At 42.9% G+C, this 72,089-nt stretch overlaps 2 protein-coding genes across 2 annotated transcripts; both read left to right on the forward strand.

The window, feature by feature from the left end:
- Positions 1-5,534: 5,534 nt before the first annotated feature.
- On the forward strand, positions 5,535-7,016 carry LOC122011171 (transcription factor MYB120-like). Its single transcript, XM_042567590.1, has 2 exons — positions 5,535-5,879; positions 5,976-7,016. Exons 1-2 carry the CDS (start codon positions 5,535-5,537, stop codon positions 7,014-7,016), a joined length of 1,386 nt encoding a protein of 461 aa, XP_042423524.1.
- A 42,629-nt stretch (positions 7,017-49,645) lies between these two features.
- On the forward strand, positions 49,646-50,969 carry LOC122012635 (remorin 4.1-like). Its single transcript, XM_042569238.1, has 2 exons — positions 49,646-50,418; positions 50,598-50,969. The coding sequence occupies exons 1-2, from the start codon at positions 49,876-49,878 to the stop codon at positions 50,787-50,789; spliced, it is 735 nt and encodes a 244-aa protein (XP_042425172.1). The 5' UTR covers positions 49,646-49,875; the 3' UTR covers positions 50,790-50,969.
- The last annotated feature ends 21,120 nt before the right edge of the window (positions 50,970-72,089 follow it).

Consider the following 72,089-nt stretch of genomic DNA (forward strand, 5'->3'; position numbering starts at 1 on the left):
TGAACATGATATATATATATATATATATATAATCATGATACAGACACCGTCATCATCCATGCAAACTCTAACTCCACATAAGCACTCCACAACATGAATATAATCGTCATGATATATCCACACATCCCACCAAACACACGTACACAACTACATATGTATAATCAACCAAAAATCTCCACTAATCCCACTGGACACATATGCACAGAACGTAAGTACCATCAACATGTATCCTCCAATAATAAACACATCAGACCCGTGTATAAACCATAAACATACAATCAACACAACTCCTCCAAAAGTACATAGCCAAACACGTGTGTACATACAATATGCAAATGTAGGGTCAACATGATGACTCCTAAAACACATACCAAGTTACATACAATCCACATTATATACCCAATCAGCATGGTAATACTAACAGCCCGACAATCCCTACAAGACCTACTCTACACGTGTAATCACAACAGAGTAGATATCAAGAGTTGAGACTATATATGAATTAAATAGATCATCTCTAAGCTCAAGCAAAAGTAACAAGTAGGAACAACAACAACCGAACACGATATAAGGTAACGTACCCTAATCCATCAAATAACAACCATGCACTAAGCTCAAAGAAAATCTACATAGAGACAAAGGAAGAAATACCCGCCTTTATCTGTCGACCATGTCAAAATAAATCTCACATCTTGATGAACGTCCCATATCAAAATCTTGCATAAATCAATACATATATTTCATTTAGCTAAATTCATATGAATTAAATAGCTAAATAAAAGCCCCTAATCCAATTAGGATCATTCTAATCAAATCTGATCCCTGACTAATCCTCCAAATAATCCTTAATCACCATATCCGATAACCTAACCAACAATCAATCCAATAATCCAAAGAATGATCACATAACAATCTATATCAACCAATCACCATATCTACAAATTCCAACCTAATACAAACCTCAATCAATCAACACATACCAATAACGATCATGTTTATCTCCACCTAATGATCCAAATCCAATACGGTAATAACTCCATCCTTAATCCACTCCTTCTAAAATCAAACATAATCTAAAATCTATTAATCAATCAATTGTATCATCTCTATTAAACATCCAACATCAATCTTACATAATCCATCTACTTCAATTAATCCAACCCAAAATTAATCACCACTGACCATCACACTAATCAAATCCAATCATCCATAATCATCTCATTATCTCTTATCAATATGAATTAAATCAATACATCTACTCACCACAAATAAATCTAAACAAGAATAACAAAACCCTACAAGCCATAGAAAAACCTAATTTAGCGATATACTAATGAGAAAATCAAAAGTACATCATCAAAACACACTCACCTAGAGATAAGGCAACTAATCCAATAGTTAGCAGCCTTTCTTTCACTGTCCGGAAGCTACAAAGAACACTACCACCAAATTCCTTCCAAGATCAAATCCAGAATCCAACTATAGAGAAATTGGTTTACTGAAACCCTAATAAACAGAACCATACTCACCTCCATCAAGCCTCTACTTCTTCACTGCAACCTTAGCAGCCTCAAGAATTGGAGGAGGACAGTGATCGGCTCCTCCTAGTCAAGATCAGCTAGCAAGCATCACAAAGGGAAACTGATCTTTGAAATCACACAATTCCGGATGAAGCTTACCTTGAATCGATCACTTCCAAGTGATGTCGCCCACTTCGATCAAGCAATCGTGGAGCAACCGACCACTCACCATCAACAGATCGAGAAGGAGAAATGAATGGAATAAACCTGTTGGAACCAACGCAAGTCCATTCCGCGCGTGCCCTAGCCCCCCTGCCAAGTCGCTGTCGTGCGCACAAGCCTAACCGAAGAGAGGATCGCTCCGGCGGAGATGGTCAGAACCGTCAAGATCCGACGATGCCTTCCCTCCGACGACGTGTGATGACAAGATCACGGTGGAAGAAGCCTCTCCGTCGCCGTCGCCATCGGGTCGTCTGCCCACGAGAGAGCGCAATCGGGAGAGAGGAAGCCGAGAGGTGAGGAGGAAGATCCGACCACTTGTTTTCCCTTCAAAGCTCCGGTGGTTGCTTGCGCCGGTGACACCGAGAGGCGAAGGGGAGAAATCGCCGGAGAGGGAAAGCTCGGGCAGAGGAGTTATCGGGGAAGGAAGGTAATTGGATTAGGGATCAGCGTTTGGGAAAAGAAAAAGAAAAGAAATATAAATAAATCCAACATTTCCTCACTTAAATGGGGTATCCCAAACAGGCTTTATCCGAACCCATAAATTCGTCCCCGCAAAACCCGTCGTACGAGCTCCGAAAAATTCCCAGAAAATTTCTAAAAATTCCGAAAAAATTCTATAAGGCTATTTCTCCAACAACCTTATTTTATAATTATTATTTAGTATCGTATTTTACACTCACTAATTGATTAGGGCTCAAAAAAGAGTCGTTCTGTAGGTGTTGAACGGTCGAATGACATGACAGTCGATTGGGAGGCGTCGAAGAACCCTATAAATGGATTTTCGTGGACATTTCAAACAAGAACTCTCGCTCACAGTTTCTCAATTACACATGGTAAGTTCTTGGAGACTTAGAGTGAAGTGCTAATGCATTTCCAAATTGATCAAGAGGTGGTGAAGAAGGAAGCAAACTAGGATTTCATTGTTGTAATTTTGTAATATTTCATTTGTATTAGCTTCTCATCCTCTTCTTCTTGTATTTCTTCGTATGTGAGCTTGTACGAAGTTTCTCTACCTCCGGATTATTTTCGAGGATGAATGTTTTCATAGTATAGATGTGTGCACTATGTGCAGGGACGGAGCCAAAAGGGGGGCCGCCTCCCCCCTTTTCCTTAATTTTTAAGTATAAGAAATATATGAGGTATACGAATAGAGGGTGAAAGAGAGGCGAATGGGAGGCAATGACATTAGACTAAAAATCAATCTAATAGACAACGCTTTTTACGAAGCGTTGTCTTTGACCCGTAAAAATCATTAATAGACAACGGTTTTTAGAAAAGCGATGTCTATTAATAAGAAAATAATGAAATAGACAACGCTTTTCCATAAAAGCGTTGTTAAAAAAAAATAGACAACGTTTTTTATAAAAAGCGTTGTCGTTTAAGTGTTGTAGAATCCCAATTTTCTTGTAGTGTCCCCTCAATATAAACACATATATTTCGTCCCCTCGATATGAAATTCCTGGCTCCGTCCTGACTGTGTGAATCCTTGAATTGACACCTCAAAAAGGTGGATATCAAGTAAATTCTTGTATTAGCATTAGAGAATTATTCGCTTCAAATATTTCACTATGAATTATTTTTATCGAAGTGAATGAGCTATTCACTCCACCATCTAGTTCCCTTTGGTCCCAACATTTTTTTATAATGGCCGGACAGCATAGTATATTTTTATATTTTAATGTGTCGTGGCATATTGAGACTACAAATAAATTTATTTAGAGTTATAACTATTTAAAATAAATTTATTTAGAGTTCTAGTTATTGAACGTACCCTAACTACCCATTCAAAAGATAATTTTTTATTAGAATTAAAAATAATATTAAATTTACAATCAATTAATTGCTAATGATAGATTTGTAATAGTTTGATAAAAATTTTAAAAATCCATTGAAACAGTTGATATTCACATATAAAATGAAAGAGAAGTATAATAATCTTAAGGTAATGGTGCAGCAACATGATACATTTTAATTTTTTTTTAAAGAATTAATAGATAAAATTTTTTAATAGATAATGTAGCTATTATATCTTTTTTTCAAAAGATTATTTTTCTTATCAGAATTTAAAAAATAATTAAATTTATAATAATCACGGATGAATTAGGATCAATCAATTGTTAGTGACAGATTTATAATAGTGATAAAAAAGTTTTAAAAAAAAATCGATTGGATATCATCGAAAGAGAGGTATAATACAAAATAGATATGTACTTTAATAAATATAAATTTTAAATATATAATTTAGATATTAAAAAAGGAAATGATAAGTTGCACATCATACTATTCCATAAATCCTAAATAATAAATTCTAAGGGTGTGTTTGATTCAAGCTATCATATATAATCTTGGTTATGTGATTATCAGGTAATCACATAATCAAGGTTATGAGGAATAAAACATAATCAAATGTTATTTGGTTCAACGTAGGTAATGCAACAAAAACTTGTTTGTTTGAAGGTTTTAATGAATACCTTAGTTTAATATTTTACCATATTACCCTCAGTTACAAAATCAACTATACATATTATTATTATTATTATTATTATTATTATTATTATTTATTTTTTATGTTTTTTTACTTTCCTTTTTCTTGTATATTTTTTTAACTTTTATGTGTTTTTTTATTTTTTTAATGTTTTTATATTTTTTATATTATTTATATTATTTATATTTATATTTATATTTTTTTACATTTTTTAAAATTTTAATTTTTATTTATTTATTTTATTTTTTAATTTTTAAAATTTTATAATTTTTTTATTTTTAAATTTTATAAATTTTTTTAAAATTTTAAAAAAAAAAAATTAAATTTTTTAAAATTTAAAATTTTTATTTTTAAAATTTATATTTTTTTTAAATTTTTTTATTTTTTAAAATTATTTATTTTCAAAATTTTTTACATTTTTTAATATTTTTTTACATTTTTTCTTTTTTTTCCATATTTTTTTCTTATCGGAAGGTATTTTTGGTAAAAAAAATTCGTTAACCTCGGAATCAAGAAAAATCTTAGTTTTATGAGGTTTTCCGATTCCAGGCTGCATGACCCTTTTGCTGACGTATCGGACATGAAACATTACTCAGGAATCATCGAATTCCTAAACCAAATAAGGTTTTTGTTGATAACCTTAGATGGATAACCAAGATTATCAAGAATAATTCCGAACCAAACGCACCCTAAGACTTAAGCCTAAACCCTAATTTTTTAAAAAATAAAAAATTATACTTGGTGGGCATGAATGTAAACCATAAGATGCATATAGCATATCTAATGCCTTAAAAAAACAAAAATCTGACTAAACATTTAGTAAATTATTATAATTTTTTTCTAATACTGGATTTTAATAATAACTAAATTGATACTACCAGAAATACATCAATATTTCTGTCTCTAATAGGTTTTATTAACGGGATGAAAATATTCGACAATCTCAGACCCCAAAAACTAACAAACAAACTTGATTCGTTTACCCCAAGTCTCGACCAATATGGAAATATATAATACCTAATTTGATCAGCCCGTTTTGAAATAATTTTATTGTAATTTTAGTCATCATATCCGTTCAAGTTTTATTTATATACAAAATAAACCTAAACTTTGTTCGTAGCTTGCCATATAAATTACTCTGTCTAATTATTTTCTTCCATAAAAAATTCCAGTAAGATATTATTTATCAAAAATTAGTTAAATCTACGAAATATTTTTCCAAATATTTCTCAACAGTCTTCTATAAATAGAAGAACTCTCTGCCATCTTCTACCTTCATATACGAACTACGTACCAATCCACACCGGATGGAGGCGGAGGGAGGAGCACACCAAGCGCAAGAATCGAGCACGTCGCCGGCGGAAGGAGGCGGGGAAGGAGAGCGGCTGCAGGAACCTAGGAAGAGAAGGCCGTGGACGGCGGCGGAGGACGCTCTGCTGTTGGCGGACGTCCGGGCTCACGGCTCGGGAAAATGGGATGCGGTGACGAAGCGCACCGGGCTGGCGCGCACCAGCCAGAGCTGCCGGTATCGGTGGTTTAAAAACCTCCTCCCCGGCCTCAAGGACGGCGTCGCCTTCTCACGCGACGAGGAGATCCGCCTCTGCCGCCTCCATGCGGCGTTCGGCAACAAGTGGTCTCGTATCGCCGCCCAAGTGCGCCGATCGAACGATCCTCATTATTAATTTCCATGGATCGATCTGGTTTTTTTTGTCCTCCTTTTAATTATTGATTTTGTTGTTCGAGCGCAGATGGAGGGCAGATCGGCGAGCGAACTCAGTCACTACTGGTTTTCCTACGTCAACCGTTGCCAGCGGGCCGGCGTCAGCATCTACCCTCCGGAGGTGCAACAAGCCGCCGCCGGACAATCTGACTTCCACCGAGCAGAACTCGAAAGGAACAAGAGTCAGACTTCTTCTTTACTGCAACAGCCTCCGCCGCCGCCGTATCTGCTTCCCGTCGTCTATCCCAATTATCCCACCGTCTATCCCAATTATTCCGCCGTCGTCCCCACTCATCCGCCGCAACCACTCGGTGCCGTTTATCCTGTGACGATGGCAACCGCTCCTCCTCCTCCTCCTCCTCCTCCTCCTCCTCTTATCCCGGGCATAGAGGAGCTCGAGGCGTTGCCCGACAGCCAGTTTTGGCCGATCTTCCTGGCACTGTTGAATCAGGATGTTGAACAGGGGAGGCAACCACAGCCTCCGCTGGTACTATCGAATCAGCATGTTGAACAGGGGAAGCAACCACAGCCGCTGTCGCTACAGTTGGAACACGCAACGGAATTTTACGAGAAAAACCAGCTCTTAGCCTCGCTCCTACCGCAGTTGAATCAGAATGTCGAGGAGGGGAGTCAGCCCCAGCCGCCGGCGCTACCAATGGAAAACGCAACGGAATTTTACGAGGAAGGTCGCCCCCTGACTTCGCTCCCGCCATTGTCTACTCAGAATGTTGAACCGGGGAGGCAGCCACATCCGTCGGCGCTACTGTCAGAAACCCCAATGGAATTTAACAAGGAAGACCAACCCTCGACGTCGCTCCCGCCGTTGCCCGATCAGAATGTTGAACAGGAGAGGCAGCTACAGTCGCCGGCGCTTCCGTTAGAAGACGCGACGAAATTAAACGAGGACGGCCAGCCCTTGTCGTCGCTCCCGCCACTGTCGCCGCTCCCGCCACTGTCGCCGCTCTCGTCAGTGTGGGATCAGAATGTCGAACAGGGAATGCAGCCCCAGTCGCCGGCACTATCGTTTGGATACGCACCCGAATTTTTCGACGAATTTTGGGGCTTTTAATGAAGAATTGATGCCACCTGACCGCCGCCAATGTTTTAAATAGATTTTTTCCACGTTGATGCATGGTTGATAGATTCTTTTCAAATCTGAATAACCGAGAACATGAGTAATGAGTTATTCATATATTTTTTTCCCCTCCAAAACACAGTCAAATAATTTATTCTTAAGATATCTTCAAACCAAGAACGATTGATACGCATGATTATAGGTCTACCATTTGCAAATGGTGCATGTTAATTTAGTATTTTTCAAGGTATTTCCGATATTCATCTTTGATGCAGGAGGATACGCTTAGCTTTCATATTATTTTTTTAAAGTATTTTTTAAATATTATTGGTATTTAAGATATCTTTGGTATTTAGGATAATTTTAATAATTTTTATCATTTATATTTTTAAATTTTGAGTACATTTATGATTGTGAGTTTGTTAATATTTTTTTATTTTTTTAGATTTTTTTTATATAAGTTAGGAATTAAAGTATATATGTTAAGATTTCTTTTCTTTCTTTATGTTTTAAGATTTAGAGTTTATATCAATATGTGACATGTTTATATGTTTGAGGAATTATCATCCGTTATTAAATAAATTTTTCTTTTTTGGAAAAAAATTAAAGGATAAAGTTTTTTTTTTCTTGCCTTCTCCTCAATCCCTCATTCTCGTTAGCTCAGAGGATAATAGTTATCTTGTTTGATGCCAGTTGGTATCAGAGCTAGCAAGTTACAATTGAAAAAGTCAAGCATCCAATCTAATGGAAGATCGTCGTAGTCGCGGTCGCAACAACAAGCAAATTCTGGCTGAAGAAGCCTCGCACAGTGGTCGTAGTATCCAAGATGAGATTGAAGATTTACAGAGACAAGTCATAGATTTAACCCAGCGTATAGCAGTACAAGATCTTGAAGATCGTGAGGTGTGTGGTCAAAGCTATGAGAGGCAGGTTCCGACTGAGAAAGCCTCACACTGTGATCATAATACTCATGGTCTTAAAGGTCATAAGTTCTCATATCTTAATTCTAGTCCCTCTTTCAAAAATGCATATCACAATCGTGCTTAATTCCAGAAAATTCATGGTCAAGAGGAATGATATAGAGATATCGGGTTTCTAGTTGACTTAATGAAGTGGAGCAGATTTTTTATTAGGTGCAAGTGAAATTGGCTACTTTCAAACTTAAAGGTCTAACATCGATATGGTGGAAGCAATTGTGATGCTCACGAGATCGACAAGGCAAGGCCAAGATCAAGAATTGAGATAAGACTAAAAAGAAGTTGAAGAATCTCTTTCTTCCCTTTGGTTACACTCAAACTTTGTTCTAAAAATGATTAGGTTTCGCCATAGAGAACAATAGTTTAGACACCCAAGATGACCTAGACGGATTCAAAGATGATTTAGAGGAGGAATTTGACCTTGAAGAAGTTGATGAATCTGACACGCTGCAAGGTGTGGAAGATGCTATAATTGAAGAAGAATCTCAATCTCAAATTGAAGACTAGACCCGGATGACTAATGATTCAATTTATGATGATGATGTTGAAGAAGAAATTGCTTAGAACACTTCTGATTTGGTATCTAGTTTTGCAACTATTGACGATGAATCTATTGACTATCCAAATGAGTATTGGGATTTGATGATGATGATGATGATGATGATGATGATGATGTTAGTTATATGAGACAGCCAATTGAAGATGAAACTTAGTTTCTAGCACATGAAATTGACTATCCAAGCCATAATGAGAAAGAATTCAATAATCATCATGACCAGGCACCTAAAAAGGATGAAGATGATGATTGTTCTTTTATGGAGAATGATTCATATTTGTTAGGTGAACACTATTTTGAGACTTAAATGTTGAATAAGTTTCTATTATAAAGACCAATGGGTCATAAGATGCTAAGAGTATATGGCTGAGCAGATGAGAATGATTTAAAAGCTCACTATGATAGGCAATTAATGGATACTGAAGAAAAGTTTGATACATTTAGAACCCGTTTGGAAAGGTTTTGTCATATAAAATAATGAACTAATGATGTTAGAGAATGACAAATTCCCTAACGAGGTTAGCTGAAGCCATCAGGAGAGTTCACCAATAGAGAAGATAACTAACATGGTTTGATTATATCAATTTTGAGGGCATTAATAGTGATGTTGTTGACATAAGCAGTGAAGTTCGTGAGAGCTTGGTTGGAGAAAGTAGCGACAAGGACCTAGAATTCTTTTCTCACCATGAAGTCACTAGCAGTGCTAGAAGGTGTCCTCAAGACAATACAATCGATAGAAATTTGACAAGGTTGAAGAAGGCAACAGATAGACAAGACAAATTAAGCAACCTTGAAGTTGATAATGTAGTCAAGAATGTTAGATATTTTATCAATTTAGTGACAGATTATTTTCCTGTTGAGCTATCACCTAACACTATTATAAAATCGAGGATGAGTTCTTTTAACTTGTGATGACTAATGCATGGTGATCCAAATATCTTTCATACTATTTTTAGTAATTTTTAAATTTTTTTAGTATTTAAGATATTTTTGATATTTAGTGTAATTTTGATAATTTTTATCATTTTTATTTTTTAGATTTTGAATTTGTTTAAGAATTTTAGGATTATGAGTCTATATAGAATTTTTTTCCTTTCTTTCAGAATTTCTTTCATTTCTTTATAAGTTAGAAAGTATGATCTATATATTAGGATTTCTATTATTTTTTTTTTTTGTGTCTTAGGGTTTATAGTCTATATAAACATGTGTTTAGCTATTTGAGAAATTATCCTTTATATTGAATAAAATTTTTCCTTTGGTAAAACTTAGAGAACAACGAGTTTCTCTTTATTTTCAACGATTTCTTTTCTTACCATTTCCTCAATTCTCCTTTTTCGTCAGCCAGGAGGATAATCATTATTCTACCAAATATCAATTTTTATCTTTTTTGAAGTAAAACTCTTCCCTTGAAGTGATCCTTAATGCAAAAGTATAGGAAAATGCCGAAGAACATTCGAGTATATGCTAAACATACAATTATCCCACTCCCAAATATCCTATTCTTGGATGTTAAAACTAATAATGAATTTGTTCATAGAATTAGATTTATGAAACTGGAAGGGTTTAGATTTATAGAACTGGTCCTATTGTACTTCAGTTTAGAGTATTGGCTTTCCAAGGGTAGAGTCACGTTAATGGCTCATGGCTTTAGCTCGGGGGGTTGACGACGTTAAGAAGAAGCTACACTTTAGATTTGTGACAGGAGAAATGGAAAGTTCTGAGAGAAACAGGAAGGTAGTCTGAGGTGAAGGCGTTGACACTCATGGCTCACAGCTCAGCCCGGGTAGATCACCCATTCTAGCTCCGCTATTGGGACTTTGGATATCTTGGTTTTGCTTGCCAGGTTATTGCCAAACTCATAATTGGATATATACTTCATTGATTTCCATGTGTCATAGTTTCTCGATGGCTCTTTCAATCGTCCCCTCGAGGTGGTACGGTGGTTAAAACATGCGGTGTTGTCATATGAAGTCTTGGGGTCGTCACTTATGATTTACCTCCTCAGTGTTGACCTAGGGATGGGTTGGCAGGGGCGTTGGAACGAGCGAATCACCTTTTGCCACATTTCTCAGGTATAATATATCCTAAATGAAATTTGAACCCTCTTTACCTATGGAGCGCGTCCCATCACTTACCATAGTACCAAAGCCCAAGGGTAGAGGGAATTTCCTACATATTTATTGTTTCGACCAAATAGTATAGATGGTGAAGCCACCAGTCAGCAAACTCACTAATACGCACACGCTTTGAAAACCATCTGATACGGTGCATGGATGTGGGGTCAGTAAGATGATATGGCACGGAGTCAAAGCCATAGAAGGGTCAAGAGTTATGCCAGCCTGGAGGTCAGAAGTCTTGCCCTCGTGGCTGGTCAAAAGTTAAGCCAGCCTGGAGGTCAGAAGTCTAGCCCTCGTGGCTAGTCAAAAGTTACACCATCGTGGAGGTCAAAAGTCAGAATTACAAGGAGGTCCAGATTCCGGCACACGTGGCTAAAGTCAAAGCTTCAGTTGAGGTACTGGTCAAAGGATAGTATTCACAAGTTGGGCCGTATCCGGGGCCAGATCTGATCTCAAGAGGGAATCGAAAAAAGGACCTGACCCCCAGGACCAAAGTTAATGAAGGGTCGGTCCCAAGGGTCAGGTGCAACCAGGGATTGGGGGTGACTCGGGATCAGCTTATTGATCGAACGTATATACCGAATACGCACTACAACAAAGTGAGGCTAAGACATCACCCCTAAAGTGTTGTTTCTGACCATATAAATGTTGCATTATACCTAAGGTAACGCTTTTCATTATATCTTATCAGGTCCTGTCATGTTAGGTATAATGCAACACTTTTGTCATTTTATGCAACACTTTCTCAAACTGTCGTGATATATAGCAAAGGCAACACTTCTTTATATGCAACATTTTTTTTTTCCAACGCAACACTTTTTTTTTTGTTACTCTTAAGCAATTGCAATACTTTTTACTATTAATAGCAACACTTTTTATAATTTTTTAACCTAATAATGCAACACTTTTTATTAAATTTTTCACCTCTTAAACACATCACTTATTGATTCATACGCAATACTTAGATTTGTGTTTTATTTTAAAATGTGACACTTTTACCCATTAATAGTAACACTAATTTTTTCACTCATATAGTATTGATAATATAATTTTATTATCCAATCAAATACATTTGTACAAAATATATTATTCAAAATATGATCATTATATTGCAAAAGTTGTACCACACTATATTCTAATTAAGAATTTTACAAAAGTTGCATCTAAAAGTGTATAGCCAACTAAAGCAATATACAAAAGTCAACAATTAATACCTTCATGAATCCCCAATAAAAGACAACTATATATATACATTTACAAAAAGCCAACAAATGACAATATGTAGTTGACTTCATTAATCTCCCAAAAGTCATTTGTCCATGCATTGAACGTGTCCACCAAAAAAGACATAACAATGTCCTGCCAATCATGAAAACAAAAAAGAACACACATTAATCAGTAAAGCTACGCAACATAAAGAATATATAAAAAAAATAATTCAATTCTGCCAATAAAAATAAACATACTTGTGCAGTTTCAATATTAAACCGAACATTAGCATTGCACATAACATGGAAGATCAAGCAACAAAAAGAGAGAACCATGGAAAAACCAGACAAACATATTAACACATTCACTAAATAAACTAGAATAGTTTGATGTTGGTGCTTGTTTATGATAAGAAATAGTGAGCAAATGAATGGTTTTTTTGAAAGTTGTCTGTGCTTGAAACATGCAAAACACATGATGCAGTTAGTTTACCTCTCTGGATGTATTATGGACATAGAAATGGTTTGGATGCATTTGGTGTTTGCCATGGTAACCAGAACCTTTTTTCCTTGCATTTCTTGATAAATCTGTGCAATGGAAGATTTCACGTGTTGCAACTTGCAATGATGACAAAATACCAATTCAACAATAAGAACATCATGAACCAAAGATAATACATCAGCGGGGAAAGGATAAAAAAAAGGCTTCTCAGTCCATCTAACCATTATTAGTTTATTGTTTCACTGATCTAACTAATCAATTCAAAAATTAGATAATACTCTTACAAAACTTTGGTGTAAGAGTTGCATTTTGAGGTAGCCAATGGGCATGGTGGCTAAGATAGAATAAGATAATAAAGTATATGACTCATCAATTTGCTAATGCATGAAGAACAAAAGCATCATGTCTTCAAACAAATTATGCCCTCTAAGAAAAAAAGGAAAGTGATTTAGAAAAAAAAAAAGTACGACCAAAAAAGGATGGAGAAAGGAGAAATAGAGCAAAGCAAGTAATTGAAACATATACTTAAGAAAATTTACTAGAGAATTGAAGCAGATTTCAATAGAAAAATAACTGAAACATAAGGAATTGAAGCAGATTTCAATAGACAAACATGATGTTTACCGGGGAATTGAAGCAGATCAAGTAACTGAAATATATACTTAAGAAAATACATATAAAACTATAACATACCTTAGGAAAAATATTTTCTTGCAATTTCTGGAGATAGTTTTGCAAGAACTTTCTGGACTGTATCTTCAACAATTTTTTCCCGTTGAAGGTCAATGTCCTTCCGCATCTCTTCCAGTTCTAACCTTTGCCTTTCATTATTAGCTTCAATTTCTTTTACCAGAATCATTTTCATTGGTGTTTTATACTCAACCTTTTTCAACAGAAAATGTCAATCATTGGTAACATATAAAAGCAAGTATGAACTAAATATCAGGATTTGAGATCCCTGATGTTCAGTACTCACAAGAAAAAAAAAAGAGAATTTTCCCAAGAATTTTAAAAACATTATATCATCAAGAAAGACATAAGAAATGAATTACCAAGGGATACACTTGTTCAAATTATACCAATCTACCATAATATGATTAACCAAATATAATCACAATTAGGATTAGAAAACTTAATTATTCCACATACTCACCAAATCCGTGGTGGCTAGTGGTGGCTCATGACTGAAGAGGTTAACAGCTGGAAATGGTAGTCGGAGATGTGAATCACCCACAAACAGTGATGGTCGGAGCTGTGGATCTGCTCAAGTGTGGCAATAGGGCACACCGATGATCAGTAGAGAGAGTTCGAGAGTATGAGGATGTTCAGAGGTTGTGACGAGCCACCTGTAATGCTAGTACTACTAGGTGTTGGTGCCTATGTCCGTGATACAACTCTGACAAATGAGATGGTGGTGGAAGGAAAGCTAGGGATCCGTCGCTCATGATCCCTCAGATGGTAGCAGCCCCTCCTCTCTGACGTCAGCCCCAACAACCAACCACAGCCCCTTCCCAAAATAGAAAAGGGCAGCTTGACAGTGGTGGCGATGGTTGTGGATACGATTCGGTGTCAAGTACCCTCCGAAGATGGTGTCATTGTAGATATCGGTCTTGTCACGCCCTATTGTAGATGGTGGTGATCAAGGGCAGAGACGCGAGCGACGATCTAGGGCAGAAGGAAGAAGAGAAGCTGCGACTCCCGCCCGGCAGTGGATCAACACCTGGTCGCACTAGTTTGACCCCTGCAACAGCCTCGCCGCCGTCTCCGGGTCGTGCCCAACCTCCGCCGTAGGGAAGCAGTCTAGCGAAGGAGTCGGCGCACAGAGATGAAGAGGAGAAGACGCTTGGCCGGCGGCTTGTACCCACGAGAGAGGAGGCAGATTCGGGTCGGCGATGAGATGAGAAGAATCAAGGCGACGTGAGGCTCGGGAGAGAAGAAGAAGAAGAGAAGAGAGGAAAGGTTCGGTGATGCGACACGGGAAGGAAGTGGAGATCGGGTTTCGGCGATTTTAGGGTTCGGGTAGGGAAAATAAGAGAAGAAAAGAAAACGAAAATAAATTAAAAATGAAAGATAATTAATTTAAGAAACTTAGGTTTAATTTAATTAAAGCCTAAGTTATTTTCTTATCAACTCCTATTTTAATTGGGTATTCTAAATAGACTTTTCCCATGCCTATTAATTCATCCCCACAAACTACCTCATACGAGCTCTAATTAATTCCCAGAAAAATTCTAAAAATTCTTAAAAATTCCCTTAAGATTATTCGTCCATTAAACCGTATTATTTAGTTACGGTATTTTATAGGTCAAGGGGACGAATTCCTCTTTGTTGTTGATGCCAAGGAAAACAGATGTGCGCTCGATGACGGAGAGAAAAGGGGCAAGGGCAGAGAGAGAGAGATCAGTAGCCTACAGCCAAGCGTGCTCCGAACGACCGATGTCTACTTCGATGCGTGGTAGCGTTGTCGTCGTCCAGCATCTCTGCTTCGGGTCGATCGGTGATGGGCGGTCGGCGTCGAGTTTCTCAGTGAGGAGAGGCTTGAAAGAGGGTGCAAGTCACCGATGATGGTCGGTTGGAGACTATGGAAGAGGGGAGACAAATTACAATCGAAATCGGGAGGCGGAGAGAGTGGTGATGGTGATCTGCGAAGAGATCGAGAGAAGAGGCTGGCGGAGGTTGGGAGGAGAAAAGAATCGGAAGATTAAAGGCTAGGTTAAATCATCACCTAAGTTTATATATAAAAAAATGTCCAAAAACTTTGCCCCAAGTGCTTAATTAAAGAAATAGGCAACACTTTAAAACATGTTACATATATAATATAAAAGTGTTGTATATTCTTATAATTATTGCAACACTTGTAAAAAGTGTTGTATTTATACAATAAGTGTTACATTTTCTTATATAGGCAACACTTATTTAAAGTGTTGCAATTTTTTAAGAAAATTTCTCCTATTGTAACAGTTTAAAAAAGTGTTGCTTCTAAAGTGATGTCTTACCCTCAAATTGTAGTAGTGACGATTGTCGCCAGGGAGGCGGGTCATGGATTCGACCCAACGTGCAGGTTGGGACGATCATACGTGCAGGTCGGAACGTTCATACCATGGATAACAACATGCGCATACAGGTCAGGGATCCGACCTAGCGTGCAGGTCGGGACGTTCATACCATGGATAACAACATGCGCATACAGGTCAGGGATCCGACCCAGCGTGCAGGTCGGGACGTTCATACCATGGATATCAGCAAACGGACACAGGTCAGGGATCCGACCCAACATGCAGGTAGGGACGATCATACGTGCAGGTCGGGACGTTCATATCATGGATAACAACATGCGCATACAGGTCAGGGATCCGACCCAGCGTGCAGGTCGGGACGTTCATACCATGGGTAACAATAAACAGATGTAGGTTGGGGAGCTGACCCATCGGGCAGGTCGGGAATCAGTAGATCGTCGGGATGTACATACTTCGAATGACACAGACGAAGGTGGGTCAGGAGGCCACACTACGTGACAAATAGGCCTACAAGGAATCGTAACCACCTGTCAGAGAACAATCATCACATGTCAGGGAATATTCTAACAGTGAGAGGCTCATACCCCTCTTGGTTCCTCCGTCGGCCTATGAGAGAAAGCCACGTGTTGACCACCGCCAGACATAGCCTGACACCCGACATTCCCTGACATTCGCCAGGTTCCAGAAGCCTCAGTTGCAGTATAAAAAGGGATGCTTTGTCCCTTACGCAGGTACGCTCTCTCGTCATTTCTTACCAGTCTTTTACTTTTTCTTGCTTTCTCTGTGACTTCTGGGGAAAAAGTACCTGACTTGAGCGTCGGAGGGCCTGACCCGGGGATTTTTTCCCTGGTTTCTGGTCTCTAACGACTGTGTGAATTGTCTGAGTGTGTGCAGAGTAATAGCGCCATCATCCTGAGCCTTTCTTTCCTTCGTACAACCACTCATGTGCACTTGTCCAGGGGGTACCTTGCGGACTTAGCATCTCGTCGACTCTTCGTCAACCTTTAGCACAACAAGGCCCGCTTTCATCCGACTCAACTTCCGGACGGGATCAAATTTGGCGCCGTCTGTGGGAACACAACAACCTGATCCGGAACGTGACGATGGAGGAGTCTGGTCGCATTCATGTTACTATGACCGCTGGGGAGTACGAACTCTTCAAGGAGGCCAAAAGATTGGTAGCCTCGGAGAGACAGGCAACTGTCTCGCGACCACGACAAGCCCTTGCCGAGGCTTCCAAGGAACCCCTGCCTGTTTCAGATCAGGGTTCCAAAAGAAAGCAGTCTGAGGTAATTCCTCAGCATCCTTATCGCGAGCCTGATATAGGATATTATCAGCCAGAGCCCCAAGCACAAAGCCTCAAGAAGGAGCAGCCTCAAGCATCTGTGGCTGAGAGCTCACAGCCGCGGGATTCGAAGAAAGGAAAGGCCCTCGTCATACCTGAGGCATTTCCCGAAGATCCGGACGAGAAAGTACCTTTCTCAACTAGAATTCTAAATGAAAGACTGCCCAAGGGTTATAGAGCTACATCGATCGGAGAATATGATGGGAGCAAGGATCCAGAGGATCATTTGTGAAAATTCAAAAACGCAGCCCTGCTGCATCAATATAGCGATGCTGTCAGATGCAGAGCTTTCCTGAATACTTTATCTGGTTCAGCTTTAAAGTGGCTCGATGGGTTGCCTCAAGGGGCCATCATCTGTTTTCTAGACTTCAAAACGGCTTTTTTGCGACGATTTGCCAGCAGTAAGAAATATCAGAAGACAGATCATTGCCTTTTTGCTCTAAAGCAGGGGTCGACTGAGCCCCTGAGAAGTTATATCAACCGCTTTAATCAAGTGGCTCAAGATGTCCCTACTGCCACTTCGGAGATTCTGATGAGCGCTTTCTCTCATGGATTGGGAGAGAGAGAGTTCTTTAGAGATCTCATCAAAAATCCCGCTCGGAATTTTGATGAGATGGTGGAAAAAGCTGCTTCCTACATCAAGGTGGAAGAAGCGCAAGCAGCTCGAAAGAAGGCCGAAAGACCACTTCCTTCCACCACCAAGCAGGAAAGGAGAGCGCCTCAACCCCCCCCCCCCCCCCTCAACCCCTACCGCGAGTCCGGGAAGCCAGACCTGCCTTTCATCCCGGGCTGAAAATTCGACCTGCTCCTCGAGTTGCTGCTGTACACATCCCCCGACCAGGGCCAGGGAGTAATCGGTATTGCACCTATCATAGATCTCGCACACATGATACTAATAGATGTTTTCAATTTGCTCGAGACTCTAAACGAGCTGCAGAGATGGGTTTGCCCCCGCCTGAGCTAGCGTCTCAGTTGATCAAGATGATGGAAGAACAAAGGATGGCAGGGCAGGCCGGATCATCTCGTCCTGACCTAGCGGGACCTAGCACTCATCAGCCTGGCCGGGGAAAAGAGCCGGAAGGATCACGAGAGGTCGAAAACAGAGGTAACACAGCTGTTAGAGATATCGGCATGATTTCTGGAGGGCCGACCGACGGAGATTCAGGGAGAGCGCGTAAGTCTCATGTTCAGCGATTGGAGGTTCATGCTGTCGGATGCAGTCAGGAGCAAGTTGCTGGCCCTGTTCTTAGCTTTGGGCCTGCAGACCTGGAGGGTCTGGAGTTGCCTCATGACGATGCGCTCATCATCAAAGCCATCATTGCTAATAGTCGAGTGGCTCAGGTTTTTGTTTATACCGGGTGCTCGGTTAACATTCTATTCAGGACTGCATTTGAAGAAATGTAGATTGATGCTGCTGAACTTCAGCCAGTGGCTACATCTCTATATGGGTTTACTGGCAATGAAGTGAAGCCTATGGGTCAGATTAAGCTGGCAATATCTTTGGGCACCGAGCCACTGGTGCGCACAAGGAGGAGCACATTTATAGTAGTGGACTCCCCTTCTTCCTATAATGTTAATCTAGGGAGGCCCGCCCTGCACGAATTTAGGGCTGTCGTCTCGACCTTTCACCAAAAAATCAAGTTTCCTGTGGGCGAGCAGGTCGGGGAAGTTAAAGGAGAACAGAAGGTTTCTCGGCGGTGCTATATTGACATGGTCCGAGTGGAGGCTCGGAAACATCAAAGGATGCAGGACGGAGGTGTTCATGTTGTTCAAGAGGAGCCTCTTCCTACAGCTGAGGAACTCATCCCTTGGGAAGAAATACAACTACATGCTGATAGACCTAAGAGTCTGACCAGGGTGGCGAGTGACCTTCCCCCTTTCCTCAAAGAAGAACTGATTCAGTGTTTAATCCGCAATCGGGATGTCTTTGCTTGGTCTACTGAAGAACTTCCTGGGGTCAAACCAGAGGTGGCTGAGCACAAGTTGCATCTGTTACCTGACTCCCGACCCGTGAAGCAAAAGAAAATAAATTTCTCAGCTGATCAGAATAAAATAATAAGAGCCGAGGTAGATCAGCTCAAAAAAGCAGGACATGTTCGGGAGGTTCAGTTCCCATCCTGGCTCTCCAATGTCGTTTTGGTGAAGAAACCCAACAATAAGTGGAGAGTATGTATCGACTTCCGCGACCTCAACTGGGTCAGCCCCAAAGACTGCTATCCTCTGCCCCAGATTGATCAAATGGTATATTCCACAGCTAGATGTGAAAGAATATGTATGCTGGACGCCGACTAGGGGTATCATCAGATACCTCTAGCCTAGGAAGATCAAGAGAAGGTTAGTTTTATTACGGCTGATGGTACTTTTTGTTATACTGTCATGCCCTTTGGCCTCAGGAACGCCGGAGCCACATACCAGCGAATGATGGATAAAATCTTCCGGGAGCAGATCGGGCGAAATGTGGAGGTCTATGTCGACGACATATTCATCAAATCCCCGCTGGCCGAAAACTTGATCAAGGATGTGGAGGAAACATGCAGAACTCTTCGACAGTATGAACTGAGACTCAATCCATTGAAATGCTTATTCGGGGCTAAAGGAGGAAAATTCTTGGGTTACCTGGTAACCGAGCGAGGAATAGAGGCCAATCCTGAAAAGGTTCAAGTGCTCAAGGATATGCAGCCTCCTCAGAATTTAAAAGAAACCCAGAAGCTGGTCGGCAGAATAGCAACCCTGTCAAGATTTATTTCCAGATCTGCCGACCGAGCCGCTCCTTTTTACAAGGTGCTAAGGAAGGCCTCCAAATTCCAGTGGGATGAAGAATGCACTAAAGCTTTTGAAGAGCTGAAGAAGTATCTGGAGACCCTGCCCTCTCTTTTTAAGCTAGTTGTAGGGAACCTTTATGGGTTTATTTATCAGCCACCCCTGAGGCTGTAGGGGCAATGCTCGTTAAAGAACATGACAATGTACAACGACCAGTGTATTACTTCAGTCATTTATTGAAGGGAGTCGAGTCCCGATACACGGCACTCGAGAAGTTGGTTTATGGATTGGTTCTTATGGCTTGGCGGTTACGACCTTACTTTTTATCGCATCCAATCACAGTCTTAACCAACAGCACCATGGGAAGAGCACTGACTAACATGGAAGTTGCAGGTCGGCTTATTAAATGGGCCACAGAGTTGGGAGAGTATGACATACAGTACCAGCCACGCACTGCTATTAAGGCACAGGCCCTGGCAGATTTCTTAACAGAAATACATCAAATCAGCCCTGAAGAAACATGGAAGATCTATGTGGATGGGTATGCTAATCATCATGGAAGCGGGGTCGGGGTCTTAGTAATATCTCCTCAAGGGGATATACTCCAGGTGGTAGTGCGATTGAATTTCCGAGCCACGAACAATGAAGCAGAGTACGAGGCTTTATTAGCTGGATTGCAAGTAGCTCGGCATGTTGGGGCAGCTCGGGTAATCATCTATTCAGATTCCCAGTTGGTGACTCAGCAGGTTACAGGCAACTTTATTATAAATTGTGATAAATTGCAAATGTATTGAGAGGCTTACGAGAAGATGAAGGCAGAATTTGCAGAGGTCACTGTCACAAAGATACCCAGGTCGGAGAATGAGCGGGCAGATGAGTTAGCCAAGATGGCCAGTTCCTTAACTACTTGGGTGTTGGATCGATCAACGACACAAAACTTTTTGATAGCCCAGATAGATTTGCAAAATAACGCAGAAGCAACTATTGATTGGCGGGCACCCGTGATCAGTTATCTTAGGCATGGTACCTTACCGACCGACCCCGAGGAATCTAGGTTGATAAGAAGGCAGGTTCATACTTATGTCATGATCGGGGACCAGCTCTATAAGAGGTCCTTCTCCCGACCCTTACTTAAATGCTTGAGTATGGAGGAAGCCGACCAGGCCTTACGAGAAATACATCTGGGATGCTGTGGCAATCATGTAGGCGGTCGGACATTATCTCGCAAGGTGCTCCTGGCCGGGTATTTCTGGCCTACTTTGCAGAGGGATGCTCACAAGTTGGTGAACACATGCTTGTCCTGCCAGAAACATCAAAACTTGACTCATCGACCTACAACCCTGTTAAGAACATCTATAGTGTCCTGTCCTTTTGACCAATGGGGCATGGATATCGTGGGACCATTTCCAATGGCACCAGGTCATAGGCGCTTCTTGTTGGTGGCTGTGGACTACTTTTCTAAATTGGTAGAAGCAGAAGCCCTGGCCCGGATTACGGAAGATGCTGTCATCTAGTTCTTGTGGAAGAACATCATTTGTAGATTTGGTATTTCTCATAAGCTGGTGTCTGACAATGGAAGGCAATTTCAAGGACAAAGAATACAGGCTTGGTACAAGGGATTTGACATAACGCAAGCATTCACTTCAGTAGCTTATCCTCAAAGCAATGGGCAAACCGAGGTAATTAATAGAGAAATAGTTAGGGGTCTGAATGTTAAGCTAGATCATGTCGGAGGCAATTGGGTGGAAGAGTTACCAAGCATTCTGTAGGCCTATCGTACAACACCCCGGGAGAGCACAGGTCTGACACCGTTTCACTTGGTTTATGGAAATGAGGCAGTGGTACCCATAGAAATTGGGGTACCGTCGGTCAGAAGAATATTATACGATGAAGGAAATGCATAACGTCTATTAGCTGAGTTAGATCTTATTAGCGAGACCCGCGACCAAACAACGGCTCGGTTGGAGGCTTATCGACAAAGAATGAGACAAAATTACAACAAAAGAGTAATTCCTCGATTCTTTGGAGAGGGAGATCTGGTCTAGAAGCAAATAAAGCCAGTAGGGGACGTGACTAAACTAGCACCACAATGGGATGGACCTTATAAAGTCATTAAAAAGTTAGCCTCCGGAGCTTATTACTTACAAGATGAACGAGGCAAGAAGCTAGATCGGGCCTAGAGCGCTAATTATCTACGACCTTATCGAGTCTGAAGGGATAGGCCGAGAAGTGTAGATCGAGTGAAAAGCTGAGCTGTGACTCATCTTACAGAGGGGATTAGCGGACCGAGGAAAAGTAGATCGGAAAAAATGAGAAATGTGAAAGCAAAGTATATGTAAAATGTTATGGCAAAGCTAAGCAATTTAAAGCAAGCATTAGAAGGGGAATACAAAAATAGCAAAGTATTTTACAAGCAATTTTTGAATCACTATGTACAAAAAGTCAAAAAAAGGTCAGTCGAAAGGGGCAAATATTTCATCTGGAATCTCTTTGATGATCCGATCGTGGTCTAAGAATTCAGGAGGTGGAATGTACCTTAAATAGTCCTGCTTATGAAGTTGTCGCAGAGCCCCGCCCGCCCCGTAAATAGCAGATGTGGAAAAGCGATGTCCCACCTGTGCACAAAATTCTGGAGAACACAGATACTCGGCCCGGTGTCGCAGGCAGCGATCGTTTTCTCCTTCTTTGTAAAGGGCCAGAGCTGTTGACACGCCCTCTGTGGCGGCCCTAGCCTGAACTAGTTCGCTTCTGGCAGTGGCCAATTCTGTTGCTTAGGAAGTCAGTTGGGTCTCTCAAGATTTCAAAAGGACCTCCTGCGATTTTAATTTTTGGTCCTGGTCTTGCATCAGAGTTTCTGCCGCACGCAGTTTCTGAACCAGCTGGTCCATGGCTCTTTGATGTTCTAAAGCCAGCTGATCCATACTTTGTTGGTGTACATTATCAGCCTAACTCTGCTTCTCCCGAAGCTCTTCAAGTTCGTGCTCAGTTAGGGCTAGGGACACTTCCAGACTATTTTTCCTACTGGTCAAAGATTTTATCTCTGCTCGCAGAGCATGGCTGGCCTGGGCAGGATCATTCAGTTGTAATTCCAGTTCAGCAACACGGTCTCGTAACATCTTATTCTGATGATGAGTAGCATGGAAGGAATGGTTCATTATCAAAGATTCTGCACAGGCCTGAAATATGCAAGAAGTATCTGATAAGAGCAGGGAAAACAACAGTTGGGAAACTTTTGAGGGTTACCTTGATATATAACTCGGCAAATTGATCCATTTGGGCCGGGGGAGGAAAAGAATCCATATGTCGCAGGCTTTCTTCCCATAGAGTGGCCAGACGACCTTTTATTTTCAGAGAGCTGGTGGGAACATCTGTCTGAGACCATAACTGTGCTTCAGAAGGAAAAGTAGTGCAGTAGTCTTGATAAGGAAGCGGAGGAGGTCCTGAACGACCCGCGGCTGAGCTGGGAGTAGCTGAAGGCTCGGCGGTTGCACCAGAGGGAGCAGAAGACGGTCCCTGAGGGGGCTCTGCAGGGGGGGGGGGTAACCGAGGGGCGTGTTGAAGGGCCAGCTTCATCACCTTGAGGGTGTTGCGTGCGGAACGGTTGAGCCAACGGGGGTTCGGCCTGATTGCTGGATGAAATGGGAGGGTCATCTACATAGCTCGGGATTGGAGGTGGAGTCACCTGATGGGATGGGGTAAAGTCAGCTGCATGTGGAGGAGAACGAATAGACGAGGGGCTCGAGTCTGGTATCACGCGAGGGGCTCGACGCCGACGCCTTTGAGATAGTGGCTGGTCGTCAGAATTGGAGTCATCTGAGGGTGATCGAGCCCTGCGTCTAGAAGGACTGGAGACATTCTGGCTCAAGCGATCATTCGCAACACGGGCTCGACGAGCCGCTTGGTAAGCATCACGAGAGGTAGAGCTGGTAAAAGGAACCTTGCCTGTAGCCCCACCAAGGCCCGTCAATCTTTCGCCAAGGCCCCGACCAGGGATATAAGTGGATCTAGGAGCACTAACAGGGGGCAATGGGGTTGATGGAGCAGGCCGGGTTGTACGTGGGGCCCGAGGGCGAGTGGGAGCCCGAGGGCGAGTGGGAGCCCGAGGACGAACGAGAGTAGCTGGCCAAGGTCGAGGAACAACCCGGGGGCGAGAGGGAGTGGCTGATCAAGGGGCTCTAGCTATCCGGGAGCGAGTAGGAGGAGCCAGCAAAGAGGGTAGAGCAGCAGGAGACCCTCGCCGAATGGGTCTGCGCGGAGGATGAGACGAGGAAGTCCCACCGATTGAGGGGGAGAACGAGTGGGGAAGTGCTCTTCTCTCCAGGATAATTCGCCCTCGTCTCATTATCTCCATGTCACTTAGAGGGAGGGGATGAACATCTGAAGCATAGGTCAGGATTTCAACTGCACCAGATAAAGGGTAGAATTATTTTCCCCAGGCCCCCAGAAGAAATAAGATATTTATGCAGTAATGACAAAGCAGAAAGAAAAGCTTACCCAGGGAGCGAGGCCTCTCGTGGGTCAGATGGCTCAGGCGAAAGTAGGACAACAGTTCCTCAGATAGTAGGCGCATTAGATTAATATGCCAGCCGGCCAGGCGAGACAAGGCTTCCAAATAAGAAGCGTCTAGATGGAACTCTCCCAGTTCAGGAGAAGAGGGAGGTAATTGTCGTCATCGCAGGGGCCAGTTCACATCACGGGGAAAGGCAATGAAGAAAAATTGGCCTCTCCAGCTCGGGTCAGAAGGCGATAGAGACGAGAAAAAATTAGTTCGAAGACGGGGCTGGAAATGAAAGGTGCCTTCTTCTTGGTGCTGTAGGGTGAAGAAGCAGTGAAATAAGTAGGCGGACCAGGATATCTCGCACACTTCGCACAGAATTACAAAGCCACAAAGGATTCTTATTGAATTGGGTGTCAGTTGCCCTAGAGGAATCTGAAATTAGTGGCCTATATCGGTAAAGAAAGGATGGATGGGAAGATGGAAGCCAGCCACAAATTGTTCTCTGAAAAAGGTGCTGGAACTAATAGGGGGATCAGAGGATCGGTGTCCTCCAGTAGGGATGATCACTTGTACGTCATCCTCGACCCCATAGGTGTAGCGTAGGTCATCTCGAGCACATTCATCAAAAGAGGAAGAGCCAGGGTAAAAAACCGACACCAAAGAAGAGAGAAAAGAAGAGGACGCCATGATAAGTGTAAATGAAAAGGAGGGTTAAGCGAAGAAGGATCTGGTCGAAAATGGCAGGAGCAAGAAGGATGCAAGCAAAAGAAAGAAGAAAGGGATATCAAGCGTGACTAGTCAAAAGGAAGAAGAATATTTATAGACGCCTATCAGAGGGGTAATTTCGTCAGACCGACATATATCGGTGCAAAATAATAGGCGGGAATAACGAGAGTCATAGGATCCGCCTCGGAAGTAACGCCCATGGGTATATTAGGAAGAACACTAGCGCGGTATACGAGGAAGATCTCGGGAAAAGGTATCTGTAGTTGTTAAAGTGCTCAGGCATTCCCGAACTGGAGATAATTATCAGATTCCTCGGTCTGCGTATTCAGAACTGGATCGCGAGGTACCCCGATCTATGCATGACTTCTACTTTCTGACTTTCGATTATACAGACCTGGAATAAGACACAGGTCGGAGTTAGACAGTTAGACAGAGGTACCTTGAGGTTATTTCAGAAGGGAGATATGCCAGATTATCAGCAAGAGATCCACATTACAAATAAAGTTAGAGAACAAATGAAAATCCGCAGGCAAGAGGTATCAAGAAAGCAGTGAATAAGTTACCAAGAAAGTTGATTTGTACATCAAGAAAAAGTACTTAAGAAAGCAGTACATACAACCAGATTAAAGTTTTCTGTCAAGAGGAGGAGGATTATCTTCGGTAGGGCCAACTATATGCTCAGTAGGGCCAGAAACAGGTTCAATCGGAGGCTCGGGTAAGAGAAAGAGATCGTCGTCATCCTTAAAAGAGGGGAAGGACCCATCAGGAATTTCATCCATGATGCGACCTATGTCTACAAAATCCTCCGAAGGGACAGATAAAATCATATTTTGTTCCAGCATTTGACGAGCTCCTCCACCCACTCCGCAGCATACCATGGAGTGCATTATATCTCTCATTTTCTTTATGAATAAGGGGGAGGTGACATATGCTCGTCTGTAGGCCCTCAGTCGACCCACTTCGCCTGCTTGATATTCGGCCAGCTGTGTCTCTGCTTTTTTCTGGTCAGCTTGGGCTTGAATCAGGGCTTCTTGACCTTGGGAGACATCCTCTTGAATCTTCAGAAAGTCGGCCTGCACAGCTTTGAGAGTGGCCTGGCTGGCCTCCCATTGGCTTTGAAGAGCCTTCTCCCAGTCGGCGTTAGAAGCCAATTGATTTTGAACTTCTGCCAAGGTCTTTTGAAGGCTCTCCCGGGTTTCTTGCGAGCTAGCCAATTGGGCATCCTTCTTCTCCAGCTCAGCCTCCAACCCTTGGCGCTTTTTTACCTCGGAGGTCAACTCCGACTCACTAGTCTGTAAAGCTAGTTCCAAGGCCTTGATCTTGTCAAAAGCCGCATGAGAAATATCGTGAGCCGATCCGACAGACTCTCCAATCAAGCGAAGGTAATGGGCCAGATCCCCTGGTGTGGGGTTGAGAGGATCGCGAGGAGTTAGGGGCAGCTCTATTTCCTCTAGACGAGCTTTCAGCGCTTCATTGTCCCTCTGTAAGCTACAGGCGTGCTGAAGGGCACTTAAGTTGGCGGAGCAGGCCTGGATCAGGTGTCAAGTATAAGAAGAAAAGAAAGGTCATAAAAGATTGTAGTAAAGAAGCGCATGTGTAAAAGGACTTACAGCAACCATTTGACAAGCCGCATAATCTAGCCCCCCAAAGGAGCATTCTTCCAAAATTTGCGATTGCTGGTGCGCCAGGAGGCTGCTAACTCGCCCTCCAACTCAATCAGAGCAGTAAGGGGAGGATCCCCATCAGTAGTTTCTACGCCTACCCCTGAGCCTGTGGAGGAAGGCACGCGCCAAAAATCAGTAAAGGAGTATGTCTTGCGAGTTTTCCTCCGAGATCTAGAAGTAGACGCGGGAACATCTAAGGGAAGGGGGGCAAATAGAGTGTCAGAGCTCCCGGGCTGGTCCGTTAAGTGTAAAGATGGCTGACCGGGAGAAGAGGTTGGGGCTGGCGAAGAAGCCTGCGCAGGAGCTATGCCTCGACCAGAAGCCGAGACTGACACGTGAGGTGACGCGATGGGAACTTCAGGCCCCGTAATGCTCTCTCGGGCAGGAGTAGTTGCTTTGAGTTCCAGGGACAGGGAGTAGCAGATGAGCGACGGCTGGGTGGAATAGGTGGAGGTGACGCTCGAATAGCGGGAGTCACTCTCTTACACTTGCGTTGAAGTTTCAGGCGCTCAGCCGGTCGGGGGAATGCCACTTGCATCTCTTCAAGTTGCTCTACGGTGGCCTCCCCGGCCTGTTCTCCTGAGGCTTCCTCCATCCGCCCTATCATGGATAGGTCAACTTGTTCTACAGCGATCGGGTCTTCAGCTAGAGCTGCATCTAGGGGAAGTACTGAGGAAGTTCCCTCATGAGTCACTGCCGGCAGAATTGTAGATAGAGTAGGAGCGCACTGCGAAGCAGGGGGCTAGACCGGGAAGAAGCTGCTACACCCCGTCTAAGCTCTTCGCCTAGATTTTTCAAAAAAGAGGAGGACTAGCGCTTAACGTCGGAGGAGTAGGCTCGATACATGGCAGCTTCTGCGATAAAGAAGAAAGATACCTCAGTTAGCGAATAATTAATAAAAGGAAAACGGGGTCTTACCAAACGGAGCCCCGATGTCCTTCTGAACAGGGCTAAGCCCAAATAAATATAGAAAGCCTTCGAACAACAACACGGAAAAGTTAACAAGTACGCCTTGCAGCGCTTCGGAGGCTGAGATACAAGCAGGCTGGTGCTGGTGAGAAGGAAGGTTCTCAGGGAGGTCTGGGCACCATTGTATGGGCCCGACCAGTGGTTGAGGTAGTCTAACAAAGAAGAAGCGAGATTTCCACCCCTTGTTCGAAGAGGGCATGTCAGCAAAAAACTTAAAGTCGGGTCTAGCTTGTACCATGAATACGCCCGACTCTGAATGTTTGAAGGAATAAAAGTGGTGAAAGAGATGAACAGTCAAGGGAAACTCATATACACGACAGAGAATGATGGTGCCGCAAACTGCCCTAAAGAAGTTAGGAGCAAGCTGAGAAATGCAAACGCCAAAGTATTCGCTCAGAGAAGAAATGAAAGGATGAATGAGAAAGCGAAGTCCTCCCAGAATCTGATCTTTGAAAATGGTCATGAAACCTTCTGGAGGGCTAGCAGGATGCTCTCGAGGTGTGGGAACTCAGAGTTCATAAGCATCATTAAGATGCAGGTCTGAACGAATCACTGATAGGTCGTGGTCATCCATATCTGAAATGAAGCAGGAATACCAAAGAGTGGTCTTACCATCAGTCATTGTCAGGGTAAAGGGAGTTGAGAATGAGATTAGTCGAAGAGGAGAAGAACGCTAGACGGAAGGGCTTAGAAGAGGGAAGGTGCGGACGCCGGTGAAGTCGAAGCGACAGGAAGCAAGCAGTCAAAACGTGCAAGGCAGTGACTGCGGACGACCTTTAGGGTTTATAAAGGGAGTTCTCCTAGAGAATATCGAAAAGAAGAGTATCTTTTTGGGTGAAGCGCTCAAAACCGTCCGATCGTCGAGGAACATGCTCTTATAGGAAAGTGTGTACAAAAAGGAGTGAAGTGGGCGGCGTCACTCTGCATAGGCAGTAAGGGCAGAGGACAGGTGTCGACCTCCGAGGAGCTGTATTAATGATGGACGTGACAAGGAAATCATGATATGAAGCAAGCGTATGGAAATGCTTACCACACACTTTTCTGGGGAATCATGAAAGTAAAATAGTGGGAAAGGAATTCAAACACAGCAAGGCTAAGGCTAAATAGAGCGTTAATATGGTTATCTCCTCAATACCACTAATAACATGCTTCTTGGTGACAGGCGAAGTGGAAGCTCCTCCAACGAATCCGGATCGTGAGTGGGACCCAGATCGGGAGTTTGACCCCCAGATCGGCAACCTATATATGGACCGGAGGGTAGACCCCCCAGGTCGTCTGCATGTGTCCTGGTTGGTGGGTTGATCCACAGGTTGGCAACATTTATCAGGACCAGTAAAGGAGCTGCTCGGTCGGCTATCCCAGACTCTTGCCTCAGTGCAAGTTATAAGTGAGCTCTGCTCTCATGCCCAACGACTGAGCTGATCGGTCGGCTGCCCCAGACTCTTGCCTCAGTGCAAGTTATAAGTGAGCTCTGCTCTCACGCCCAACGATCGAGCTGCTCGGTCGGCTGTCCCAGACTCTCGCCTCAGTGCAAGTTATAAGTGAGCATTGCTCTCACGCCCAACAGCCTTCCCGGTTGGCTCAACTGCTTATTCGGTCGGTGTGTTCGAAATGTAGCACGGCTTATGCGCATGGCTACTCATTACTATGTTGGCAAGGGGTAAGAAGAAAGCAAGGTACGTAAAGTGTTTTCGTTATGTTTGTTGGAGCAATCCCAATGGTTCGTGGGACCATGTGTTTTGGTGTTTGGGCAAAGGGTTTAAGTTAGGTTTACCCTTGTTATTTGATATGTGTACTTGAGTTGTGCAGGACTGCAGGTGACACATGTGACTCAGGTTGACGGCTTCGGGTCCGGTGAAGGATGGAGCATCCGAGGGACCGTGGACAAGGCAGCAAGGACAAGGGCCGAGGGAAGCGACTTCGAGGCATACGCGAAGGATGGCATTGGAGACAAGCCGCGGGCTTGGATGCATCCGAGGGACGAGAGCCAAAGGAAGTAGGCTTGAAGGCAAGAGGTCAAGGCTGCAAAGAAGAGTCAAATGAGTCGTGAGGGTACTAGTGCATGAGAGATTGTACTCGGAGTAAAATCCTAGTTTTAGGGTTTTACTGTAGCGGCACTGTAGCGCACTGTAGCAGTCGACTGCATGTTTTAGCAGTTGACTGATGCACTATAGCAGAGAGCCGTTGAGATAGCCGTTGGGCTGGCATCAGTCGACTGGTGCAAGGACCAGTCGACTGGTAACGGGCAAATCAGGTTCTGATTTGTTCCAAGCTCTATAAGAAGGAGCTTGGTATGGCCGGCCAAGGCGACGAAATTAGACTTGGTTAAAGCCTAATTAGTAGTCACCAAAGTGCTCAAGGTTCTCTTGTGTCCAAGTGTTCTTGGTTGGAGTTGTGGTGAGGTTTCTCCACCCACAAGGAGGTTGAGCTAGCTGGAGTTTGCCGGGGACTAATCCACCGACGGATTGAGGGATCGTCCACCTTACGGACACGCCGTGGAGTAGGAGCAAGTTATCTCCGAACCACGTAAACGAACGTGTTAGCGGTTTGCATTTCCATTCTTGTATTTAGTGTTTAGCTTTCTATTTGTGTTTGTTTGTATTCCGCTGCGCTAACATCATAGGAAGCAAGGATTTGGGGGTGCCGTCTATCCAACCCCCCTTCAAGCCGGCCACCGATCCTCCAACAAGTGGTATCAGAGCGAGGACGCTCTCCGTTGGACTAACCGCCAAGGAAGCATAAGATGGCCGGGTTGATTGTCCCTCCAAAATTTGAAGGAGGAAGCCTTGGGGACATCACCTATTGGATGAAGAAGATGGAGATCTTCTTCAACACGGATTGGGACACCATGATGGTGGTAAATGAACCGTTCAAAGTCCCAAAGGACAAGAAAGGAACGAAGCTTCGAACACGACATTGGACGGAGGAGCAAACCTCACGATCGGAGGCAAACTCAAAGGTAATAGCAATTTTAATTGATTTATTGCCTCCTAATGTGATAAGTGGTGTAGGTAAATACGAGAACGCCCATGAGTTATGGAGCAAAGTGAAGAAGTTTCCATGGGAGGAATTCATGCCTACACAAGAAGAAAGAAAATCCGAAGAAAGTGATGAAGTGGTCCAAGAGGAGAAGAAGGACCAATCGGATGTGGAGCCCAAGGAGATGGGCTTAGTAGCTCAAGAAGAGGAGGAGGAGCAACCGGAAGTTGAGCCATGCTCAACATCCGAGGAGGAGAAGGAAGATGAGGCATCATCTACATCCTCAATAATTGAAGAAAATTCCAAGGCAAGTGAAGAAGAAGAAGAGGTCTTGGAAGTGGTTAATCTAGCAAGCACCTCCACCGAAGCAAAGTCAAAGGACCACATTGTGTGCTTCGGTTGCAATGAGAAGGGACACTACAAGAGTAGGTGTCCATTGGGTAAGAAGAAGGTAACTCCTAAACTCAATCAAGTTATTTTGAATACTAACATGGGTTGTAGGAATGAAGAAGCCCAAAGGAGGAGAATGCGCATCATATGCTTCACGTGTGGAGAGAAGGGCCACTACCACACCAAATGCCCCAAGAAGAGAGAAATTAAGAAGCTAGCGCATCTAAAGAAATGGGAGAAGAAGAAGAAGAGCTCAAATCAAGGGGGAGCTTCAAGGGTAAGGGAGGTATACCCTAATTTGAATTGTAATTCAAATTTTCATTCTTCCAAGCATGCTAGGAAAAATAATGATTATCATTATGTAGCAATGAAAAATTTTGAATTTAGATATCATGATAGGAGTAGGGTAAATGTGGATCATAATCCTAGGAAATCTATGCATGATAAATTTAGAAATGGTAGACCTAAGGAGACCCAAGGCATTAATCCCAAGAAGGGGAGACATATGCCTAGAAAGGGTAGGTCTAGGAATGTCCAAGGTGGACATGTTGACTCTAGGGTTAGGAACCTAGAAAGGGAGAATCAAGCTTTGAAGGCAAAGCTTGATGGTTTAGAGAAATTCCTTAAGAGATTCACTAATGGATCTAAGGGATTAAATATGGTGTTGGGGAGTCAAAAACCCAACAATGATAGATCGGGTTTGGGATACCGATCTAGTGTCTCCAAGGTCAAAAGGAGACCATGTGCTAGGGTGACACATGATAAGGGGAAGGGAGAATCATCTAAAGCCAATGAGAAGAAATATGCTAGGGTTGCATATGATTATGGCAAGGATGATGTGTCTAAGGTGCACCATTGTGGTTTAGCCATAGTGGAGAAAGCATCTAAGAAGATGACTAAGGCTAAGAGCTCTAGGGGGAGCTCAAAGAGTCAAGTTGGGACCCATGGCCAATGGATCTCAGGAGGGTACTACTTGGGAGTCTAGAGGAGCCATGGAGTGTGCCAAAAGGTTTGGAGATGGATTTGAGTCTCAAACCTAGGGATTTGGCACACATGGTTTGTGTTTCATGCAAGAAATATGACATTTGGGGTCATATAGCATGATAATTGGTTTTGGATGTATATATGCCATATAAACCAATGCTAGGGATGCATTGTGGGTTGGTATGGGCAAATACATCAAAAGGAAGCCAAAACTAGGACTTTAGCTCAAGGTTCAATTGAACCATTTAGCTAGTTTTGGATTTTGTGTCAATATTGGGATTGGTAATAGATATATTTTTTAATATATTTTTCCCAAGTAGACAAGGGTACAATAGACCTCTCCACAAAATTTGGGGATTTTTGGAGGTCTAAGGAATTACTGGTGCATTTCTGAAGTTGGCCTGAAAAGGCTGATTTTTTCAGAAATAGGGTACCAGTCGACTGGTACAGATACCAGTCGACTGGTAACAGTGTTTTTGAGCACAGAATGCCTCTGTAAGTTCATTGTGTCGATACCAGTCGACTGGTGATGATATCAGTCGACTGGTAACAGTAGATTTCGACCACAGAATGCTTCTGTAAGGTTCTGTCGAAGGGGGCAGTCGACTGGCACTTGGGGCAGTCGACTGATACCAGCCTGAAAGTGTTTTCAGAGCTGTTCTTGACCATGTCAACTCGTTTAGATGTATGGGATCCAAGGGGGATTAATACATGAGTTTAGGGTTAGTTTGGATGATAAGTTTTCAACAATTGAGATATTGTTGGAGAACTTTTTGGATGTTAGGCAAAGGGGGAGAATTAAGGTTTAGTTGGGAAAACCTTTAGTGCCTTTGCGTAGGGGGAGCCTTGGGATAGGTTCTTAAAAAGCCCTGTGATAAAATCCTAGCTCAATGGGGAGCTTAGGTGTAGGGGGAGCCTTGTGATAGGTTCCAATGCTTGGTGCATTGTTTCGGCGGTTGCCAAGTGTGTAGCCTTGGCAACGTAAGTCCATTCGGCGGTTACCAAGTGTGTAGCCTTGGCAACGTAAGTCCATTCGGCATTATAAGTCCAAGTGTGTAGCCTTGGCATCGTAAGTCCATTCGGCAGAGTAAGTCCAAGTGTGTAGCCTTGGCATCGTAAGTCCATTGTTTTAGCATGTTTATTTGCTATTTGTTTTCCCTAACTTAAACGTATTGCCAAACACCAAAAAGGGGGAGATTGTTGGAGCAATCCCAATGGTTCGTGGGACCATGTGTTTTGGTGTTTGGGCAAAGGGTTTAAGTTAGGTTTACCCTTGTTATTTGATATGTGTACTTGAGTTGTGCAGGACTGCAGGTGACACATGTGACGGCTTCGGGTCCGGTGAAGGATGGAGCATCCGAGGGACCGTGGACAAGGCAGCAAGGACAAGGGCCGAGGGAAGCGACTTCGAGGCATACGCGAAGGATGGCATTGGAGACAAGCCGCGGGCTTGGATGCATCCGAGGGACGAGAGCCAAAAGAAGTAGGCTTGAAGGCAAGAGGTCAAGGCTGCAAAGAAGAGTCAAATGAGTCGTGAGGGTACGAGTGCATGAGAGATTGTACTCGGAGTAAAATCCTAGTTTTAGGGTTTTACTGTAGCGGCACTGTAGCAGTACTGTAGCGCACTGTAGCAGTCGACTGGTGTATGGACCAGTCGACTGATGCACTGTAGCAGATAGCCGTTGAGAGAGCCGTTGGGCTGGCATCAGTCGACTGGTGCAAGGACCAGTCGACTGGTAACGGGCAAATCAGGTTCTGATTTGTTCCAAGCTCTATAAGAAGGAGCTTGGTATGGCCGGCCAAGGTGACGAAATTAGACTTGGTTAAAGCCTAATTAGTAGTCACCAAAGTGCTCAAGGTTCTCTTGTGTCCAAGTGTTCTTGGTTGGAGTTGTGGTGAGGTTTCTCCACCCACAAGGAGGTTGAGCTAGCCGGAGTTTGCCGGGGACTAATCCACCGACGGATTGAGGGATCGTCCACCTTACGGACACGCCGTGGAGTAGGAGCAAGTTATCTCCGAACCACGTAAACGAACGTGTTAGCGGTTTGCATTTCCATTCTTGTATTTAGTGTTTAGCTTTCTATTTGTGTTTGTTTGTATTCCGCTGCGCTAACATCATAGGAAGCAAGGATTTGGGGGTGCCGTCTATCCAACCCCCCTTCAAGCCGGCCACCGATCCTCCAACAATGTTTTCTAGAAATGTTAAAAGAATGCAGGTGTTTCATAGCAACGCAGATATAGACACCAGAAGGATGGGATACAGTTATAGAGCAGAAAATAGGCTTTGTTTCATGAAGAGGGATTCATAAAAAGGAACATTCAATAGCGCTCGCAATGGCTGTCGGATTTGGATCCTTGAGGTCCTTCCGCTAAGCGAGTCTTCGCTTAAGCTAACTCCATCTAGACATGAACAAGGGTGACCCGCAGTTGGTCAATGGTGGCGTTTTGTAGTCGATTTTCTTCCTTCAAAGTCGTCACCTCATCCTCATGCTTCAGCTTCAGATAAAGGATATGATGAAGTTGGGCATGAAAGTCTGCTTGCGCTTTCATCTTCAGAGCCATTTCTACCGGGGTCCTGCATTTGGCGGCTCGCCATAGCTCTTCTAGTTCCCGGCAAAGAGAGGTCTGTAGATCCCGGCTCAAGGTCATATCATGTAAAGCCTTCTCGGTAAAGGCTAGCCGACGACAAAGAGCAGACAACTCAGGAGATTCCATGAACAAGTGAGGAGCAGGTAAAAAAGAAAAGGTGGATAAGAAGGGTGAAGTGCTCCAAATCTTTTATACAGGAGAGGAAGGTGAAAGGACTCTCTCGGAACCGGAGGGGACGCTTGGGAACCGGTGTAGCAGTAAAGACAGACTAGGTCCGGAAGTCGAAAAGTCAGTGTAAGCGTGAGGGTCGCCCGGCTGTCACACAGGTCTGCTGAGCGCCAAATAGGTCGGCCAAAGAGTCAAAAGCCTGATCTGGTATTCGACCAGCAAATTGACTCTCATAATAAACCAAATGAGAAAATGGAATTGGGCGGGATGGACTGCCCATAAGGATGAACCTCTCCAACTAATAAATATCAGGGTCACAGGATAGTACAACAGCATAATTCAGGGAGCGTACAAAACATTCATTACAAAGCCAGAACTTGTTACACAAAATCAATAGTTGAAGTCTTGTTTATGAATTACATAGGATAAGGGATACACATAAGATAAGTAAGGGAGACAGGCGCTGTTACAGGAAAGAACGTCCCACGGAAAGGAACGTCCCACAAGACAGGAGTCACTGAGACAACTAAAGCCCGGACAGGAACCACTGAGACAATTAAAGCCCGGGCAGGAGTCACTCAGACAACTAAAGCCCGGAAAGGAGTCACTGAGACAACTAAAGCCTGGACAAGAGCCACTGAGACAACTAAAGCTCGGACAAGAGCCACTGAGACAGCTAAAGCCCGGGCAGGAGTCACTGAGACAATCAAAGCCCAGACAAGAGCCACAAGAGTTAGTTAAGGCCTGTGGACACTGCCCTGGGAAGGAACATCCTGAGGGTTAAGAGCCGCTGTGACGTTGTAAGCTCGGGCCAACTCTGCTTGAAGGGATCTGATGATGGTCTGCTGTTGAGAGATGGTGTATTGTTTATCATCAAGGCACGTACGGAGGAGGGATAACTCGGCCTCATGTTCTCTCTGCAGACTATCCTGGAGGCTAAGTTGGCGTTGTAGGTCAGACTGGTATTTGTCTTTCATCACCTTTTCGGCGTGAACGTGAGATTTAACAAGGCGATACAGGGCATCTGTGTCCCACCAGGAAGCACGTTGACGGTCTCGCTCCGCGGTCATGTTTTTCAGCTCGCGCTCCTTCTCTGCAAGCTGTTGGGTGAGTTGATGTATCCGCATTTGGGGGGTTGGCTGATCAACTTCATCGGAAGAAGGCGAATGCATTGTGTCAAGGGGAAGCAAGGAGAAAGCAGAGTGACAAAAAGCAGGAAGAAAGCAGGGGAAGAGAAGGATAAGCAGGGGAAAAGAAGGATGCTAGAAGTGATCACCTTGAGGTCTTTTATAGAGGAGAGTGAGTACTCAAGATAAAGCAATTGCGCAGGCGCCGTACCACAAGCAACCACTAAAGAAACTATGCAGGCGCCGCACCATAAGCAACCACTAAAGCAATTATGTAGGCGCAGTACCCCAGGCAACCACTAAAGTAATTGCGCAGGCGCCGTACCACAAGCAACCACTAAAGCAATTATGCAGGCGCCGTACCCCAGGCAACCACTAAAGCAATTACGTAGGCACCGTACCCTAGGTAGCCACTAAAGCCATTACGCAGATAGGGTATCCCAGGCGATAGGACATAAAGGTGGGCAAGACAGGTAAAGCAGGAGGCAGAGAGCACAGAGGTGTGTATGGGTCTAGTCAGTCAGACTTGCGTCTTCCTTCGAGTAGACTTGAGGGGGAGGCTTGTGATACGGTGCATGGATGTGGGGTCTGTAAGATGATATGGCACGGAGTCAAAGCCATAGAAGGGTCAAGAGTTATCCAGCCTGGAGGTCAGAAGTCTTGCCCTCGTGGCTGGTCAAAAGTTAAGTCAGCCTGGAGGTCAGAAGTCTAGCCCTCGTGGCTAGTCAAAAGTTATACCATCATGGAGGTCAAAAGTCAGAATTACAAGGAGGTCCAGATTCCGGCACACGTGGCTAAAGTCAAAGCTTCAGTTGAGGTACTGGTCAAACGATAGTATTCACAAGTTGGGTCGTATCCGGGGCCAGATCCGATCTCAAGAGGGAATCGAAAAAAGGACCTGACCCCCAAGACCAAAGTCAATGAAGGGTTGGTCCCAGGGGTCAGGTGCAACCAGGGATTGGGGGTGACTCGGGATCAGCTTATTGATCGGGCGTATATACCGAATACGATTGTCGCCAGGGAGGCGGGTCATGGATCCGATCCAACGTGCAAGTCGGAACGATCATACGTGCAGGTCGGGACGTTCATACCATAGATAACAGCATGCGTATATAGGTCAGGGATCCGACCTAACGTGTAGGTCGGGACGTTCATACCATGGATAACAACATGCGCATACAGGTCAAGGATCCGACCCAACATGCAGGTCGGGACGTTCATACCATGGATATCAGCAGACGGACACAGGTCAGGGATCCGACCCAACATGCAGGTAAGGACGATCATACGAGCAGGTCGAGACGTTCATACCATGGATAACAACATGCACATACAGGTCAGGGATCCGACCCAGCGTGCAGGTCGGGACGTTCATACCATGGGTAACAACAAACAGATGCAGGTTGGGGAGCTGACCCATCGGGCAGGTCAGGAATCAGTAGATCGTCGGGATGTACATACTTCGAATGACACAGACGAAGGTGGGTCAGGAGGCCAGACACTACGTGACAAATAGGCCTACAAGGAATCGTAACCACCTATCAGAGAACAATCATCACATGTCAGAGAATATTCTAACAGTGAGAGGCTCATACCCCTCTTGGTTCCTCCGCCGGCCTATGAGAGAAAGCCACGTGTTGACTGTTAGGACCTTCGGATGGCTAGAGAGGGGGGTGTGAATAGCCTCCTCTAAAAACTCAATTAATCTCCTCACAAAAGTTTGTTAGCACCGCGGAAATAAGCAAAAGGAAAACTGATGCAAGGAAAAGAAACAACCCACCACTAACACAACAAGGATGTACGAGGTTCGGGGATAACTTGCCCCTACTCCTCGGCGTGTCCATAAGGTGGACGATCCCTTGATCTTTCGGTAGATCACACCCCGGACAGATTCCGGCTAAGTATTTCTCCTTCTCGGTGGAGTAACCTCTCCACAAAGTCTCAGAAAAGATTTGAAATGAAGCACAAGACTTACAGAGTTTAGTGGCTAAAAGGAATGAACAATAAACTTACAGCCACGATGAAAGCAAAGCGCAAACACAGAAGAAGTTCCTCAGCTAAGAGCTCAAAAACACAACACTCTTGCTTGATCGACAGAGAGTTTTTTTAAAATTGCTCTCTCAAACCTCTCTTCTTCCTTCTTCTTATTCCTCTGCTTTCTCACTGTCTTCAGCCAGAGTCGAATCACTGTCACCTGTATCGAATCACTGCGACCAACTCAGGCGTCGCCAATCACTCTTCCTCCTCATCTGGTTCTCTGAACTCACACCAATACCATCTATGGTCTTCACTGGTGTCTCTGAGCTCGAACCAATAAGCAAGAGTCAAGCTGTTGCCAACTGATCGCAGCCAGTGAACGTTGACGCTCCAATTGCACCATTTGCAGCGAAACACAGCAGAAAGACCACTTGGTCTTATTCTTCTAATGGAGCTTAATTTGAATTTAAGCATTGGCACGACACCTGCAACCTGTAACTCAAAAAGCTTACAGCAGATGGTTAGATCAGATGAATCAGAAATCGCAGAGAAACAGCAGAAGACAAACGACATCGTTGTGGATCGATCAACATCGATCCATAGTTTCAGACCGATCGGGACACATCCTAATCGGTCGGGATGATGCCGACGGCGTCGATCGATCCTATAGGTGGATCGGTCCATAGACCGATCCCTCCTATTCCATCACATCGCTTGTTACTGATCGGTCACCGGATCGATCAGATAACCCACAGAGAGCTACTGTGTGGTTACCGATCGGTCACGAGACCGATCAGATAACTAAGGTATCACTGGATCGGTCGACAGACCGATCCAGACAGCCAAAGGACCGATCCAATGCCTCTGTTGGTTTTAGAGCTTCCCAGCCCTAAACCCTAACGTCTTCCTGGTCTAGAGAACGAGCTACCGAGCCCTCTCTGACCTAGTCTGGAGAACAAGCTACCGAGCCCTCTCCGACTTCCACGTCCGGGTCAGAGAACGAGCTACCGAGCCCTCTCTGACCTAGTCTGGAGAACGAGCTGCCGAGCCCTCTCCGACTTCGTCCGGTCCAGAGAACGAGCTACCGAGCCCTCTCTGACCTAGTCCGGAGAACGAGCTACCGAGCCCTCTCCGACTTCCACGTCCGGGTCAGAGAACGAGCTACCGAGCCCTCTCTGACCTAGTCTGGAGAACGAGCTGCCGAGCCCTCTCCGACTTCGTCCGGTCCAGAGAACGAGCTACCGAGCCCTCTCTGACCTAGTCCGGAGAACGAGCTGCTCCGACTTCGCGTGCCAAGTATCCGTACTTGGACTTTTCCTCTCCACATGATCAACCTTGATCATTAATCAATCTAAGTTTAATTAATATCTGATACAAACTTAAATCAATGTCAACATCAAAACAACAGTCAGGTCAGACTGTATTAACAATCTCCCCCTTTTTGTTGTTTGACAACACGATTTAAGTTTAGATCAGAAATGTTCATATTTCCCTAATTTTAGGGGAATCAAGATCCTCCCCCTAAGACAGATACAACCCCATGTAAGGATAGGGGAATCAAGATCCTCCCCCTAAAGCCAAACTTTCATTTATCTCTAAACTTAGTTATCTTCTCCCCCTTTGTCAAACACCGAAAAGGTGCGAATTAGGTAAGAAAACGTTAAAGGACTCCCCCTTGACCCATACTGTCTTTTTCTTAATCCACCTAGAATGCCCTCTAAGTGTATTATAAGACAGTGATAAATAAATAAGAGACATACATGACATGGCATATGAATAGCATATTAATAGTCAATAGGAAGTGAAACATAAAGAAAAATAAGAAAATGAGCAGCATAAATATATGAAATCAGCAAGTATCCAGGTCAGACATAAGTATCCAACAAACAACATCCAAAACATAAGTAATTAAAATGACAGCATAGAACAATGTGTATCAATCAACCTCCTCATTATGAGGAGCATCAGCATCATCAGCTGGAGGAGTGGGTCCCTGAGGTGGCATGCCGCTGCTCGAGGATGGATAGCCCGGGAAATACTGCGGAGGTGGGTATCTGGCCATCCATCCCATAATCGCCTGATGTGTCGCCAACTGCTGACTGCGTAGATCATCGTAGCGCTGGTCAATCCGAACGCGCAGCCCGTGGAGCTCAGCAACCAGCAGCTCATCGTGCTGATCAATGCGGCTCTCCAGCTCGGCGATCTGCCAGCGCAGATCAGGATCTGCCTCTCCATCGTCAGCAGCAGCAGCAGGAGGAGCAGCAACAGGAGCAGCCGCAACCTGTCGTGGAGGTGCCCGTGGTAACTCACCTAGTGCTCTCCCATCCTTCCACCGAACCTCCCCATTCTGTCCTATGATGCCAGACTTGGAAAATGCCCGTTTCCCAAGTCTGCAGTCCTGCCTGACCATCTTGACTATTCTACCCTTAGAGACATCAATCTGAAGGGTCTCGAGCCAATCTATAATTATATGCCCATAAGGCATATAAACAGTGAAGCTGTTTGGCTCACTATAGGAGATGATCGAAGAATAGATGCTAGACATGATGTCAAAGTCGAGACGCCGACGCAATCCATAAAGCATCAGGCAATGATATGGTCGGATCTCAGACAAGGGTTTAGATGTGATTGGCAAAAGGCAGTTTGTGACAATCTTAAAGAGAATGTAATCTGGGGCAGATAATCTCAAGGCTGCAAAAGTAGGAAAATCAACATCTAATTCATCTAGCCCACCCGGTCTAGGATGTCCGAAGAAATACTCATAAATGGAGTCAGATGAGACATCAAAAGGAGAAGGTAAGGGGTCTGGTAAGTCAAGATATATGGAAAAGACATTTCCTGAACACCTACGGCAAGCTAGATAATCAAAGAAGGCTGAGAAACTGAAATCAAGAGTCTGCTTAGCAAATTTTGTTTTATAACTTACATCATTAGTTTGATGAAGATTGTTATAAAACTCAGATACTAAGTCATAATTGATATCTCGTTCTAAATAGACAAGTGAATCAAGTTTGTAATATGCAATGATTTCTGACACAGATGGACAAAATTTGTCCATAAATTTTTGATCCACAGACCTACAAGGAAGTAGTTTAAAGGTTCTTTGTTTAAAGGCTTGTTCAAAATGGTGGTTTGGGAAACTCCCGGAGACAGATGGTTGAGGTCGGGAGGGAGCCTTAGTCTTAGATTTCTCAGGTGACTTAGAGGTTCCTTCACCCACTTGTTTCTTCCTAAGATTTAACAATGTGATACAATGGGGCAAATAAGTGAGCACCGGAGCCACCAACAACCGAAAGCCAAAACAAAATGCACAGATACGGTGAGAAATGAAACTGAAATGCCAAGGTGAGTAGTTTTAGGGAAGTATGGAGTTACCTTGGTGCCATTGAAGTATCTTTTGGCTAGGGCTTTGGCTAGGGCTTCGGCGTGCAAAGAGAAGAGAAGAGTTGAGGTGTAGGAAAGTGTCGGCTAGGGCTTCAGCGTGAAAGGAGAAGAGAAAGGATCGGGAAGATTTAAGAGAGATCGGCTAGGGTCCAAGTGTTGAAATGATCGGACGGCTGTCCGATCAGGAGATATCAGAAACTTCTTGATCGGTCACCAGTCCGATTAGGGAACCTCCTGATCGGTCTCTAGACCAATCAGGGAACCTCCTGATCGGTCTGTAGACCGATCAGAAAATGATCAGTAACCCTCTCTACGTACCAGACTGACCTGATTGGTCCCCGGACCGATCAGTAGGCTTCCTGGCATATAAAACGAACCTGATCGGTCCCTGGACCGATCAGATTACAAGCAGAGGGTCTGGAGAGATTTTTGGATCGGTCGACAGATCGATCCACCTTCTCCTGATCTGGCTGTAGACCGATCAGTGTCTGATATTGAAGTTTCTCCAGTAATTTCAGTAACTGAAATTCGTAGAGATGTTCGATAATTCGTAGAAGTTTCTCCAGTAAAACTTCCAAATTTAGTACCTAGAACCTGAAGAATCTACAAGCATAACTATTTCCTAAAGATTATGGTCTGAAATTGTTTATAACCTGAAAGTTTCAGACAATTAGAAAAACAGACAACTCAAGGCTTGAAAACTGAAATTTTCGACCTTGTTATGTTCAGTTTCAAGTTTGTCAAAATATAACCAAATTGTTATCATTATTTCAAGGACTTGTCCTAGTATCAATCAAAAACATGAAAGGTATCGATCAAAGATATCAATCAACACATTAACCAAAGTTAGATAAATTCTAAGTAAAGGTCCAACCAAGTTTCCTTGGTTGGAATATATGAGTAAGATCTAGGAACCAAATACACATGAATTATGCAATGGTCTTCCCCATACTCAATTTATGTCTCTTCAACCTAATTATTCAAGGGATGCATGATACATTTTGAATAGTTCGGCTGATCCTAGCATCTCACCCCATTTCTAGCAAACAAAAATAATTTGTTAAACCTTATAGTTTGTGTGAGATGTCCCCAAGTTGCCCAAGTTAATTTCCCAATTCCTCTTGTCGTTTTAATATCCTTATCGATCATGATGAAGTCCTAATGGTCTATTGAGCCAAACACATTCCCAATTCTCTCCTTAAATGACTAAATTCATTTTCCGGAAGAGGTTTGGTAAAAATATCAGCTAGGTTTGATTTTGACTCAACATATGTGAGCGCAATGTCTCCCCTAGCTACGTGATCTCTAATGAAGTGATGACGCACTTCAATGTGTTTGGTCCTTGAATGATGGACTGGATTTTTCGTTAGGTTTATTGTGCTGATGTTGTCACACAGCACTTGCACTCCCTTATACGAAAGCCCATAATCTTCTAGGGTGTGGATCATCCACAACAATTGTGATACACTCTCTCCCATGGCAATGTATTCAGCCTCGGTTGTGGAGAGAGCAACGCAATGTTGCTTCCGACTTGACCAACTAACCAATGATGAACCTAAAAATTGGCAACCCCCACTAGTGCTTTTCCGATCCAATTTGCACCCAGCATAATCGGAGTCGGTATAACCTATCAAATCAAAAGACTCAGTACGAGGGTACCAGAGGCCTACTCTAATTGTGCCCTTAAGGTATCTCAGAATTCTCTTAACTGCAATTAAATGAGATTCTTTGGCACATACTTGATATCTAGCGCACATGCCCACAGCAAAAAGTATGTCCGGTCGACTAGCTGTAAGATATAGAAGACTACCGATCATGCTTCTATATTGCGTTAGATCAACTGATTTTCCATTCTCATCATTGTCAAGGCGAGTGTTCGTCGTCATTGGAGTGGATACTTCCTTAGAGTCACTCATTTCGAATTTCTTGAGCATCTCTTGAGTATATTTTATTTGATGGACATAAATGTCATCTCGAGTTTGTTTGATTTCAAATCCAAGGAAGAATGTCAATTCTCCCACCAGACTCATCTCAAACTCACTTTCCATGTGAGTGATAAATTCATTCAAATAGTCCTTATTATTTGAGCCACAAATTATGTCATCGACATACACCTGGGCTACAAATATGTTTTCATCATCTCTACGCAGAAATAGTGTTGGGTCTATTTGACCTCTTACAAAACCATTTTCTAGTAAGTAAGTTGACAACCTTTCGTACCATGCTCGAGGTGCTTATTTAAGCCCATAAAGAGCTTTCTTGAGCTTGTACACGTGGTTTGGAGCTTCGGTATTCACAAACCCCGGTGGTTGTTCAACATAGACCTCTTCTTTAATGAAACCGTTTAAGAAGGCCGATTTAACGTCCATTTGATAGAGCTTGAAGCCTCTATGTGCAGCAAAAGCTAGCATCAAACGAATGGACTCTAATCGAGCCACGGGAGCATAAGTCTCATCATAATCGAGGCCTTCGACTTGACTATAGCCCTTGGCTACAAGTCTTGCCTTGTTTCTTACGACTTCTCTCTTTTGATTTAACTTATTTTTGAAGACACATTTGGTTCCAATAATGGTGGTCTTCTTAGGTCTAGGAACTAAGTCCCACACTTGGCTCCTTTCAAATTGACCTAACTCATCTTGCATAGCTATGATCCAATCAGGATCGTGAAATGCCTCATCAACTAATTTTGGTTCGATTTCTGAGATCAAGGCGACCTCATTAGACTCATTTATAAAGAATGATCTAGTCCTAATCCCTTGTTGAATGTCTCCCACAATCTAGTCTTGGGGATGACTAGAGGCTATCCTAAATTACCTTGGTGTTGGCGGTGCCTCATGAGTGGTCTCACTAGACACAGGCAAGGGCTCAGTATCAGGCAAAGGATCAGACTGAGCCCTCTCTTGCCTTTGCTCATCATCATCGGAGTCAATTTCGACTCTTTCTATGTTTTGATCATTTAAACTTAGATTTCTAAGTTCAAATTGAATTTCTCCTACATCCCTTGATTGATCATTTGATTTAGGAATTTCTTCAAATGCTACATCCGAGGACTCTTCAATCAATTTAGTCCTATTATTGTAGACTCGATAGGCTTTGCTGATGAGAGAGTACCCGACTAGTATCCCTTCGTCAGCCTTAGCCGTGAACTTTCCAAGATGATCCTTGGTGTTCAAGATGAACACCTTACAACCAAACACCCTAAGATGTTTAATTGTAGGGGGTTTTCCAAACCAAAGTTCATGGGGGGTCTTTCCTAAAAACCTATGTATCAAGACTCTGTTTTGCACATAGCAAGCTGTATTTACAGCTTCAACCCATAAGTAACTCGGTAGTGAGTACTCATTGAGCATGCTTCGTGCAGCTTCTTGCAAGACTCGATTCTTTCTCTCCACAACCCCATTTTGCTATGGGATCCTTGGAATAGAGAACTCATGTCTATATCCTTTTTCTTGACAAAATTCTAAAAATCTATGATTTTGAAATTCTCCACCATGATCACTTCTAAATTCTAATTATTTTAATTGTTGTTGATTTTTCATTTTCAGTTCTTCTACAAAAGGAAACAAAAATATCTATGGTTTAATCCTTATTTTTCAAAAAGAAAGTCCATGTATATCTAGTAAAGTCATCAATGATCACTAAGCAATATCTACTTCCATTCAATGAAATGACATTACTACAATCAAATAAGTCCATATGCAATAAATCTAAAGCAGTAGAGGTACTTACAACGCTTTTACCTTTATGAGACGCTTTTGTTTGCTTACCCTTTTGACATGCATCACATAATTTTGTCTTTTGGTACTTGATGCTTGGTAGGCCTCGCACTAATCCTTTGTTGGCTAGCTTTCGAATATTCTTCATGTTCACATGGGCCAACCTCCTATGCCACAGCCATGATTCTTCTTCTTTTGACATGAAACACTTAGCAGAGGCATTAGTAGCACTTTTAAAAAAATACTTGATAAATGTTATCTACCCTTGTGCCTACTAGTACCGTGTCAAGTGTGTCAATGTGTTTGACTAGACATTGACTTGAATGAAACTCAATTGTGTAACCCGTATCACACAATTGGCTGACACTTAGGAGATTAAATGTCATCCCCTTGACTAGAAGGACATTTTTGATTTGGAGATATTCGGATATATGAATATCTCCAACTCCTATAACCTTAAGGCTACCATTATTACCAAAGGACACATTACCTCTATTTTTGTTTTGAATGGTAGTAAAGAGTGACTCGTCCCCGGTCATGTGCTTGGAGCATCCACTATCAACAAACCAAGTTGATAGATGTTCCCCCTTGACAAATGCCTACAAGACACGAAAGATAGATGTTTTAGGTACCCAAATCTTGGGACCTAATGCATCTACAATGAAAGACCTAGGACCCATGCCTTGGTTACACCCTTCCTAGTCTCATGAACCCTAGAAGCATGTGATCTATGAAATTGGGTTCTAGACACTAGGGAAATGAAACTAGACTCCTTAGGTTGATATCCTAACCCAGCCTTGTTGTAGACCGCCCTTTGGGCATTTAGAATCATATCTAAGGTCTTAGAGCTAGTTAAGAATTTCTCAAGCATTTTCTTGAGTTTCTCAACTTCACTCTTTAAGGCTTTGTTTTCATCCTCAAGAAGCTCTTGATGTAGGTCATCAACCTCATCTTCCCTAAGAGTCTTCAAGTGTTCTACTTCATCTTTTAATAATTTGATTTCAGTTTTTGATTTCTTAAGCAAAGTAGATAAATGTGCAATAGTTTTATGGCATTTTTCTAAGTGAGGAGAAGTTACCTCTTCATCATCCGAAGATGATGAAGCCGCGGCTGATGTATCACTTCCGGAATCCGATTCCTCCCTTGCCATAAGCGCTAATTGACGAGTGCTTTTCTCCTTCTTCTCTTCCTCCGATGAGCTTGAGGAGGATTCATCCCAAGTAGCTTTGAGAGCTTTCTTCTTCTTGGCCCTTTCCTCCTTCTTCTTGAGTTTTGGACACTCGCTCCGATAGTATCCTTTCTTGCTACACTCATAACACGTAACATTAGTCTTATCAACATTTTGATCAATAGACTTACCTTTCCCTTTGTATCTCCGGCTCCTTCTCATGATTCTCCTTACGAAGTTGGCCATCTCGCTTGATGATGATCCACCTTCATCATCGGACTCGGAGGAGGATGAGGATGTAGGAATCTCTATCTCCTTCTTCTTTTCTTTCTTCCTTCTTCCATCCTTGCTCTTTTCTCCTGCAACTAAGGCAATACCTTTCTCTTTTTGACCCTTGTTAGCAAGTTCATGAAGTTCCATTTCGCAAAAGAATTCATCTAATTTAACAATTGAAAGGTCCTTGGAGACCTTGTAGGCATCTACCATAGATGACCACAAGGCATTCCTCGGAAAGGCTTTGAGAGCGTACCTTACAAGATCGCGATTCTCTACGCGTTCATCTACGGAATGAAGAACATTGATGATCTCTTTGAACCTCCCGTGTAGTTCACTTACCGTTTCGTTCTCCTTCATGGTGAGATTTTGTAGTTGGTTTAGGAACAAGTCTCTCTTGGCGATCCGAGAGTCTCGGGTTCCTTCTTGGAGCTCGATGAGCTTGTTCCACAAATATTTTGCACTCCCAAATGGACCTACCTTGACAAGTTGATCTTTGGCTATCCCACATTGTAGAGTGACCACCGCCTTGGCATCGGCTTGTCCTTTGCGAGTTTGCTCGGCGGACCACCTTGACGACTCTAGTTCCTTACCTTCTTCGTCCTTCGGAGGTGTGAATCCTTCCTTGACCGAGAACCACATGGATATGTCGGTCTTGAGATAATACTCCATACGGCTCTTCCAATATTGGAAGTCCGCTCCGTCGAAGTAGGGTGGATGATTGGTGCTAAAACCTTCCTTTATAGCCATCTTCTTGCTCTTTATGGTGTTAATCCGGATGAAGAGCGCCTTGCTCTGATACCACTTGTTAGGACCTTCGGATGGCTAGAGAGGGGGGGTGTGAATAGCCTCCTCTAAAAACTCAATTAATCTCCTCACAAAAGTTTGTTAGCACAGCGGAAATAAGCAAAAGGAAAACTGATGCAAGGAAAAGAAACAACCCACCACTAACACAACAAGGATGTACGAGGTTCGGGGATAACTTGCCCCTACTCCTCGGCGTGTCCGTAAGGTGGACGATCCCTTGATCTTTCGGTAGATCACACCCCGGACAGATTCCGGCTAAGTATTTCTCCTTCTCGGTGGAGTAACCTCTCCACAAAGTCTCAGAAAAGATTTGAAATGAAGCACAAGACTTACAGAGTTTAGTGGCTAAAAGGAATGAACAATAAACTTACAGCCACGATGAAAGCAAAGCGCAAACACAGAAGAAGTTCATCAGCCAAGAGCTCAAAAACACAGCACTCTTACTTGATCGACAGAGAGTTTTTTTAAAATTGCTCTCTCAAACCTCTCTTCTTCCTTCTTCTTATTCCTCTGCTTTCTCACTGTCTTCAGCCAGAGCCGAATCACTGTCACCTGTATCGAATCACTGCGACCAACTCAGGCGTCGCCAATCACTCTTCCTCCTCATCTGGTTCTCTGAACTCACACCAATATTATCCATGGTCTTTACTGGTGTCTCTGAGCTCGAACCAATAAGCAAGAGTCAAGCTATTGCCAACTGATCGCAGCCAGTGAACGTTGACGCTCCAATTGCACCATTTGCAGCGAAACATAGCAGAAAGACCACTTGGTCTTATTCTTCTGATGGAGCTTAATTTGAATTTAAGCATTGGCACGACACCTGCAACCTGTAACTCAAAAAGCTTACAGCAGATGGTTAGATCAGATGAATCAGAAATCGCAGAGAAACAGCAGAAGACAAACGACATCGTTGTAGATCGGTCAACAGACCGATCCATAGCCCTCTGGACCGATCAGGACACATCCTGATCGGTCTGGGATGATGTTGATCGGTCTGTGGACCGATCAGCCTATAGGTGGATCGGTCCACAGACCGATCCCCCTATAGGTCTGAATCACATCGCGCTTGTTACTGATCGGTCACCAGACCGATCAGATAACCCACAGAGAGCTACTGTGTGGTTACTGATCGGTCACGAGACCGATCAGATAACTAAGGTATCACTGGATCGGTCGACAGACCGATCCAGACAGCCAAAGTATCACTGGATCGGTCAACAGACCGATCCAATGTCTCTATTGGTTTTAGAGCTTCCCAGCCCTAAACCCTAACGTCTTCCTGGTCCAGAGAACGAGCTACCGAGCCCTCTCTGACCTAGTCCGGAGAACGAGCTACCGAGTCCTCTCCGACTTCCACGTCCGGGTCAGAGAACGAGCTACCGAGCCCTCTCTGACCTAGTATGGAGAACGAGCTGCCGAGCCCTCTCCGACTGCGTCCGGTCCAGAGAACAAGCTACCGAGCCCTCTCTGACCTAGTCTGGAGAACGAGCTGCCGAGCCCTCTCCGACTGCGTCCGGTCCAGAGAACGAGCTACCGAGCCCTCTCTGACCTAGTCCGGAGAACGAGCTACCGAGCCCTCTCCGACTTCCACGTCCGGATCAGAGAACGAGCTACCGAGCCCTCTCTGACCTAGTCCGGAGAACGAGCTACCGAGCCCTCTCCGACTTCGCGTGCCAAGTATCCGTACTTGGACTTTTCCTCTCCACATGATCAACCCTGATCATTAATCAATCTGAATTTAATTAATATCTGATACAAACTTAAATCAATGTCAACATCAAAACAACAGTCAGGTCAGACTGTATTAACATTGACCACCGCCAGACAGAGCCTGACACCCGACATTCCTTGACATTCGCCAGGTTCCAGAAGCCTCAGTTGCAGTATAAAAAGGGATGCTTTGTCCCTTACGCAGGTACGCTCTCTCGTCATTTCTTACAGTCTTTTACTTTTTCTTGCTTTCTCTGTGACTTCTGGGGAATAAGTACCTGACTTGAGCGTCGGAAGGCCTGACCCGGGGACTTTTTCCCTGGTTTCTGGTCTCTAACGACCGTGTGACTTGTCTGAGTGTGTGCAGAGCAATAGCGCCATCATCCTGAGTCTTTCTTTCCTTCGTACAACCGCTCGTGTGCACCTGTCCAGGGGGTACCTTGCGGACTCAGCATCTCGTCGACTCTTCGTCAACCTTTAACACAACAAGGTCCGTTTTCATCAGACTCAGCTTCCGGACGGGATCACCATCGATAAAGGATATTCATATTCATACTCATTAAAGATCAAATATTTTCTATATTAATAATTTTTTTATTAACATCTAACTCTCATTATATTAACACCAAAAAAAAAATATATTACAATTAATATCATTTTATATATAATATTAAAAAATTATATTAAAAATCTATATAACTTATTTTTCATTTGGATAAAAAATACTAAATAAATTTTGAAAGAAACAATTCTTATATATATAATCGGATATTAATATACTATTCTCTTTCATTCAGATGGAATATCCCATTTTCAGATAAAATTATATTTGATAGGACGGCAGCGTCGGCAAGGGAATTAACGACTGTCACATTCAAATCTACCCCGACTGTAATCCGGGGGCCAAGGGAGTTGCCGTGGCCTACCCCAGGACCGAAATCACACTCTGCTCCCCCTGAGCGCGACAGCTTCTATACCTAGCGAAGTCAGTGCGCAGGGCCTGCTCGGTCGGCGGAGCCCTCTTGGATTATCATCTCCTATCGCAGCATTGGCTGGTGCGACGCAGCCATCCATCCCCCCACACTTCGTCATGGCGCCCATCACCTCCATAGCAATGCCCAGACAAAACAGGAGAAGCTTACCCCCGCCTCAGCACGCTTTAATGGTCACGCCGCCCGACCACCACCACCACCACTGGTTTCTTATACAAAGCTCCTCCCCCCGCGGCATCCTCACTTGGACATGTGGAGTGATGGGAGCGTGACAAGAACAGATTACGGAGAAGGAGACGACATCCCCGAACGGCGCGCGAGACATCCACCCGTTAACCGCCGTACCCAACGGAGGGACCTCTGGGAGGGCGGCGAAAGCCTCAGCTCGATCCGCTCGACTATGACCAGGGAGCTCAACGCCATGGTCGTCTCCGGCTCCAACGCGCAGCAGAACGGCAGCAGTCAGTTTGGTAACGAGAGCAGCAACGGAGGAGGCGAGCAACCAGGGGAGGAGACGGCGGCGGCGGCGGCGGCGGAGACGAACCCGCTCGCCATCGTGCTGACCTACCCGATCCCGTCGCCAGGGCATCAGTCGCCGCACGCCGGCGCGGGGGAGGAACGGTTGCCGCCGGTGCACGTGGTGAGGAGGGAGGAGGTGGAGTCGAAGGTGGCCGCTTGGCAGACGGCGGAGGTGGCGAAGATCAACAACCGGTACAAGCGCGAGGAAGTGATCATCAACGGCTGGGAGAGTGAGGAGGTGGAGAAAGCCGCCGCTTGGTTGAAGAAAATCGAGGTGATTTGTTCTCCTGATTCAGTCATCATCGTCACTAGCATTCCAATATTCAACTCTCACCGATCTACAATATCAAAAAACCAACTATTTTTTTCTCTCTTTCGAAAAGAAAGAGATCGATCTAAGCGAGAAAGTTCACCAAATTGCATAATTAAGTTGCTGAGAACGACTATGAACAGAGGAAGCTGGATAAGCAGAAGGCGAGAGCCACGGAGACGATGCGGAACGAGATCGCAAAAGCACAACAGAAGGCAGCCGAGAAGAAGGCGTCGGCGGAGGCAAAGAGGGGGACGAAGGTGGGGAGGGTGTTGGAACTAGCCAACTTCATGAGAGCTGTGGGCAGAGCTCCCTCCAAGCGCCCCTTCTTCTAGCTAGTTCCGAATCCAACGGTTCACTTTTCAGCAAAATTAAGTAATTAATCCCATTGATACTGCATATATCGTTTGCTGTCCCATTGAGCTCTATCTGTTCGATCGAGTGATTTGAATAAATTCGTAGTGTGTTCTTCTTTGGGAGCAGCTCCCCAGGAGCAAAAGAAAGCATTCCATCATAGTTGATCATCATGGGCTTTTGCTAGTATGTACTTTGTCTAATAATTTGACATTTTAAAAGAAGTATTAGGATAGATAAATATTAATTTAATTCAATATATTAAAAATAATAATTTTTTAAATCATAAAGTGTTCAGAATGAAATGAAACAATGTCAAATTGATGGACATAGAGTGTTCGGAATAAAATGAAATCATATCCTATGAGTTCACATTTTCAGGTTTAAAAAATCATTGCTTTCAATATATCAGGTTAAATTGATGTTTGAGGGTATTTTTACAATCAGGATAACTACACGAACACATAGGAATTGATTTCATATCATTCCAAGGTCTCTAAGTCTATCAACCGATTATGGTCGAAATCGACTGATAAATGGATTTTTCGAAAATTGATTCGACCGGGAAAAAATCAATCGAATCAATTTCCAGACTATTTGAAAAATCCATGGGAAATCGATTCGACTGATTTTTTCCATTCGAATCGATTTTCAAAAAATTCATCTATCAATCGATTTCGGTCAAAACTAGCTGATGAACGAGATGATGGACCTAAAGGCCTCGGAATGATATGAAATCAGTTCTTATATGTTTGTCTAGTTCTCCTGATTATAAAAATACCCTCAAACATCAATTTGACCCGATATATTGAGAGCAATGATTTTTTGAACACGAATTAATTTTTCAAACATATTTTCATGTTCAAAAAATTATTGCTCTCAATATATCGGGTAAAATTGATATTTGAGAGTATTTTTATAATCAGGAGAACTAAATGAACACATAAGAATTGGTTTCATGTCATTCCAAGGTATCTAATTCCATCAGCCGTTTTCGACCAAAATTGATCGAAATCAGCTGATGGACCTAGAGAGCTCGGAACAATAGGAAACTAGATCTCTATATGTTCGTCTAGTTCTCATAACTATATAAATACCCTCAAATATCAATTTGACATAATATATTGAGCGCAGTATTCATTTGAACACGAATTAATTTTTTTAAAAATAATACTCTTCATGATGGAATTTTAATAAATCTATTTTGGAAAAAATTGGACAAACGGTCTCTAATTAATATGAAATCAGTTCATATGTGTTTTTCTAGTTCTTATGATTATATCCATACCTTTAAACATCAATATGACCCAATATATTGAGAGTAATGATTTTGTTAATATGAATTAGTTTTTCATGTTCAAAAAATCATTGCTCTCAATATATTAGGTCAAATTGATGTTTGAGGACATGGATATAATCATAAGTGATCCGGCAGTAAGGACGGGGGAACCCCTTTGAGGGGAGTCAATGACACGTAGAGGTCAAAAGTCAAAAGGGTCAGCATGAGGTCCGACCGATCGGAGAAGGGTTGGGTCGACCGGCCGAACGGGTCCGGGCGGAATCAAAGACAACTCGACGAAGAGTCGAATTTCCGACGCTCATGGTGAACAGGGTCGCCGGGCCGAGCGAGCAGCCCGCTCGGCCGAGGCGTAAATCGATAATACTGTGAACACTCTCAGTCGAGCACGCGACCGGGAGTCTTCTCGGTTGGATGGATACCTATGTCGGTTGGAAGTGATGTGCCAGCCGAGCGGCTGAACGCTCGGCTCGGGGAAAAAAGGAGACAAGGACAAGGGGACATTGGGGAATATCGTCTTCTGACAGCAGGCATATTCGACGACCAGGCCATACGCAGAATCGTACGACGGAAGGTTCTGCTGTCCCATCAGAGAGGTGCTCAGACTGTAGCAGTATAGTGTCAGACATGCTCCTCTGGCAAGCCCATACTAAGGTATGGTACAGGACACGTGTACGCCTCGGTAGGTGTGCACAAGCCTCCCCATAGCTCTATATAAGAGCCCTCAGACTTCGCAGGAGGTACGCGATCTCTGATCTTGGGAGCCACTTCATCATTTTCCTCTTGCCTGACTTGAGCGTCGGAGGGTCGTCGCCGGGAACCCCTTCCCGGCCCGACTTCTTTGCAGGTTCGCCGGAGATCCATACGGCCGGTCAGAGATCCACATCATCACCTGGAAGAGCGCCACGTGCCCAGCGTCCATCGACTCAGCGTTCGGACAGGATCAAATTGGCGCCGTCTGTGGGAACGCACCTGCATCCGAGCGGAAGCGATGGACGAAGCTGGACGACCTCACACCGTGATGCTCTCCTAGGAGGAGCTCGACGCTCTAATCGAGACAAGAGCAGCTAAGCTCGTGGAGCAACAGAAACAGAAGGCGCAAGCTAAGCGACTGGAGCAACAAGCGACGTCAGCGTCAGGTGGTCGAGCGGAAGCACCGCCTGCCCCGGTTCCATTTCATCGGGCCCTATTCCGTACGCCTCCTGAAGTCGCACCAGCCAACCTTGATCGAGGATCTTCATCCAACGAGGCGCCCCGGCGAGACTACAGAAAAGGCAAGGCTCCCCGAACGGACGCCTCCCCCGAACAGATCAACCGACAGTTTTCAGAGGTCATCCTGCGGGACCCTCTGACAAAGCATTATGTGCCCCCGGCGATCGGGGAATACAACGGAACCACCGACCCGGACGACCATCTAGGTAAGTTCGACAACACAGCTACACTACATCAATACACAGATGGAGTGAAATGCCGGGTGTTCCTTACCACCCTCTTGGGATCGGCGCAACGATGGTTCCGGAGGCTGTCGGACGGATCCATTACAAGTTTCAAGGAGTTCCGCACTGCCTTTCTCCACCATTTTGCAAGCAGTCGACGTTACCAGAAGACCAGTGTCAGTCTATTTGCCATCAAGCAAGAGCCCAAGGAGTCGCTCCGAGCTTACATCCAACGATTCAACCGGGTGGCCATGGATATTCCAACGGCCACCTCAGAAACAATGATGAATGCGTTCACGCAAGGCTTTGTGAACGGTGACTTCTTCCGTTCACTTATTCGAAAGCCGCCCCGAGACTATGATCACATGTTACACCGGGCCAATGAGTACATTAATGTGGAGGAAGCCCAGGTGACCCGAAGAAAAGAAACTCCAACTGAGCGGCCAGCCCCTGCCGAGCGGAAGCTGTTCACTAGCCACCAACCGCCTAGAGGACCCCAAGCCGAAGCAGTCCGCACTCACCACGCAAGGTCCCACGCCGTTCAAGAGGTAGCTGCCGAGCGGCCCAAACCAAAAAAGAAGGTATGGACCCCCATGTTTTGCTCGTTCCACCGGATCGACACGCATAACACACGAGACTGCCGAAGCCTTCCCTTGATCGCCCACCCTGCTCCCCGAAGTGGTCGTCGTCGATCGCCATCATCCGACAGGCGACAGCGACACCATGAAGTCGATCGGAGAATATCCAGATAGTCTCTCGAGTGGTATCATCCTCAGAGGCACGAGGACAATCCCCGGGTATCTAAGGAGCGGCCTAGGTCGTTCGCACGGGAGGAAGAAAATAGAAGCAACACGTCCTGGGGCGAAATCAACATCATTTCTGGCGGACCGACCGGAGGTGACTCCAACAGAGCAAGGAAGGCGAATGTTAGGCAGCTCCAGATCCATGCGGTCGGCTGCAGTCAAGAACGGGCGAGCAGGCCCGAAATCAGTTTCGAGCCCAGGGACCTTGAGGGAGTCGAAGTGCCACATGACGACGCCCTCCTCATCAAAGCGGTAATAGCTAACTATACTATTCACCGCATTTTCATCGATACAGGCAGCTCGGTCAACATTATATTTAAAAAGCCTTTCGATCAACTGTAAATTGATCGAGCTGAGCTGCTACCCATGATAACCCCTCTCTACAGGTTTACGGGCAATGAAGTTCTGCCGGTCGGACAGGTCCGACTGGCTATCTCGCTAGGAGAAGAGCCGCTCAGAAGGACGCGGACTGCCAACTTCGTCGTGGTCGACTCTCCCTCAGCATACAATGTTATCCTGGGGCGACCAGCGCTCAGTGAGTTCCAAGCGGCCGTCTCCACCTTCTATCAGAAAATTAAGTTCCCGGTTGAAGATAAAGTTGGAGAAGTACGAGGAGATCAGCTGGCGGCTCGGCGATGCTACGTCGAAATGGTCCGAGCCGAAGCTAATTCCGCGTGGAAGACGCCACGGATCGAGGTGAACGTCATAACCGAAAAACCACCCTCTTTGGTTTATGAAGAAAAAGAGGAGGTGCAGATCCACCCGACCCGATCGGAGGCTACCATATTCATTGCGGCCGATCTGGAGGCAAGATAGAAAAAGGAGGTGATCAAATGTCTCCAGAGAAACTGCGACGTATTCGTTTGGTCGACGCATCAGCTACCGGGAATTTCGCCAAGTATAGCACAGCATGAGCTTCACGTCCGACCGGACACTCGGTCGGTGAAGCAAAGGAAGAGGGACTTTAGCGCCGAACAAAACGCCATCATCCGAGCGGAGGTCGAGAAGCTCTTGGAGGTCGGCCATATAAGGGAGGTCCAGTTCCCGAGATGGCTAGCAAATGTAGTGCTAGTCTCCAAACCGGGCAACAAGTGGAGAGTTTCCATCGATTTCCGGGATCTCAACAAAGTCTGCCCAAAGGATTTCTACCCTCTGCCCCGGATTGATTAACTGGTGGATTCCACAGCCGGATGTGAGCTGATATGCATGCTAGACACCTATCAGGGCTACCATCAGGTGCCTTAAACAATCCATTCAAGACGCCTTCAATGTGTTTAAGGCGCCTTCAAAGTTCCTGCTACAGTAATTTCTGCTACAGTAACTTCCAACCTCTTTTGACTCCTTTTCTTCTTCACTTTGTCTTCTGAAGCTCCGTTTGTTTGGGTGATTTCGGCCAACCGAAATAGGGCTCACCCGAACCCAATTTCCGGCCTTCCTCGAGCAGCCTTCCATCCCGGCTTAACATCCCTCGAACGGCGCGCACGCTCTTCACGCCCACCGGAGTACTCTTCCGCAGCTCTCTCGTCCTTCGGACGCACTGAACCGTCTCCCTTTCTCCTTCATGTCGTCACGTGATTCTTATTTCTAGATCCCTGTTTTACCAAGCTAGGCTTTAGGATCACACAACAGACCTAACCAACTTGGTTGATCACATCAAAACTACCACGGGGTCCAACAATCTCCCCCTTTTTGATGTGCATCAACCCAAGTTCAAGTTAGGGTTAAAATAGACATTAGAAAGTAATTTTAAAGAAAAATTACTAAACTAACAGGTTAAGTATAATTTTTGCAATTAGTAAAATTGCAACAAAAAATAGAAAAAGAAATTTAAATTTTAAATTTTTTCTAACTCCCTCTAAACTTGTACTTTTCTCTCCCCCTTTGATCACAGCAAAAACGGGGTTAATAAAAATAGAGAGAATTATCCAACAATATGTTAGGTAAAATAAATGGTTCAAAAATATTCCAAGTAAGAATGAAATTTTGAAAAATTTTCTAGGTAAAATTTTGCAATTCAAAAAGTTTCCACAAAAAATTTTCAAGTTAAAAAATTTTCCAAAAAATTTTAGTAAAATGAATTTTTGAATTTTTCAGAAGAATATTTTAAAAAAATTCTAAGTTAAATTACTTTTTAGAATTATAGAAAATGCTTTTAACTTAGGCGAAAATAATAATTTTTTTTTTAATTATTAAAACAAAATTCATTCTCAAGTTATTGTCATTTCTCTAACCTTATTCTGATATCTAAATTTCCACTTTAGTTATCATAATTTTTTAGATTTAAGGAAATAATATTAAGTATGCGAAAAATTATTTTGACAAAATAATTGATAAAAGATCTTTTGATAATTCGTTCGACAAATTATTTTGTAACTCACAAGAATCTTTTGGCAATGTTTTTAGTTTCAGAAATTCTTTCAACAAAATAGTTGGTAAAAAATATTTCGACGGTGTTTTTAATTGGAAAGATTCGTTCAACAAAATTTTTTCTAATCCAGAAAATTCTTTCGAAGATTTAATTTTTAATTCGCAAAAATTTTCAGGTACCTTCTCGATTAATGTAATTAATTGTTCAGAAGGTGGAGACCATACCTAACTTACCTTGTCAGCTGTTGATTCTCCCCCTGTCAAGTTGCTTTCTTCTGAAGTCTCTTCCCCTTCATCGATGCTCATCTGGGATGAGCTTTCTGTGGCTTCAGGATGGAATTCGGCTGTTGGGGCTGTTGCGGCATTTACCTTGGATTCAGACTCTTCATAAATCTTTAAGAACTTTTCCCAAAGTTCTTTTGTGCTATTGTATTCTCCGACTTTGTCAAGATCTTCATTTGGTATTGTGGTTAGAAGATGAAATTCAGCCCGCGCATTTGCCATCGACTCATCACATTGCTTCTCGTTCCAGAGGTATTTCTCGAGCTCTTCTCCGTTTACTTTCTTTGGTGCTTCATAACCAGATTTCATTATTAAATAAATACCAAAATCAGACTTAAGGTATACCTCCATTTTTTGCTTCCATGAAGCAAACTCCCCCTCGAATGCAGGTGGGTAGTCACTGGTCTGGCCATTGTCTAGATCTTCATGCTTCAGTCGGCGGTTAGTCCTTCTGAGGCGGTCCGGCTCTGATACCACCTATTGGTGCAGCGGAGGCCGGCAAGAGGGGGTTGAATTGCTGAAAACAAAAATTAAACTATACCCTCCTCGTCCTTTCAACTCAATTAGTGCAATAGTGATAAATTAATAAATCAATAAAAACTAAATAAAGAAATACAGAGAAGATCAGGATTTTAACCTGGTTACAACCAAGAAGGTTGTTAATCCAGGGCAGTAGAAAAAACACAGTAGAAAAATTCTCCTTCTCTGAAGGCGGAGAAACCTTTTACACTTTGGAAGCTCAGAACTATTGCTAGGAAACACTACACTGTTGATTGCTTGAGTTGTTATTGAATTCCTAGCTCCAGGGGCCTTTATATAGGCCCTGAAAATCTTATCCCGAGAGTCCAAGGCGCCTCCAACAGGGTTCAAGGCGCCTCCAACTCGATTTGCGGATAAAACTTTATCCGCAGCGCAAACGGTCAAACTGGCCTGCTCAAGGCGCCTTAAACAATCCATTCAAGACGCCTTCAATGTGTTTAAGGCGCCTTCAAGGTTCCTGCTACAGTAATTTCTGCTACAGTAACTTCCAGCCTCTTTTGACTCCTTTTCTTCTTCACTTTGTCTTCCGAAGCTCCGTTTGTTTGGATGATTTCGGCCAACCGAAATAGGGCTCACCCGAACCCAATATCCGGCCTTCCTCGAGCAGCCTTCCATCCCGGCTTAACATCCCTCGAACGCCGCGCACGCTCTTCACACCCATCGGAGTACTCTTCTGCAGCTCTCTCGTTCTTCGGACGCACCGAGCCCGTCGGCTCCCTTCCTGTGCCGTCCTTCTCGCTAGCTGCGTCTTCCGCTCGACTTCCTGTGTTCCTAAGCTCCTGCACACTCAGACACAGGGATCAAACACAGCAGGACCTAACCAACTTGGTTGATCACATCAAAACTACCACGGGGTCCAACAATCTCCCCCTTTTTGATGTGCATCAACCCAAGTTCAAGTTAGGGTTAAAATAGACATTAAAAAGTAATTTTAAAGAAAAATTACTAAACTAACCGGTTAAGTATAATTTTTGCAATTAGTAAAATTGCAACAAAAAATAGAAAAAAGAAATTTAAATTTTAAATTTTTTCTAACTTCCCTTAAACTTGTACTTTTCTCTCCCCCTTTGATCACAGCAAAAACGGGGTTAATAAAAATAGAGAGAATTATCCAACAATATGTTAGGTAAAATAAATGGTTTAAAAATATTCCAAGTAAGAATGAAATTTTGAAAAATTTTCTAGGTAAAATTTTGCAAGTCAAAAAGTTTCCACAAAAAAATATTAAAGTTAAAAAATTTTCCAAAAAATTTTAATAAAATGAATTTTTGAATTTTTCAGAAGAATATTTTAAAAAAATTCTAAGTTAAATTACTTTTTAGAATTATAGAAAAGGCTTTTAACTTAGGCGAAAATAATAATTTTTTTTATTATTATTAAAACAAAATTCATTCTCAAGTTATTGTCATTTCTCTAACCTTATTCTGATATCTAAATTTCCACTTTAGTTTATCATAATTTTTTAGATTTAAGGAAAATAATATTAAGTATGCGAAAAATTATTTTGACAAAATAATTGATAAAAGATCTTTTGATAATTCGTTCGACAAATTATTTTGTAACTCACAAGAATCTTTTGGCAATGTTTTTAGTTTCAGAAATTCTTTCAACAAAATAGTTGGTAAAAAATATTTCGACGGTGTTTTTAATTGGAAAGATTCGTTCGACAAAATTTTTTCTAATCCAGAAAATTCTTTCGAAGATTTAATTTTTAATTCGCAAAAATTTTCAGGTACCTTCTCGATTAATGTAATTAATTGTTCAGAAGGTGGAGACCATACCTGACTTACCTTGTCAGCTGTTGATTCTCCCCCTGTTAAGTTGCTTTCTTCCGAAGTCTCTTCCCCTTCATCGATGCTCATCTGGGATGAGCTTTCTATGGCTTCAGGATGGAATTCGGCTGTTGGGGCTATTGCGGCATTTACCTTGGATTCAGACTCTTCATAGATCTTAAAAAACTTTTCCCAAAGTTCTTTTGCGCTATTGTATTCTCCGACTTTGTCGAGATCTTCATTTGGTATTGTGGTTAGAAGATGAAATTCAGCCCGCGCATTTGCCATCGACTCATCACGTTGCTTCTCGTTCCAGAGGTATTTCTCGAGCTCTTCTCCGTTTACTTTCTTTGGTGCTTCATAACCAGATTTCATTATTAAATAAATACCAAAATCAGACTTAAGGTATACCTCCATTTTTTGCTTCCATGAAGCAAACTCCCCCTCGAATGCAGGTGGGTAGTCACTGGCTCTGGCCATCTTCTAGATCTTCGTGCTTCAGTCGGCGGTTAGTCCTTCTGAGGCGGTCCGGCTCTGATACCGCTTGTTGGTGCAGCGGAGGCCGGCAAGAGGGGGGTGAATTGCTGAAAACAAAAATTAGACTATACCCTCCTCGTACTTTCAACTCAATTAGTGCAATAGTGATAAATTAATAAATCAATAAAAACTAAATAAAGAAATATAGAGAAGATCAGGATTTTAACCTGGTTACAACCAAGAAGGTTTTTAATCCAGGGCGGTAGAAAAAGCGCAGTAGAAAAATTCTCCTTCTCTGAAGGCGGAGAAGCCTTTTACACTTTGGAAGCTCAGAACTATTGCTAGGAAACACTACACTGTTGATTGCTTGAGTTGTTATTGAATTCCTAGCTCCAGGGGCCTTTATATAGGCCCTGGAAATCTTATCCCGAGAGTCCAAGGCGCCCCCAACAGGGTTCAAGGCGCCTCCAACTCGATCTGCGGATAAAACTTTATCCGCAGCGCAAACGGTCAAACTGGCCTGCTCAAGGCGCCTTAAACAATCCATTCAAGGCGCCTTCAAGGTGTTTAAGGCGCCTTCAATCTGTTTAAGGCGCCTTCAAGGTTCCTGCTACAGTAATTTCTGCTACAGTAACTTCCGGCCTCTTTTGACTCCTTTTCTTCTTCACTTTGTCTTCCGAAGCTCCGTTTGTTTGGGTGATTTCGGCCAACCGAAATAGGGCTCACCCGAACCCAATTTCCGGCCTTCCTCGAGCAGCCTTCCATCCCGGCTTAACATCCCTCGAACGTCGTGCACGCTCTTCACGCCCACCGGAGTACTCTTCCGCAGCTCTCTCGTCCTTCGGACGCACCGAGCTCGTCGGCTCCCTTCCCGTGCCGTCTTTCTCGCTAGCTACGTCTTCCGCTCGACTTCCTGTGTTCCTAAGCTCCTGCACACTCAGACACAGGGATCATGTAACGACCACCCTTCTTACTACTATTACTACTCTCTAAGAGTGACCGTTACTTATCTACTAACTCTACTTAACCGGTACGCTACTTAACTACGAGAAATCCCTATCGAAAAATTTCGACAGAATCTCCCCTGTACCGGTGACTAAATCAACAATTATAACAAACTATACTCAGCCACAGGCGGCTGGAACATATATTTTCACAACCACGCAGTAAATAAAAATAACAATAACTCAAAGGAAACTATTCTAGCAATGGTAAACAAGTATATAACTCCAACCATAGACATAACAAGCTACAAATGCGGAATAAACTTAATTACAATCTTAACTCATAATAACATTTAAAGAAAACTAAAAGAACTCTAAACAGAAAAGTCTTAACAATTCCTTAATAAACTCTTGATCTCCCCATAGTCCAGCCATCACACACCTTCATCACCACCACCTTGTCGCCTTCCTTGCTAAATCTTTTCCTTTCCTTTATCTGCAGTAGGAGAAAGTGCAGTCTATAAGTATAAAGCTTAGTGAGCGCTATCTAACTCACAAAATTTCGATATGCATGTATACAAATAAAAACATGCTAAAACTGAATGCTAATATGTAAAGCTACTCATGCTCATTAATAGCAAAGAAATCAACTAACAGAAAAGATAACATGTATAACTACTCATGCTCATAAATAGCAAAGACATCATACCAACTGATATACTAAACATGTGTAGCTAATCATGCTCATAAGCTAATAAAGAAAGCAAACTAACTGGAATGCTAACATATAAAGCAAAACATGCTCATCAACTAGCAAATAAATAACATGTAAGAAACTAAACATGTAAAAGTTGCTAGCATAAAAGAAAGCTAAACTTGCTGATCTTTAAAACAAAGTGAAACTTACTTTATTTACTCTAATCTTATTCTTTTATTTCACTTGTTTAAAATTTATACTTTAATACTTGAAAATAATAATCAACTTCTCTTGGGCCCAGGCTTAGTACCATCTTATGCGCGTTCCCTAATAGGTTGAGGTAGCGAGCCACCAATCCTAAAAGAGCAGACCTTGGTCTACCAGGGCCAAGACCTTGGAATTGGACACCTGGATTTGTTTAACGACAACCTTGGAAGTCGGGTACTAGCCTCTTCTTAAAAGTAAAATACTTATTAACTTAATTACTTCTTCTTTAAATGCCTTGGCATTTTAATAGCATCTTGTGTGCCAAAATCCCTAAAGTCTTGACTTTGGGATTTACTTAAGGCCTTGGCCTTTTCTTTCTTTTCTTTTTCTTTCTTTTTACTTGTTAATGCTTCTAAAAGAATTTGATTGAGCTCTTATTTTCCCACTAGAATACATGGTTGTTCATGCTTATCAAAATAGCAAATGAAAACTAAAGAAACTGCTCATGTGTATCTAGTAATAAAGAAAACTAATCATGCTCAACTCATAGCAATTAAAAACTGCACATGCTCAATAATAGCAAATGAAAACTAGAAAAATCTGCATATAAGACTAATACAAATCTGCACTATGAATGTTACAAAATTCTGCAAACATTCCTACCTCGAGAGAAAACTATTGAGGCATATATGCACCTAAGAAAACTAGGCTGAATACTATACCAAATCATGCCTAATGAGCTAGAGAAAAATGGATATTGCTTCTACTTAAACTCGATGTTCACTAACTACTCAGCTAAATCCCTAGCAACCATTCTGCACAATAAATTGCAACATAAAGGAATCAAGCTTGCTGAATTCTTGCAACAGAACACTTAGAACAGGATACTAGCAACATCAACTACGGTTTCATTCCAACATCAACAGAATACTTGGAGCAGGATACTTGAATCAAGCTTGCTGAATTCTTCTACTAAACCTGTTGGAAACTTGGAACCTATATAAAGCTTGTTTCGTTCCAAAATCCAAACTCATATCTAGCAACATGATACTAATTCTAGCTGCCCCAGAATTTAAAAGGAAGAAAACCAAGAATGCATGCTACTAAACTTCAATTAAATAGAACCCTAATCAAAAAGGGAACAACATGACAGCAACCAACACAAGCAACCCGAAACTACAACTCTTCCCCTGTTCAATGTCAACTGCCCTATATCTAAAGGAACAAGAATGCCTAGCTCATACAATTATTTCCCTTCTTTGAAGTACACGGCAGCAAACACACAAGCGATTTCACAGCATGCTTCAAAAATCAAACTCATGGCAATAGCATAAAACCAAAATCCTTAAATCACGGCAGCAAGGAAAACAAATCTCGGAGCTATCCTACTGCAGGTGAGTAGCAACTCACCGTGATTTGCTTGGACTTACAACCAATTGGGAAAAGAGAACTCTAAAGCTTCTAGGGTTCGGAGAAGGTGAAGATCTCGGCGATCCCTTCCTTTCCGCGTGTTCTCCTTGACGAGGAGAGCTCGGATGCGCAAGATTCGCCGGAAGAAGCCTTCGCCGACCGCCGGAGAGAAGCTCCAAAGTTGCTGCGGTTCCGCCCGAAAAGGAGTCGTGCCGTCGCGTGAGAAGAGGAGAGGTTTAGGGCTCGGGAAGAAAATTTAGGTCTTTTTAAAACTAGGTTTCCTATTACTAACTATAGCTTATACATTTGTCACTACATATCTGATTAACATTGACCGCTGGCACAGTTGGTCCGTTGTGTTTTGCTCGAAGCCACAGGTCTATGCTTCGATTCTCAGCCGCACCCCTTTTTCTCCAATTTATTTCAAACGTTCCAGCTACTGCATATATATATTTCGCTCCATATAAGGTTAACAAAAATCGTGTAACTCAGCTGGTTGGGCTAGTTTCGGCTGAGGTTCGGCTCGGGTCAAGGTTGTGGGTTCAAAACCTGGCTTCAACATATTTCTTCTCTTTTTTTTTAAAACTTCTTCCTCTTGGTAAAAATACCAAACGAACTCCAAAAATTGCATAAAAATACTCTAAAATTTTCTAAAAATCTCTAGAATATTTTAAAAGCATTTCCAAATATTTTTATTGACATTTGGAACTCGAAATAGGGAAAATTGGGTCGTTACAATCCCCCATACCTTATAAAAAGTTCGTCCTCGAACTTAGAATAGCTCTGGATACTTCTGTCTCATACTGTCCTCCCGCTCCCAAGTGATTTCCTCGTGCTTCTGGTTCTGCCAGACGACCTTCACTAGTCGTACTTCTTTGTTTCTCAATCTCTTGACTGCTCTATCCATTATCTATGTAGGTCTACTCTCGTAGCTAAGATCCTCTTGGATCTGCACTGTCTGAGGCTGAATCACTTGGCTGGGGTCGTGAAGACACTTCTTTAGCATGGAGACATGAAATACATTATGTATTGCTGACATGTCTTGTGGTAAGTCCAGCTTGTAAGCTACTTTCCCAATCCTTCTGTGATCAGGTAAGGTCCTACATAACGAGGACTTAATTTGCCCTTCTTGCCAAATCTCATCACTCCCTTCATAGGAGCGACCTTGAGAAAGACTGAATCCCTTACTTGAAATTCAAGTGGCCTACGGCGTGTGTCAGTATAACTCTTTTGTCTACTCTGGGCAGTCTCAATCCTCTGTCTGATCTTCTGGATAGCCTGAGTAGTCTCATCTATCAACTCTGTCTGAATGCCCAGTTCCACCTCCATCTCTCTTCTTTCACCTGCTTCTTGCCAGCAAATAGATGATCTGCATTTCCTGCCATACAACGCCTCATAAGGTGCCATCTTGATAGTGGATTGATAGCTATTGTTGTAGGCAAATTCAGCTAAACACAGGTACTTGCACCAACTTCCCTTGTAATCTAGTGCGCGAGCTCTAAGCATATCTTCTAGAATCTGATTTACTCGCTCTGTCTGTCCATCAGTCTGAGGATGGAAGGTTGTGTTGAAATTGAGTTTGGTGCCTAGTGCAGTCTGAACACACTCCCAAAAGTGAGAGGTGAAGCGTCCATCTCTATCAGAAACAATAGATTTAGGAACTCCGTGAAGTCTGATCACCTCTTTAACATACAATTGTGCCAACTGCTCTATAGAGTGTGACACCTTGATGGCTAGAAAATGAGCAGACTTGGTCAATCTGTCCACTATCACCCATATCGCATCATATCCATTTGTGGTTCTTGGAAGACCTGTTATGAAGTCCATGGATATATCTTCCCATTTCCACTCTGGTATTGGAAGAGGCTGAAGAACTCCTCCTGGTCTCTGATGTTCTGCCTTGACCCTCTGACATGTCAGGCAGGTACTGAAATATTTAGCTACATCTCTTTTAAGTCCAGACCACCAGAATCTCTGTTTCACGTCTTGATACATCTTGGTAGAATCAGGATGCATGGAATAAGGTGTACTATGAGCTTCTTCTAAAATTTTCTTTCTAAGCTCTTCATCATTGGGGACACACAGGCGGCTCCCCTGATAAAGAATTCCACTGTCTGATACTCGAAACTCCGAATTTTTCTTCTTTCTGTATCCCTTGCTTGATCTTCTAGATATCTGGATCTTCACTTTGCTTTCTCTGTATATCCTTAAGCAAGGTAGACTCTAAGGTCAATGTAGAGAGTTGCCCATAAATAATTTCCATTCCAAAATCTGACAACTCCTTCTGCAGTGGTAGGGCTAATGATGACAAAGACATCAGGGATGCACTGGATTTTCTGCTTAGTGCATCTGCCACTTTATTAGCTTTGCCTGGATGGTAGAGGATTTCACAGTCATAATCTTTGACCAACTCTAGCCACCTACGCTGTCTCATGTTTAAGTCCTTCTGAGTGAAGAAGTACTTAAGACTCTGATGGTCTGTGAAAATTCTGCACTGAACGCCATACAGGTAGTGTCACTAGAGTTTCAGTGCATAGACCACAGCTGCCAGCTCAAGATCATGAGTGGGGTAGTTCTTCTCGTAGTCTTTGAGTTGCCTGGAAGCATAAGCTATAACTTTTCCTTCTTGCATGAGTACAGCTCCTAGGCCCATCTTGGAAGCATCACTGTAGATGTCAAAACTCTTGTCACTCTCTGAAACTGTCAGAATGGGAGCACTGGTCAGTCTCCTCTTGAGCTCTTGGAAACTCTGCTCACATTTATCTGACCATTCAAACTTCTTGTTCTTTCTGGTCAGGGTTGTAAGTGGAGAGGTTATCCTGGAAAAGTCCTCCACGAATTTCCTGTAGTACCCAGCTAAACCAAGGAAGCTTCTGATCTCCCTGGCATTCTTGGGTCTCTTCCAATTGCTGACCGCTTCTACTTTGGCTGGATCCACTTGAATGCCTTCTCTAGAAAACGATGTGACCTAGAAACGCCACCTGCTCCAACCAGAATTCGCACTTTGAGAATTTAGCATAGAGCTACTTTTGTTGAAGGGTCTGCAGAACTATTCTCAAGTGCGTGTCATGCTCCTCTGGGGTACTTGAATAGACCAGAATGTCGTCGATGAATACGATGACAAATTTATCAAGATATTCTCTTAACACTCTGTTCATTAAGTCCATGAAGACCGCAGGTGCATTAGTCACTCCAAAAGGCATGACTACAAATTTGTAGTGTCCATATCTGGTCCTGGAAACTGTTCTGGGTGTATCACTTTCTTTCACTTCCAACTGATGATACCCATAGCGTAGGTCTATTTTAGAGAGCACTATTGCCCTTTTTTAGCTGATCATATAGATCATCTATTCTGGAATGAGGGTACTTGTCCTTCCAGTTCTAATTACTTGACTGGGGTCTCCGTTTCCCCACTGTCTTGTCTTTTATCTTGACTAGCTTGTGTTGCGTTTGTTGTGCCTTGTTGCTGTTCAGATAGTGCTCACTAATGCCCTGCTGACCAGCTCTTCACCAATCTATGGTCGGTGAGTTTCACTACTCACATTAGGTGCTATTTTTGGTCTCAGCATTCGGAGCGTCAGTCTGACTCGTTCTTTCACTGTACTTTCTAACTATAGGCAAAGGTGAGCTAGCCTGTTAAATCTTTTAACCGCTTCTTCTACTGGTAGGTCACTTGGTCTAAATTCTATAAACTTCTCATAATGTTTATTGGTGATCCGTTGGCGGAAGAACTTTTAGTAAAACTCTATCTCAAAGTCAACCCAGCTCATCTGGTTGATTGCTCTCTTACTCTTAACTCGCTCCCACTACATACAAGCATCTCCAGATAGGCAGAAAGAGACACACTTAATGGTATCAACCTTCTCGACTTCTGGTCAGTCGAGAAGCTCCATTGTGCTCTCAAATGTCTTGAACCAAGCCTGGGCATCCCAGGGCTCAGTCGTGCCTGAGAATCTTTCTGATTTCAGCTTCAGCCACTGGATGAGGTATGCTTCTTGCCTTCTAGATGTTGTGGTGACTTCCAGGGCAACTGATGGGACTTCAGTCACCACTAGGGTCTCCACATTGATGATTGGGGGAGTGGAAGGAACTAACTGTTAATTGGCCATCAAATTGGCAATCACTTGTTGCTGCTCTACTACTTGTCTCTGGAGTTGAGCAACAACTTTAGAGAAATTAGGCCCAATTGTTCTAGGCTCTTTGTTCTCCTGTGCTCGGTCCTCAGTTCGATCGGTACGGGGACGTCCTCTTCTTGACATCTAGTTATACAAATAAAAAGGTTTGATTTTTTTTCTAACCTTTCTAAACATTCACAATAGTATATGAAGAAAGAAAACAGCTAAAAAAAAACTCTTATCTTACTTAAGTACTTATAAGCAATCACTCCATACTGCAAATAATAATAATAAAGGAAAGCAAATAAGAAAGAACTTAAATACTTTCTTACTTGAAGACGACAAAGCTGGTGCTGATGTGTGATGCTGGAGAATGGGACCTGCTCTGATACCAACTATAACGACCACCCTTCTTACTACTATTACTACTCTCTAAGAGTGACCGTTACTTATATACTAACTCTACTTAACCGGTACGCTACTTAACTACGAGAAATCCCTACCGAAAAATTTCGGCAGAATCTCCCCTGTACTGGTGACCAAATCAACAATACAAACAAACTATACTCAGCCACAGGCGGTTGGAACATATATTTTCACAACCACGCAGTAAATAAAAATAACAATAACTCAAAGGAAACTATTCTAGCAATGGTAAACAAGTATATAACTCCAACCATAGACATAACAAGCTACAAATGCGGAATAAACTTAATTACAATCTTAACTCATAATAACATTTAAAGAAAACTAAAAGAACTCTAAACAGAAAAGTCTTAACAATTCCTTAATAAACTCTTGATCTCCCCATAGTCCAGCCATCACACACCTTCATCATGTTGGTTGCTACTCGGAAAACCTAGAGGTTCCACTGTACAAAAATTTTGTACAAAGGTCTGAACCTTTTCCTAGCTACCATGTATTCTTTTAAATTAAATTTTGGATCGCCTGCGGAACTTAACACGTTTGATCCAAAACTTAATCTATTCGTTCTTTTAGATTTTGACTTGGGTCTCCTGCGGAACTTAACACGTTCGACCCAAATCGCCTTAAGTTATTAATTCCATTAAATATTAATTTCCATAATCGGTTCCCAGTACTGACGTGGCGAGGCATATGGCCTTCTTGGATATGGGAGCAACCACCACCGACTAGACAAAACCTTTTATAAAAAGCTAATATTTAATTTCCTAAAATAACTTTAGGTTAACCGAAAAGAACAATCAAATCACAAGGATAAATAAAACAAAAGAACACAACATCGAAAAACATATTCGAAATACTAGAACGTAAGCCTCTTGTATTTGGTATTATTTCCATAAATAACTAGTATGATGCGGAAAAGGAAAAACTACTAGTTATACCTTCTAGAAAGACCTCTTGATCTTCTACCGTATTCCTCTTCTAACCTCGGACGTTGTGTGGGCAACGATCTTCCGAGATGAGAAACCACCAACCACCTTCTTCTCCTCCTAGCTAGGTTCGGCCACAAAAAGCTTTACCAAGGATGAAGAACAAAACACCAACCAAGCTCCAAGAGATGCTAGCTTTCTCTCCTTCTTCTTCTCCAAGTAGTATCCGGCCGCCACAAGAGCTCCAAGCCATTGAGAATTTCGGCCACCACAAAGAGGGAGAGAGGAAGAGGATGGCCGGCCACTCCAAGGAATAAAAGAGGGAGAGAAATAATAGAGGTTGTTCAATGAAGGCACCCTCACCCCTTCTTTTATATTCCTTGGCCTAGGCAAATTAGGAAATTTAATTACAATAAAATTTCCTCAATTTCCTTGACATGATTTAATTGAGAAAAATAAAATAAAATTTCCCCAATTGAAATCTTATGGCCGGCCACATCAATGAAATCAAATTGGACAAGTTTCAATCAACAATTAAAACTTCCTAATTTGTTTCCGGAAATTTTAAAAAATAAAATTTCTCTTCAAAATCTCTTCATGGTTGATAAAAGGAAATTTCTATAATTTTAATTTTACAACATGTGAATAATTTTTAAAGAGAAAATAAAATATCTCACCAATCTACAAATAAGGAAAGAGATCTAATCTCTTTCTTTAATCTTTTGTAGATCTTTTACAAGAGAGATATTTTAATTTTAATTCTCTTTAATAAATTATATCTCTCACATAATAAAAATTAAAATCCCTTTTTAAATTAATTTGGCCGGCCCCCACTAGCTTGGGTTCAAGCTAGGGCCGACCACCCAATTTTATACCTAGGCCGGCCCTAGCTTGGTTCCCAAGCTAGCTTGGCCGGCCCCCTATTGGTGGGTATAGAAGGTGGGTTTAGGTGGATATAGTACTCTATAAATAAGAGGCTACGATAGGAACCGAGAGGAGGAATTGGTTTTGGTCTCCCGATAAAATTAAGCATCCCGTGTTCGCCCCGAACACACAACTTAATTTTATCAATAATAATTCATTCCACTAGAGAACTATTATTGAACTACCGCACCAATCCCAAATTACATTTTTGGGCTCCTTATTATAAGTGTGTTAGTCTCCCTGTGTTTAAGATATCGAATGTCCACTAATTAAGTGAGTTACTGACAACTCATTTAATTAATATCTTAGTCCAAGAGTAGTACCACTCAACCTTATTATCATGTCAGACTAAGTCCACCTGCAGGGTTTAACATGACAATCCTTATGAGCTCCTCTTGAGGACATTATCAACCTAGTATCTCTAGGACACAGTTTCCTTCAATAATCAACAACACACACTATAAGTGATACCATTTCCCAACTTATCGGGCTTATTGATTTATCGAACTAAATCTCACCCATTGATAAATTAAAGAAATAAATATCAAATATATGTGCTTGTTATTATATTAGGATTAAGAGCACACACTTCCATAATAACTGAGGTCTTTGTTTCTTTATAAGTCAGTATAAAAGAAACGACCTCAAATGGTCATACTCAATACACTCTGAGTGTACTAGTGTAATTATACAATCAAGATAAACTGATACCTAATTACACTACGACCTTCTAATGGTTTGTTCCTTTCCATTTTGGTCGTGAGCTACTGTTTATAATTTATAATGTACTGATAACATCATCTTCTGCATGTGGCACCACATACTATGTTATCTACAGTACAAATTAATTGAACAACTACAACTAAATGTAGACAATTTGACCAAATGTGATTCTTTATTCATAATGAATGTTTACAAAGCTTAGGCTTTCAGTATACACTCCAACACATCACCACCACCTTGTCGCCTTCCTTGCTAAATCTTTTCCTTTCCTTTATCTGCAGTAGGAGAAAGTGCAGTCTATAAGCATAAAGCTTAGTGAGCGCTATCTAACTCACAAAATCTCGATATGCATGTATACAAATAAAAACATGCTAAAACTGAATGCTAATATGTAAAGCTACTCATGCTCATAAATAGCAAAGAAATCAACTAACAGAAAAGATAACATGTATAACTACTCATGCTCATAAATAGCAAAGACATCATACCAACTGATATACTAAACATGTGTAGCTAATCATGCTCATAAGCTAATAAAGAAAGCAAACTAACTGGAATGCTAACATATAAAGCAAAACATGTTCATTAACTAGCAAATAAATAACATGTAAGAAACTAAACATGTAAAAGTTGCTAGCATAAAAGAAAGCTAAACTTGCTGATCTTATTCTTTTACTCTAATCTTATTCTTTTATTTCACTTGTTTAAAATTTATACTTTAATACTTGAAAATAATAATCAACTTCTCTTGGGCCCAGGCTTAGTACCATCTTATGCGCGTTCCCTAATAGGTTGGGGTAGCGAGCCACCAATCCTAAAAGAGCAGACCTTGGTCTACCAGGGCCAAGACCTTGGAATTGGACACCTGGATTTGTTTAACGACAACCTTGGAAGTCGGGTACTAGCCTCTTCTTAAAAGTAAAATACTTATTAACTTAATTACTTCTTCTTTAAATGCCTTGGCATTTTAATAGCATCTTGTGTGCCAAAATCCCTAAAGTCTTGACTTAAGGCCTTGACCTTTTCTTTCTTTTCTTTTTCTTTCTTTTTACTTGTTAATGCTTCTAAAAGAATTTGATAGAGCTCTTATTTTCCCACTAGAATACATGGTTGTTCATGCTTATCAAAATAGCAAATGAAAACTAAAGAAACTGCTCATGTGTATCTAGTAATAAAGAAAACTGATCATGCTCAACTCATAGCAATTAAAAACTGCACATGCTCAATAATAGCAAATGAAAACTAGAAAAATCTGCATATAAGACTAATACAAATCTGCACTATGAATGTTACAAAATTCTGCAAACATTCCTACCTCGAGAGAAAACTATTGAGGCATATATGCACCTAAGAAAACTAGGTTGAATACTGTTGGGACCTTAGATGGCTAGAGGGGGGTGAATAGCCTCTTTGAAAAACACTAAACACAAATTACTTCAAGAACTTTGTTAGCACAGCGGAATTAGAAAACTAAAACAAGAAAGCACAGCACACTAACTCAGAGATTTACGAGGTTCGGGGATAACTTGCCCCTACTCCTCGGCGTGTCCGTAAGGTGGACGAATCCTCTTGATCTTTCGGTAGATCACACCCCGGAAGCTATCCGGCTAAAGGATTCTCCTTCTCGGTGGAGTAACCTCTCCACAAAGTCTTTAACAGCAGTAAGAAATTAAGCACAAGACTTACAGTAGTGGCTCAAGTGAAATGATCAAAAAGAAGCTCACAGCCACAATCAGCGAAGAACAAGCACACTGCTTCAATCTTCCAGAGAGTTTTTCTCCACAGTGTTTTTCACAGCAAGAGCACCAAAAGCATTGTTGCGAGAGTCTCTCCTCTCCAGCTTCATATGCCTCTCTGCTCTGTAACGGATCTCTGCCAAACCTGCAGCAAATCCCTGCAAATCCCTGCAACCGTCCACGACGTCGCCAATCACGC

This window comes from Zingiber officinale, chromosome 8A, assembly GCF_018446385.1.
Source record: "Zingiber officinale cultivar Zhangliang chromosome 8A, Zo_v1.1, whole genome shotgun sequence".
Lineage (NCBI taxonomy): Eukaryota > Viridiplantae > Streptophyta > Magnoliopsida > Zingiberales > Zingiberaceae > Zingiber > Zingiber officinale.

What these genes read in the sequence shown, in the direction of transcription:
- LOC122011171 (XM_042567590.1), top strand. Translation starts at nt 5,535, where the DNA reads ATGGAGGCGGAGGGAGGAGCACACCAAGCGCAAGAATCGAGCACGTCG. An exon ending in GGTCTCGTATCGCCGCCCAA is followed by an intron (nt 5,880 to 5,975) that starts GTGCGCCGATCG and finishes GTTCGAGCGCAG; the next exon opens with ATGGAGGGCAGATCGGCGAG.
- LOC122012635 (XM_042569238.1), top strand. Translation starts at nt 49,876, where the DNA reads ATGTGGAGTGATGGGAGCGTGACAAGAACAGATTACGGAGAAGGAGAC. An exon ending in CTTGGTTGAAGAAAATCGAG is followed by an intron (nt 50,419 to 50,597) that starts GTGATTTGTTCT and finishes GACTATGAACAG; the next exon opens with AGGAAGCTGGATAAGCAGAA.